Here is a 72,089-nt window from a genome sequence, read left to right as displayed (position 1 = left end):
TTGACTCATTTCAGATGGTCTATCCAATGAGGACCTTTTTTATGCATATGACAATAATGCTAGTCAAAATTACGCACATGAAATACTTAGAACTTTTCGAGTCTCATCCACTCATTCTAAATCATTGCCAAAATAAATTTCAGGAAATAAAATAGAAATCCTCCCCGGTGGAGTCGCCAAAAACAGTAGGGGATATTTCAAGCATTACCCCAAACTTGAACCCCACTGTGATCATACACTTAAGCATGGTGGCATCCAAAGGGAAGGAAGCTAGAGCAAAAGAGTCGCCAACAAGTTTTAGGAACTTATAAACTGTTCACAAGGTGAAGATTACACCCCTTAACGATCCATGAGATCGTTAACTCCAATAGGTCTGGAACCAAATAGGGTTCGGGGATGAAGGTACAAATCCAACCCAAAAGAGACTGAACCTGCCCTAAATAGGCCTCTACTTCATTCTCCTCGTATTCATGTGCGCTTTCTGACTAACATGCAATCAATAGGTTTACCCTAAACCTGTTTATCTATGTTGGTTGAATATTAATGCACAAATAAAACTATTATTGGCGATCACTTGAATTATAATCATACTAGCCTAAACAAGATTATTAATTATCTTATGAAGCGTGATTACAAGTACAAATTCCCTTTAAACATGCATACAAGGCGTGATCAAGCAATAACAATAAATAAGCATCAAGCAACATAATAGTCATCATAATAATCATAACAATAATTATAACAATAATAATCATGTTAATAATAAAGCTTAAATATAATAGCAAGATCCTAGGAAAGATATTATTTAGATTAATAACAAACCCTAGCATGTCACTAAACAATAAAAATCAAAGCTTTAGGTCTAACATGATACTAACATGCTATTAGGAAAGAGTAAAAGGCACCCTAAACATGATACTAGAAAGCAATAATAACATCCTGACATGATACTAGGAATTAAACAAATTTAAACATGTTTTCTACAAGAATAGAGAAATAAGATTACATACTTTGATGCCTCGTGCCTCTTTCTAATAACAAAATACATGCGTTAGTAACTTCAAGGAAAATATAAAATCAAACAATTAAATTAAATAATTGATATAGAGATTTGGGACCAAACCCTCAGAAATTATAACCTTTCACGTATAGGGCGAAGGCAACTTCGAACTCGGTTAGGTGTATCTAGATCTCGTGAATGCGGAATTGTGTTTGTGAAAAGGGTTGTTTAGAAAGAGAGAGAGAATCAAGAAATTCTTGATGAGAGTTGATTGTAGATGATTGGTTGTTGATTGTTGATTCCATAAAAACGAAGGTTTAGGACCCTATTTATAAGAAAACAGTCCGGAAATAGGTAGAATTTGATAAGGAATAAAACACCACGCTGTCGCTGCAAAACCGACCTTGTCGCGTGGCGATAAGGCTTGTCGAGTAGCGACAATCCTGTCGTTTGGCGACAAGCTCTATCGAGTGGTGACAGGCTTGTCGTTTGGCGACAGCCTGGATTCCTACGCGCTTTCAAACACGGAGTCCACTTATCAATCAAAATTGACTTGTAAAGTCCGTATAAAAACTGAAATCGTATTTTCATAAAGTAATATTTTATTCCAAGTAAAACTTATCAAAATATAATTATTAATTCTAATTTTATTAGAATTTAAGAGAACCTTCTAGAGAATTCTAGAAGACTATAATTAATTCTAATAACTTTAGGAATAATAATTAACATCGGGCCCTCCCCTAGATCATTGGGCCGCATGTAAAGATCAAACCGGGCCCAGTTTAGTATTTTGGCCATAACTTCCTCATTATTCATCGGAATTGGGCTTAAAATATATCGTTGGAAAGCTCTTTGCAAGCCCCATCCAACTACACTATTATTGGACCCTTTTCATGGACCAAACTAAACTAGATTGACTATTTTCATAAAATAGAGTTGTTTTTCGAAAACAGAAAGAAAGAATTTTTAATAAAAACCAACCGCAACATCTAACCTTTCACACTTTCACCTCGTTCGATAATCATTTGACGCAAAAGGTATTCATCACTGGGTTTGGTTTTGGGGAGACACATTTGGGTGTCTACATAATCACATGCAAGTACAGTTGAATTCAAATATATACATGCAAGATGACACTTGGTATATGATCAAATTAATGGAATTGCAAAATAAATAAAGGGACAAATAGCTGTGAATGATCAAAAGTAAATCCTATGAGTATGAGGTTATGACACAAGCATACAGTGGATTATGGGTTAAACAATTCACCAAGTAACAATATATAAGGCCTATAATTATGTCATTGATTTGATCAATCACAAAAGTAAGCAGCATAGTTCAAAATCATAAATTTAATAAATTCAATTAACCAAATAAATAATATACATTCCATCTTGCATACAATATCTACACCGATTGGAGAAAATTAATTTATAGCAAAGCATGGAGTATATGTGTACCTCTCGTTGGTTTTCTTTTCTTGATTATTGTAGTTAATCGTATTGTGTGCTCAATTAGCTAGAGAGTGGTGTCGATAACGTGTTAAATATGGAAGAGAAAATATAGAGAGATGAGGGAAATTTGTTACGTTGTATCTCTTATTCCATCTAGTACAGTATATATATACATGTATACTATCTAAAGTTCCATAAACGGATAAGATCAAATACCCAACTCTAGAATATTCTAGATAGTACATGGGATAATAGTCATCCACATTTAGATATTTCATCACACTCTCTAAAAAATTCTCCTCTAATATTTTGTTTTAGTTAAAATCTCTCTAATTTAGCTTTATTTTTAAGTTATTAGCTTATAAAAAGCATCCTCCAGTTAAGTTGTTATTTTTACTTTTATTAAGTATTGTTGTTATATCTAATTCCTATAAAAAAAACATAAAAAAATATTTTAAGTTCAAATATTGTTGTTATTTCTTATCCTTGTTTAAGAAAAAAAAAATTAGTTTAATTGCTTAAGTGTTCCTAGTCTATATTAAAACCAAAAAAAAAAAAAATTCTCAAGATTTAGTTTTATTAATTCAAGTTTATTTTCTTTAATCAAAAATCCAAAAAAAAAAGGTTCATTAGTTTTATTTTCACTAACTTCTCTTAATATCTCAAAAATTATAAAAAATATCACTTAGCCTCTCTTATTTCATTTTAATTAAGGAAGACTCATCTTTTAATCCTTGGTAAGCAAAAGGATTCATCTAAAAGATAGCTACATCTAGCTCCATGTATTATTTTTTACTTTTCTCAATTTCCTTAATTATTACTATTATTATGCTAACTAATGTATTTGTTTTCATGTGATGTTACCAACAAGAGTAGTGACGATATTAGGTGCTAAATTAGCCCTAAATCTTTCATTACTCTATATTAGTAAGCCAAGCCTACTGGTGAGGTGATAGGTTATAAAAAAGGGGTTAATTGCATTTTGCATTTCATTTTTTTTTCTAATGCATTAAAAATATAAAGTTTTAATGCATTCATATGTTTGTCTAAGATATATATTAAGATTAATTTTCTTTTTAGGTGAGTCTAAAGATCTAAGGAAGTAAGAGTTTATGTAAAGGATGTTTAAGGGTAAAGTGTAACTTACCACGTCCTAAACATGGTCTATGCAACAACCCTTACTCCCAGAAGCAGTTCCATTTCTTTATCTCAAGTGATAGAATTTTTCAAGAACTTTCCAACCATCGCACAATAATTTTTTCGATTTTTTTTTATGATTTTTAATGATTTTTTCGTTCAAGATATCTAAAACGAGAAAAAGGTACGTTTTTCTGAATTACCATCTTTTAAAATATTGAGAAACCTATATTACACTACAATATGTAATTTTAACTTATGGAATAATTTTTTATTATTATTATTAGGATGTCTTAATTTAATCTAAAGATGGCTTTCGAAATAAAAGAGTTTTAAGGGACTCTAATCTAGAGATGACTTTAGAAATAAGAGTTTTAATAAACTTTAAATTTTGTTCTAAAATGAGTTTTAGAAACTTTAACCTTATTTTAATACGATTTTAGAAATAAAAACTTTTATAATTTTATGAACTCTTTCTATAACACAAGAATGAATCATAACTTTGCATATTTGTTTTTAATAATTAATGATAGTTAATATAAGGTAATGGCCTCATTTCCAAACATGAGGTTAAGATTAATTATTTAGTTTGTATAAGGTTGTAACAATTATCCATCTGCATAAAAATAAGCTCATATCCCATTATAATTACCCAATGGATTAATTGACAATTGGATATGATTAAATAGTTTATTGTTCCCTTTTATTTGGAAGTAAGGCCTTGACAGGTGTCGTGTTAACCCAAAGTGAGATTACATAGTGAACCCTTACAGTTTCACTCCAAAAAATACCTTGACCCACTAAAAGTCGTCAATTGGGACACATTCGTTGAATTGTCTTATTCAAAAGACATTTTTAGTAATCACTAATCGGGGTGATTTTCCTCAACCAAGGTGGTTCATTTTACTTTTGAGTGAATCCGTCAAAGATCACTAAAATCCCACTTACAAAAAATGACTTTTATGTAAACTAACTAAATTGAAAACCCAATGGAATTGGTTAATTAAAACACGGCATCTGTCCGAACTATGAAGGTTTTGATCCATGAGCGGATTCAAATCCTGCTATGATCGGTACGTAGTGTAACTTTGGTGCTCAAACCTACCTTATATTAATTATTATATCATTTTATGTGACTAACATGCCTTAAAACTTGACTTTAAAAAACACATTAGTAAGAGCACGTTCTATAGAACAGAAGAAAAGACGAATTCCAAACGTTCGATTCTCTTAAACTAAATCCCAAACCCAAGACTATGCCTTAAATTTTTCTTTTTATAGAGTTAGTAGTTAGTTTTTAGTATTATTTCTTAAAAATTGAATGTTTTGCAATCCGTCCTTATTTGGGTAAAAGTAAGGTGGCGACTCTAAGTTTTAAATTAAAAGTCTTATCAGACACTTAAGTGGAATCTCTAAAGACCAATTTGTCCACTAAAAACCAGGTACCACAGTCTGATGACTCCACTACGGATTTCTTTTTTTTTTCTTCATAAAGTTTTTAGTGATTTAAACCTGAAATTGCGTTGTTAAATGGTTTTAGTGTTCTTATAAGCATGTTGTGTGTGTGTGTGTGTGTGTGGTCATCCATCAATTGTCATGAGCATGAGCATTCTTTTCTTTTTCTTTTTTAGGCCGACACCTCTACCTATTGGTAAGGTCGGATTTAGACAACAAAATTAATGAACTAAGGGCGTAAACCTACATCCGTGCACTATTGGAATCGGCTCTGTTAGGAACGTCCACCCTCGATGTTCATAGTTGGAAGTGATACGAGACCACTTGGTTAATAATTTCCTCAAAAAGGATTTCCCATTAGATTAAGAAACATGTGTATCAATGCATACATGAAGTCTTTACGGTCATTTGTGTTAATGATTCATTCTTGTTGTCATAAGGGTTTTTTTTTCTTTCTTTTTTTTACCTAAAACTCATCTTCTTTGTTTTTAAAAGTGAAACCGTTTTTTTAGGAAGCTTATTTATGGACCCAATAATAAACCGAGAGTTAGCCTTAGACCTTTCCTTATGTGATCTCAAAAGAGTTTAATTTTCCAAGACTAACAAACACCATATGTGGTGCATTTTAAGAGATGCCAAAATCCTTTAATAAAATCTTTTCAACTTAAAGAATGGTTTAATCACTATTGATAAGTTAATATATGAGTTAATGTTCTTTTCAAAGGTGAATCTTATACCCCTCAATACCTTGAAGGCTTTTTTTTCTTAACATGTTCTTGTCAATCAAAATTGCAGTTCACTCGTTGTTTAGAGATCAAGATATGGATACAGGAGCATAAATGTGTAGTGGAGGAGGCTGTTGGGGTTCCATTTGCCAAATTTACTCTAGTAGGTGTGAATCACTAAGTGTTATATGTCATCGGCTGAAGTTGTAGGGTTTCCTCAAGTCAAAGCATAATAACTACACTAAGCCGTCTCCTGGGGATGACATAGAGAAATATTGCAACTATTGTCAAGACTATGGGCACAATACAAATGTTTGTAGTGATCTAAGACATGCCGTCCAAAAATTGATCGATGACGGGAAAATTCCAATTCCAAGATTGTGGACTCCACCTACTTTGAGGTTTACAAATGCAGATTTGCCGAATGATTACAGTAATGATCGGTATTTGTCCATTACTTTGGTATCAGATTGTTACGAAGTCTCGGGAATTTTGGTAGACAGTGTGTCTGCATGCAACATTTGTAGCAAAACCATTCTCGAGAAATTAGGATGTCAAGACGCTCCTTTAAGACCCTCAAAGAAGATGGTTAGAACAAGCGATTGCACTCTTATGCAGGGAATAGGAGAAATCACCTTGCCACTAGGATATCATGATTGGGTTTGTAATGCCGAGTTTCAAGTAACTGATGATCCGGAAAACCTCACATTTACCTTGGGAAAATCATGGTTACAACATATGGGGGCAATTGCCTCTACACTTCATCAAAAGGTCAGGTTTTCAACCCCGAGCGGTGTGATAACAATTCATGGGGATGCGGTCTTACCGAACATGACAACCATGATGTGCAATATGGTGAGTTTTGGGGAAGGTTCTACTTCAAGGCCGAAGAAGGAGAATTATGAAAGATCATTATGGGATTTGCTATCAAATTCCTCAATGTATCGTGAGGCTTTTAGTGATTATCTCAAAAAAACAATCATAAATGCCTCAATCCCTTTTAGAGATTTGAGGGAAATCTTCAAACTTGATCCTCACTAGGTCAAAGATGATTTGATTAGAAAGGGTTTTATAAATGACTCACTGGATCATGCAATGATATGTCATAACATCAAGTATCATCACATTCGCATCGATGAAGAGTCTTCCATTAATATGTGCCCGTACCATACATTTGTTGAGTGGGAATTCGAGGAGGAAGAACTTAGACCTGTAACAATAGATGATTTTTGTAACAACGATGTATATGAAAATGTATGTGGTAAAATTGATGCTATTATTAAATACAAAGGTGTAAGTTTCACCACAAGTTTCATAATTTGTGATATACCAGTTCCCTATGATATTAAACTTGACCAGCCCTGGATTTACCGATTTCATCCCCTCATGTTAGTTCAATCCCAAAAGACGCCAGCACAGCTTCATGAATCTTTAACCTTCCATGATGGCTCTAAATTTTAACCTTACGGCCTGTATCTCAAAATGATAAAAACCCGCACCCAAAGGTTTCCACTATTGAGCAATCCAAGGCCTCTCCCCAAGAAAACACAGTCCCTCATTCTCGTCAAACTGGCCCCGAACTACTATATGATGTGCCTATCCATGAATCAATGTATTCTCAAAATGTATTCAAAACCTTAGACTCTTTTCACTCTTCCTCACGAAAAGGTAAAAACATCGAACATCACGATGTTGATCCAGGGCTCACCTTTACAGATAGTGATTTACCCCCAAATCACTATCATAATGAACTACTGCATATCATTCTCTGACACGGTTCAAGTTATATTAATCACATATTGGTTGACACCGGATCTGACGTTAATCTTTTTCTCGAGAATACTTGTACGAGCTGGGGTACAATGATTTACATATCACTTACTGCTCCATTTTTCTCAAAGGTTTTGACCAATTTCCAAGGGAAGTGACGGGGTCTATAGTCTTACCTTTGGTACATGAGAATGTTCTATTCAACATAGAGTTTATGGTAGTGGATTTTCGACTCTCATGCAACTTGTTACTAGAAAGACCCTTGCTGTACGGGTGTAAAGAAGTCTCATCTAGCTTACACCAGAAGATAAAGATAAGAGCATCTTGGGGCATCATTACTATATGTGGTGACTATAGTAGGGAAGCCTATGGAGGTGAAAGCTCATCTCAATATGGTGGTTGGATAAACACCATAAAAATGGCATATCATTGCATAGAAAATGATAAGGTGGTTGTAATAAGGCGCTCGCCATTTGCAAAAAGAACAATATATTTTCCCATTCCGGAAAATGATCGGGACAAGCCGAACTGGATACCCAACAAGGCAAAGGCTGATGATATCCGAAGAAGGTTTAATTGGCTTTATGACGAAGACATAACAGTTCCTTGTGAAGCGGTTGCAACATCTGCAAACAAAGTGGCATCCCTATGAGAATTCATGGAACCTTACATCTAACTCGACAACATCAATCCTTTTACAATGGAGTCATGCATGGTAGTGTGTAAAGCATGGGCATCATGGATTTTGGATAAAGAAGATAACCCCCTTTATGTTTCCAAATGGAAAGCTGCATGGGAGAATCGACTTTTGATCGGGGAAGTAGATGCATGGTAGTAATAGTCGTTACATTTTCAGTAAAGTTTGTTGTAATTTTTTTTTTGTGAACTACGAGCGACTTGATCCTTGAAAAAATGGAAAAATGAAAAATAAAAAATAAAAAATCTTGTAACAGGGTACGTAGGCAGCTCACTTTGAGTGCTGTCGCAAAAAAAAAAATTATCTTGTTTTTATGTCGAACTACGATTGACCTGATTTCTTGAATCATGTTACACTCAGCACATTTTCACACTTAGGAAATCGTAGACAGCCTTTAGGCTCGGCCACTAACAGTTTGTTATATTGTTGTAGGCTTTATTTATTAGTATTTTTTTTTTTTTTTTTTTTTTACTTTTCACATTGCTTCGTGAGGGGGAAAATAGATGGAAAAGAACATTTATTCATATTTATATAGTGATATAACCATAATAATAAGCTAAACAAACCATAATACAAAGGTCAAAAAGGCCCTAACTGAATCTCAGCAGATGGTAGAGCTTCAAACATCTCTATTTAACCTCAAGTAAACCCTTAACAATGATCGACAATTAGTAGGGCTCCTCGAAGCATGTCTTGAGGAGAGTGTCAAATACTAACTTCTTAACCACAAAAGCGCATTAGGAGTAGAATGTCACATAACTTTTTCTCAACGTTTGCTGGGTAGACATCTAGTATAGTCAGGGATGCGATGAAGCAATTGACGTCCATCATTACTTCTAATTGTTTCACTTCTAGAGAGTGAGCCTTTTGCAACCCATTTTGCAATAAACATAACGAGAAAAAGGGAAAACTAGGCCCTCTGAGCCTTGAACCAAAACCGAACTTCCAAAAATCCCCTGATTCTCGCAATGTATATCCACCCCTACATCCATCTAAGCCGTCTGATAAAGCAGCTAAAGATAGAGTATGAGGATTTTCATGTAACCAAGAAGTAGTTGACAATGCCCTAGTTAATCTATCTATTATTATAAAAAAAGACTCCTTTGACCTATTGTCCATAAACTCTCGGGGAGATAGGATATGTAATAACTCTTACGTGGAGGAAGTTTTTGAATGAAACTCTCCTTAGACTCTTGATAGTTGGAAGGACCACCCATCATCATTGATTATAGGTTATAAAATTTGACACACCTAGCCAAGGTTGATTAACGGAGCTTTGAGATGGACCTTTCCCTTGGCGTGAGGAAGTTCCAGAATAAACACTACGAGGAGTATTATAAACTGATATGGATATTGACCCCTCAGTTAATCGAGTGAGTGAAAAGAAACATGAATCACTCCATAAGAATAGTGTTGATGGAAGAGAATTATGTCTTGAAGAGTGAGAAAGTTTCAAGGAAGTTCTCTAACATTAAAATATCAAGGGAGTGATAATTGCTTTCCATATTCAATGGTATACCTAGTAAATCCCTTATGACTGCATCAGTTGCCCTTGGGTCAGCAGGCTTAATAACACCACCTCGTTTATAAAAACCTAATAAACCCTCCACTTCTTCTAAAAGAGGAGTCATTTCCGTCTCTCCGAAACCGAAAACATGGCGTTCTTTTTCCCAAAATTCAACAGCAAGATGAATCATATCATACCGAGGTTGAATAGATAGAAGAGGAGAGATGGTTCTGGTAAAGACACTAGTATAAGGGGAAAGGCGAGGTGAAGAAATATTTTCTACCACCCCTTTTAGTTGGAGCTTTCTAGCTCCATTGATCTCATTGATTTCCTGATACATTGCGTTCATTTTTTTTTTTTTTTTTTTTTTTGGGAAAGATAAGGAAAGAAGGCGTAAGAATTGAAAGGATTGAAAGAAAAGGGAAGGAAATGGTTAAGTGTGGAAATGAATGAAAACCACCTCCCTTTATATAGGGGTGGTGGTGATAATGGTGCTAAGAAGAAAAAGCCGAAGGAATTTGTTTTTTCGCAAACTCATTATAAACCACCTGATGTTTTTGCATCCGAAATCCGTAGATTATGTTCTTTCAAGAATAATTGTCTTTATTCCTCAAAATCATGCAATGTGGAATTTTGATCTTTGCCCTAGAGGATCTAATAAACATCCGTCTAAATTTGATTGGTGCAAGTTTGAGTCAGTTTTTCAACTGTACCCAAGCCAACATTTATGTTGCAATTGAGAAAAAATTTCATTCGCTTTCGAGCGAGTTTTTCAACTACACCCAAGCCAACATTTGTATTGCAATTGAGAAAAAAATTTCATTCTCTTTAAGCCAGTTTTTCAACTGCATACAAGCCAACATTTGTGTTGCAATTGAGTGAATAAGAATTTCGTTTTCTTTTAAGCCAGTTTTTCAACTACACCCAAGCCAACATTAGAATTTCATTTTCTTTTAAGCCGGTTTTTCAACTACACCCATGCCAATATTTATGTTGCAAATGAGTGAGAAATTCACTCTATTTTTAAGTTAACTTTTCAACTAAACCTAAACCAATGTGTATGTGACCATTTAATTGAAAATCAATTAGGATTTTCTTTCTTTTCTTTTATTTAAAAAAGTATATGTATCTCATTGATCAAAATTTTGTGTCTTTTCACAAACAATGATTATCGTTTTACTTAAACTCAATTAATGTGGGGCAATCTGTAGACACCAAATTTTGATCTTATTAATGTGATTAATTATTAATATTATTGTTATTATTATTATTATTATTATTATTATTATTTATAATACCATTAATATTATTCTTTATTATTTTTATCATTATAATTTTTTTTTTTTTTGCAACAATCATCATTATTTTGCTTCTTGTTTTTTTAATTATGCGGTAAGTATATGCTAAAATATTTTTATAACTTAATAACATTTTTTTTATTTATTTAAAACAAAAAAACGAGTAATAATAATGATTTTATTTTATAATTTCCAATATACATGTTACAATTTGTACTTCTAAACTAATAAATTACAAAACTTTGAAGTACAGCTAACACCACATGTATTTTTACCCTGCTCCTCCGAAGTAATTTCGAGTTTAACTTGTGGATAAGCAAGTAAATTAATGCATCCATTAGGAGGACCACTAGCCCCACAATGTACATGAAATACACCCGTATCATCCTCATGTCTTCCTCGAAGGAGAAGACCGGCTGATCTTCCTGCTTGTCTTGAAACATGGTGGCCAAAATTAATGGTGGTTTTGTTTAGTTTTTCGGGTAAGGAGGGAGATAGAAGAAGATAAGAAACAAGTGGTGAATGAAGATTTGGATAAGGGTAATCTTCTTTTTATAGTAAAAAGTGGGTATTTTATACCGTATTTTTTTATATACGTATAACAATCGTATAATATAACGTACAATTTTTTTGTCTCGCTAGGGGAATAAATTATTTTCTTTATAAACAAGTATTGTTTAAACCTTTAAAGTATAGTAATTATATTGGTATGTTCACCGAGAGTATTAGAGTACTTTTTTAATTTATCTAGTGATTTTTACGATATGTGCAATACCCCATTATTTGGTCTACTTACTTATAAAAAGTCCACTAATCCAAAGACTCATGCCCAACCAAGGTAGGGAAGTGACAAACATTCCTTTTCTTGCAATAAAGTTTGTCACGCCTAAATACACTTGTTTTACCGCATAGCAAAATAACATTGTCTTTTTGTCCCACAGTTAATACTTGATTCGATAAGTACAAGTTCGGATCAAACACATTGATATTTATCTAAGGATAATTGAGTGTTGTATGGACGAAATTAAAAGAAAAATACTTGTGGGATGTATGAATACAACGCATAGAAGAATAGTAATAAGTATATGGGAATAGTGAAATCAGCTCAAAAATCGGATCTTGCGCCTTACTCTTGAGTTTCCGTTATTGTTTGTAATACTTCATCTTTATCTTTACTTTTTTTTTGTTGCTTTTCCATGTTTTGTTCACAGCAGGATATGGCTCTGCCATTCTTGTCTTTTGTTCTTTTTTTTTTCCTTTTTTTTTAACTTTTTTTTTTCTCTTTCTTCTTCTTTACCAATTTTATTATTCTGTCTTGCTTATTCAGTCTAGTTTTTGTATTCTTTAGTCAATTTTGATGAACGATCGTTAATAGTGAAATAATGTTATCTTTTTTTTTAATTTCCCACGATTAGTATTGTATCCAATAAATTTCAATTTGGACCAACTGTATCAAAAATTATTTGACCATAATTGAAACAGCTAGATTTCGTATGCATCACATATTACTATTCAATTTGACACTATTCAAACACTACTTGACACTATTTAAAACACTATTCACCATAGTTATATCGCCGACATGAACTTAGATCTCTATTTTATTCGTTTTCCTGTTGTTTTGATCTAGTTTTGTATCTTTTTATCAATCTTTCGCCAATAGTGAAATAATACGACCGTAATAAATAAATTTGTGTTTTAATAGGGTAAGATAGTTTATACTTTTATACTTTTCAAGGTTGCCCGGTTAAGGGAATAATTTTTACTCTTAACCATGTCAACTTTGTGCTGTATGGTTTCACTTAGATTTTTTTTTTTTTTTTTTTTTTTTTTTTTTTTTTTTTTTTTTTTTTTTTTACTTTGACCATGTCAATTTCATAGTTCCCTCTAGGTCGAGCCTTGGGAGGGTTTTTGTTCTAGCTCCTTGGCTAGGTTTTCCTCTGTTTCGAGGTTTTTCTCAATTTTTTAATCGAGCTTTCTGCTTTTTCCTTCGCAAATTCCGTTCTTGTTCTTACTCTGTGTGTTATTTGCTCTGTTACTGTAATCATGGTTGACCCTAAACAAACCCTATCGCTGTTGGAGAAAACGTCAGGGGACGATGGCAATAAGGATGTTCTGGCCACGAAAGAACACGATGATGCTATTGATTGGGATGATACGGGGGAAGATGATGAGGATGCTCGAATTGAACTTGCCCTAGTAGGTAATCTATGGACTAATCTCAATATAAATGTTAGCGCTTTCATTGCTACAATGAAGGGGGTCTGGCAGCCTAAACATGGTCTGGATATTTCGAACATTGGTAAAAACCGTTTCCTGTTTCAATTCTACCATTGGAGGGATAAGCAACGTGTCTTGGATGAGTAACCATGGCACTTTGACAGACATGCCTTAATTCTTGGCGACACTATTGACTCAATAAAGCCGTCTGACATTGACCTCTTCCACCTGCCTATGTGGGTAAGAGTTTATAATCTCCCTTTGAAGGGGAGATTAAATCTAGCCAATGTTGAAAAAATTGGAAATAAATTGGGTACTTTTGTAAAGCTTGATGCGGCTGCTCAAGTCGGTATTGACAAGTCTATCAGAATTCGTGTGATGGTGGACGTGCGTAGGCCGTTGTTCAAGCAGGTGACGCTGAAACTAAGGGGTGGAATTGAAGAAGCTTTCAAGGTAAAATATGAAAAACCACCCCTTTTTTATTTTTTCTGTGGAATGATGGGACATGGTCTAAAAGATTGTGAGGAACATAAGGAGATTGAAGACCCTGTTCTTCCTTTTGGCAATTGGATGAAAGCGTCTCCCTGGAAGTATAGTGTGGGGGTGTGGGAAGACAAAGCAAGGAGAGGGGGGAGTTGTGCGAAGTCGTTGTTCATCACTAAACCGAAACCACCTGTAGAGAAGAAGGCTGCTAAAGTTTTCCATGTTGAAGAGGTCGTGAATAAACTAGTAGGGGTGGGATTGAGTGGCAGAGAGGGAGGGGAATCACAAAAAATTGAGGAAGATGGTGAGATTTTTACTTTTACTAGTAGTGAGAAGGCAGGATGGAGTAGTGAGGTGTTGGTGAGAAAGGAGGATACAAATATAAGGGGAGTGAGCCATAAAAAAATTGGAAACGTACTATGAGGGATTCGGATCACAGTATGAAGGGGGAGGTCAATATTTCTGGTGAAAAAAGGAAGGAGATAGAGAAGGGAAGTGGTGAAATAACTAGCAGGACTAATGATAGTGTGGACATTAATAAGAGAAGAGCTGTAGGAACCCCTAACGAGAAAGTGGCGAGCCCCACACAATGGGCTCTCGGTGAGCGATGAGCTACATTATTTCTTGGAATTGCAGGGGATTGGGGGCCACCCCTGCAATCAATGCTTTGAAACGAATATTGTTCCTTGAATGTCCCCAACTAGTGTTTCTTTCGGAGACACGTTTAAAAGCTTTCGAGTTTGAAAAAATAAAACAAAAAACGAAGTTTGATAGTGCTTTGGTGGTAGATTGTGAAGGAGAAGGGAGGAAAAGGAAGGGGGCTGGCTCTAATGTGGAAAAATACTCTGAATGTTGTAGTGAATTCTTATTCCCAAAACCATATTGATGTGGACATTACCTCGAACGAGCAGGGTGTTTGGCGATTTTCTGGGATTTATGGGTTCCATGAGGACGACAATAAATTCATAACAGGGCTGCTCCTAAAGAGCTTGCGCGACAGCCATGGTAGTCCGTGGTTATGTGGTGGAGATCTCAACCTAATGCTGCAATTGTCAGAGAAGATGGGTAGTCGTGACTTTGGCACCGAGGAAGCTGACATTCTTAGGGAGGCCGTGGACTATTGTCAGTTGGAGGATCTTGGCTATATTGGTCACGACTTCACGTGGTCAAATAATAGAGGAGGTGATGAAAACATACAGGAACGTCTTGATCGCTTTTTGGCTAATCGGGCTTGGAGGGATAGATTCCCGGGCTCCTTTGTTACTCATCTCACTAAAAGAAATTCGGATCACTTACCAATCCTTTTGTGTATTAAGGATGCTCTGAATATGCCCAAGAAAAAAAAGAAAAAAAAATGTATCGTTTTGAAGAAATGTGGCTACGGGATGAGAATTGTGCTAGTATTGTGTCCGATGCTTGGGAAATGGGTGGTGATCTATGCTAAAAAATTGCCTTCACTTCATCTGGTCTTAGTGCGTGGAGCAGAAATAAATTCGGGGATTTTGTAAAAGAGCTTCAAGCTTGCAAAGGGCAAATGGAACTTCTTATGAAGGAAACACAAATGGAGGAGGTTTTAGCCCAAATGCGGGCCATTGATGACCGGATGGACGAACTCGAAAGAAGGGAGGAGATGTACTGGAAGCAGCGTAGCAGGCAAGATTGGCTCAAACACGGTGATAAAAATACGACTTTTTTTCACACAAAGACTAAACAAAGAGCTGCCCGTAACAACATAAAAAAATAAAAGATGCGGCTGGCTCAGAGTTCGAAGATGAGGAGCAAATTACGGAGGTTTTTGTAAAATATTTTGAGGGACTCTTCGCCGAGAATAGTCTTGTTGAGCCAGAACCTGTTATTGAGAAAGTGGAAAAGATGGTCACTGATCAGCAATGTAGCAACTTGGCTGCGGTATGTCTGCAATCTTTTTTCAGAAATTCTAGGATGTTGTAGGTGTGGATGTGGTTGAGAAAGTGTTGGATATTTTGAACAATAATGGTGACATAGGTTCTATTAATCAGACTCATATTGTTTTAATCCCAAAAAAGAAAGAATGTGAGTCTCCTGTTGATTTTAGACCTATTAGTTTATGTAATGTGTTGTATAAAATTGTCACCAAAGTGCTAGCTAACAGGTTAAAACTAGTACTCCCGTTCATTATACATGAGTCGTAGAGTGGTTTTGTTCTGGGGCGTTTGATCACAGATAATGTGCTGGTTGAATATGAATGTTTTCACTATCTCAGGAAAAAGAGAACAGGAAAGAAGGGCTTCTCAGGCCTTAAACTTGATATGAGTAAGGCCTATGATAGAGTGGAATGGGTTTTTCTGCAGAAAATAATGCTTAAATTGGGTTTGCCGGATAGTTTTGTGCATCTGGTTATGAAATGTGTTAGCTCTGCAGAGTTTGAGGTTTTGGTGAATGGGCAACCGTCTAGGAATTTTAAACCTAGTCGGGGGCCCCAACAGGGTGATCCGCTCTCTCTGTTTCTCTTTATCATGTGTGCTGAAGGTTTGTCGGCTTTGCTTAGGGATGCAGAAAGGAGGAAAGCTATCCATGGGATTAAAATTGGCAGACATGTTAGCTCTATTTCTCATCTTTTTTTCGCTGATGACAGTCTTCTGTTTGTAAGGGCAGCTGAGGAGGAGGTAGAGAATGTGATGGGAATCCTTTCTACTTACGAGGTGGCTTCAGGTCAGAAACTGAATATGGATAAGTCAGAGGTGTCTTTTAGCCGAAACATTGAGCAAGAACGGAAGAATACGCTTCAGATGAAGTTATCTTTTAAGGCTGTCGAAGGACATGACAAATATCTTGGTTTGGCAACATATATTGGTAGTTCCAAGAAGCAGGTGTTCCATAACATTCAGGATCGGATCTGGAAGAAATTGATGGGGTGGAAAGGGAATTTCCTGTCACAAGCGGGTAGGGAAGTTTTGATTAAATCAATAGCACAAGCAATTCCTACATACGCAATGCAATGTTTTTTAATCCCGAGTAGCATTTTAAATGAGGTGGAAAAATTATGCCGTCAATTTTTTCGGGGTCAAAAAGGTGAAGAAAGGAAGTTGTGTTGGGTGGCATGGGAAAAGTTATATGTGCCAAAGAAGGAAGGTGGGCTTGGTTTTCGCAACATGAAAATTTTTAATAAAGCTCTCCTTGCTAAACAGGCTTGGCGCATCTTACTGAATGAAGACTTTCTCGTGGCTAGAGTTCTCAAGGGGAAGTATTACCCTCACTCCACTTTGTTAGAAGCAAAGGTTCAACCGAATGCAAGCTATACTTGGAGGTCGATCATGGGGGCACGAGATGTTTTGATGAAGGGTGCTATTGGAAATGGCACCACTATCCATATATGGAACGATCCGTGGGTTGCTAATCTCCCGAGTTTTAAGGTCTGTTCTAGTCAAGTTGTAGGGGGAAGCACTCCAATTTTCGTTCGTGATTTGTGGGATGGTATTTGCTGGAATATGCAGGTACTTGAGGCTAATTTCTCCTCCCTAGAAACTAATGAAATTTGCAACATCCCCATTCCTTTGTTTGATCGAAGGGATTCTTAGGTGTGGCATCATACAAAAGATGGAAAATACTCAGTTTGGAAAGCTTAGAATCTGTTAACCATTCAGCAAAAAACTGAAAGGGCATCAAATTCGAATGTGGGCGCTAAGGTTTATTGGTTGAATGTTTGGGATGCTGAGATCCCTCCCAAAGAAAAATTCTTTGCTTGGCGTGCTTTGAAGGAAGCGGTGGCTGCCTGGGCTAATCTGCTTAGGAAAGGTATGTCCATTGACCCTACCTGCCCCATGTGTGGTGATGGAATTGAAACCATCCTCCACCTGCTGGTCTCATGCGTTGAAGCGAAGCGTATTTGGTACTTTCCCCTCTTCGTTTGGATGTGGAAAGTTTTGAAGGTGACTCCATTGCTCACTAGTGTTGTTCTGCCAGGAAAGTTCACAAAGACTCTAGTTGGTGGGATTTATTTTGGAGCGTTTTGTGGGGGGTATGGCTGCGGAGAAATGCCTGGGTATTTGAAGGGAGAAAGAGGGAGGCTGGTGAGATTATACACAAGGCTGTAAGCCTGATAGGTGACTATGTGAAAGCAAAGGATGCACCTGACCCTTGTTCGAATTCACAGCAACTTGAGTCACGCTGGAAGCTGCCCCTGCAAGGTGTAATTAAGATTAACTCGGATGCAGCGATTTTTGGCTCGAGTCATATAGGCCTAGGTGGTGTTTTGCGTGATGGAGTTGGGGATGTGGTGGTCTCAACATGCCTCCGTGTGAGAGGCAAGTTCGATGCCGATGTTGCTGAAGCTTTAGCCATGCATCATGTCCTGTCTATCTCCCTGGACTCGGTTTTAAGCAACGTGTTCCTTGAAACCGATTGTCTGAAGCTTTACAGTCACCTAAAGAAGAGTGATGCTCCTTCTACTGCCTTTGGACTAGTAGTCAATGACATCCTCCAGCTTACTCAACGCTGTCAGGGGTGTTCTTTTTCTTTTATGAAGAGAGATGGTAATTGTGTTGCACATGAACTTGCTAAACTTAGTCCTAGTTTTGAGGAGCTTAGAGTATGGATGGAAGAGATTCCTTCAAGTATCTTTACTTTTGTAATTGCAGATTTGTATTCTCTGGCTGATTAATAATATTTCCTTGCTCGGTTTCCGTCAAAAAAAAATTAAAAAAATTAAAAAAAAAAATTTCATGACTTTATATAATGTACCTTACTTTATACTTTTTTTAGTAAGGGTCATTGTTTGAAATGCTCGTGCGTATAAGAGTTTGTCGTATGGTTAGATGTTCTTTGGTAAATTTATGTGTACTGTCTAATAAGGAAAAAGGTTAATTTTTGTTTTTATATATAAGCTCTGAAAATATTTTGTCTGACCCTACAAGTATTGTAACCTTATGTGTTTGAGTAACTTTCAGAACTGACATGTTAGGGAGATATTTATTTTATAAGTGTTGTTTTAGTACCTTGGTGAGTATAATAATCACTTAGTAGGTTTAGGTACTCTGTCATACGTATACCACGTGAGTATTTTTGAGTTTTTTCATGACTTAGTTATATACATTTTTGTTTTTGTAATGTTGTGGCATTTTAGAACCTTTTTTTATATTATTATTAGAGTATGATTTAGTTATGGTTTTCTTTATTTTATCAGTTTAAGTGTTGTAAAACTGATTAATTAGTTTGTTACATAAAAAAACAAAAGAATTTAATATCAAGATCTTCATTATTACCAAAATCTTGATATTTACTATTTAAATCCTTGAATTATATTTTATTTACTTTTTTTTATTTACAAATTAACCCCTTTATTTTCCTATAAATACCCCCCTAATTTTCTCATTTTAACACACCAAAAAAATCCTACTAATTCTCTCTCTAAATCTTCTCTCTAAAAAATTCTCCTGTAATATTTTTTTTTAGTTAAAATCTCTCTAATTTAGCTTTATTTTTAAGTTATTAGCTTATAAAAAACATCCTCCAGATAAGTTGTTATTTTTACTTTTATTAAGTATTGTTATTATCTCTAATTCCTATAAAAAAACATAAAAAATAAAATATTTTAAGTTCAAATATTGTTGTTATTTCTTATCTTTGTTTATTTAAAAAAAAAAAATAGTTTAATTGCTTAAGTATTCCTAGTCTATATTAAAACCAAAAAAAAAATTTATTTCTCAAGATCTAGTTTTATTAATTCAAGTTTATTTTCTTTAATCAAAAATCCAAACAAAAAGGTTCATTAGTTTTTCTTTCACTAGCTTCTCTTAATATATCAAAAATTCTAAAAAATTATCATTTAGCCTCTCTTATTTCATTTTAATTAAGGAATACTCATATTTTAATCCTTAGTAAGCAAAAGCAGTCATCTAAAAAATAGCTACATCTGGCTCCAGGTATTATTTTCTACTTTTCTCAATTTCCTTAATTATTATTATTATGCTAACTAATGTGTTTGTTTTCGTGTGATGTTACCAATAGGAGTAATGATGATATTAGGTGCTAAATTAGCCCTAAATCTTTCATTACTCCATATTAGAAAGCCAAGCCTATTGGTGAGGTGATAAGTTATAAAAAAAAGGGGGTTAATTGCATTTTGCATTTCATTTTTTTATTCTAATGAGTTAAAAATATAAAGTGTTAATGCATTCATATGTTTGTCTAAGATATATATTAAGAATAATTTTCTTTTTAAGTGAGTCTATAGATCTAAGGAAGTAAGAGTTTATGTAAAGGATGTTCAAGGAGAAAGTGTTACTTACCACGTCCTAAGATGGTCTATGAAATAGCTCTTACGCCCAGAAACAGTTCCATTTCTTTATTTAAAGTGATAGAAATTTTTAAGAGCTTTCCAACCATATCTCACAATATTTTTTTTTTTATTATTTTTCTATGATTTTTAATGATTTTTTTTCGTTCAAGATATCTAAAACGAGAAAAAGGCACGTTTTTCTTAATTACCTTCTTTTAAAAAATTGAATTAATTTGTTCTTAAGAAACTAATGGTATGAAACCTATATTACACTATAGTATGTAAAGATGACTTTCGAAATAAAAGAGTTTTAAGGAACTCTAATCTAGAGATGACTTTAGAAATAAGAGTTTTAATAAAGTTTAAATTTTGTTCTTAAATGATATGATTTTAAGAAATTTTAACCTTATTTTAAGACGATTTTAGAAATAAAAACTTTTATAATTTTATGAACTTTTTCTATAACACAAGAATGAATCATAACTTTGCATATTTGATTTTAATAATTAATGATAGTTAATATAAGGTTATGGCCTCATTTCCAAACATGAGGTTAAGATTAATTATTTAGTTATATAATGTTGTAACAATTATCCATCTCCATAAAAATAAGCTCATTTCCCATTATAATTACCCGATGGATTAATTGACAATCGGATATGATTAAATAGTTTATTGTTCCCTTTTATTTGGAAGTAAGGCCTTAACAGGTGTCGTGTTTTATTTGGCCAATTCCATTAAGCCTAAACACATAACCGTTAAAACCTTACAAAAATTACCATTGAGTGATTTTAACCCAAAGTGAGATTACATATTGAACCCTTACAGTTTCACTTCCAAAAAATACCTTGACCCACTAAAAAGTCGTGAATTGGGACGCATTCGTTGAATTGTCTTATTCAAAAGACATTTTTGGTAATCACTAATCGGGAGGGGAAAACAAAGAGATCAATCCAACAATGCCAACACATGTCCAACAAGGCATCAACCATTAGAGAAAGAGCAAGGAAAGATATTACCGGATGTTAGGTGGGTGTAAATACTCGCAAATGACCCAATTAAACCTTTCAAAACCACTTTCCTTTAGAATTGAATCTTGCTTTCCATATGCTAGCAAATGTGGAGTCATACTTCCTTGAATCTTGATTCAAACCAATGCATCAAAGTATATCAATTCATGTACCTAGAAAAAGGCCCACAATCATTTCCATGAGAGAAAATCTATTCTTAAAAAAAGAAAAGAAAATAAAAGCAATAAAACACGGGTTACTTCCCGAGAAAGGCTTGCTTAAGGTCCAAGCTTGACCGCTCTAGAAAATAATATTGCAATGAAGGCAAGAGCTTGTCAAATGCACTACTATACATTTCATAAGATAGAAGGTAGGCAAACAACGGGAAGAGGGCGTGCAACAAGGATAGTGCACGCAAATGAGGAGAGAGATGCCAAGAAAAAGAAGAAGAATCAAAAGAAAATTCAACAAAATAAGAAAAGGAGGAAGAAGAAGAAGAAGAAGAAGGCCAACTCTCCTCAAAATATTTTTGGGTGGCAAGATCACCCTTTTCCTCAATAGGGGACGAATGAGGAACATGTAAATCATCATAGACAAGGGGGTCTGCAATAGGCTCATTAACAAAGGAAGGGAGGGATATAGGAGTGTAGAGGATATGGTTAAAATTCCTTGAAAAAGGGGTATGAGAAAAGGGAAAAGGGGTTGCTACTCCCTCACCACAAGGTCTTACATCGCCAATGAGGGCATAAAAATCAATCATAGAATCCTCAAAAGAAGAACACTCATGATCTCCATCTCCCTCAAACATCCAACTTCCAAGAGAAACTACATAATCCCCTCCATCACAACTATGAACAACAACTCCCTCAATATCCTCAAAGCCTAAAGTCTCAAAACCATGCATGAATGGATGCAAATTCATTTCAAACCCATCTCTCTCCCATGAAGCATTCTTAATGAACTCACTCAAAAGGATATGAGTTTTCATTTGACACTCAAAGAACATATTAGTCATAACCTCAAATGAATCCAAATACTCATGGATAGAAGATTCACAATCATGCACTTGAGACTCATCTAGATGGGAAATATGGTTGAGGTTTTCCCCGGCAACGGTGCCATTTTGACGTAGGGAAAATGTAGGTCGTTATCTGTAGGGAATATTTCAAGCATTACGATAACCCCAAACTTGAACCCCACTGTGATCATACACTAAAGTACGGTGGCGTTCCAAAGGGAAAGAAAAAGAGCAAAAAGAGTCGCCAACAAGTTTTAGGAACTTGTAAACCCAAAAGACAATCCAAAGGACCGTCAACTACTCCATAAGGTCTTGAACCAAACAGGGTCCGGGGATGAGGGTACGAATCCAATCTACAAAAGAAAGGACCCGCCCTATAAAATAGGCCTCTACTTTGTTCTGCTCGTATTCATGTGCGCTTTTCGAATAACATACAAACATTATATTAAACCTACCCTGTTTAATCTATGTTGGTTGAATATTAATGCACAAATAATACTATTATTGGCGATCACTTGAGTTAAAATCACATTAGCCTAAACCAAAATTAATAATTATCTTATTAAGCGTGATTTCAAGTACAAATTCCCTTTAACAATCATAAAAGGTGTAATCAAGCAATAACAATAAAATATATATCAAGAAACATAAGCATAATAACCAATAAACAATAACAACGATGATAATAACATGATATAATAAAGCTTAAATATAATAGCAAGATCCTAGGCATGATACTAACAAGATTAATAACAAACCCTAGCATGTCACTAAACAATAAAGATCAAAGCTTTAAACCTAACATGGTACTAACATGATATTAGAAAGAGTAAAGGCATCCTAAACATGATACTAGAAAGCAATAAAATAACGTCCTAACATGATACTAGGAATATAAAACAATAATAAGCATGCAATCTACATTGTTAATAAAATAGGGAGTAAGCTAATCTACTTACTTTGAAGCCTCGTACCTCTTTCTAATAACAAAATACACAAGTTAGTAAACTTCAATGAAAATAATAAAGAATAATTAAAGAATTAAAGAATTAAATTGAAATCAAATTAAATAAAGTTTAGACTAGTTTTGGACCAAACCCTCAGAAATTATCAAACCTTGCACGTCTAGGGCGAAGGCAACTTCGAACTTGGCTAAGAGACTCTAAGTCTTGTGAATGCGGAATTGTGTATAAAAAGCTAGTTTAGAAAGAGAGAGAGAAAGAAAGCATATATTGCTCAAGAGAGAGAATAGAGAGAATTGATTGAGAGAATTAAGGAAGAATTGATGATTAAAAACAGAGGTTCGAGACCCTATTTATAAGGAAAAAGTCCGGAAAATCATAGAATTTGATAAGGAATAAAACTCCACTCTGTCGCTAACAAACCGACCTTGTCGCTAAAGATTTATCCTGTCGCGAGGCGACAGAGTCTGTCGCGAGGCGACAAGCCTGTCGTTTGGCGACAGAAATAGTTTTTGCGGATTTTGTTTTTATCATATCTTTTGATCTAGAAGTCCAAATAAGTCATATAATATGTAGTTGGAAAGCTCTTGAAGTCTACTTTCTAATGCATTTAGAATCAGATTAAAATCTTTTGTAGATAAAAAGATATGGACGAAATAGTGAAAGGATGTCAGTTTTGGATAGAGTTTCGTATATCTTTAATATCTTTTTCGTTATAGCTCGGATTTTTATTATAATATATCATTGGAAAGATAATTTCAAGATCTATCCAACCATATAAAATTTGGATAAAAAATATGAGGCACGAAAATAATATCTGACTATCTTTGAACATGTTTGAATCCGAATAGAATTAGGAAAGTTTTAAAAAAGGAAAGTTTTATATTCAAATCAAATTCCATGATCTTATCTTTTCAAAAAAGGATACTTAAGATATTTTAGAAACTTATAGAAGAATCTAATCAATCCTAATTAGTTTAGGAATAGGATTAAACCTTTGGACCCTCCTCATGATCATTGGGTCGTAGGTAAAATCCGGTTTGGGCCCATTTTAGTATTTTGGCCATAACTTCCTCATTATTCATCGGAATTGGGCTTATAATATATCGTTGGAAAGGTCTTTTAAAGTCCCATCCAACTACACCATTATTGGACCCTTATCATGGACCAAAATAAACTGAATTGGACGTTTTCATAAAATAGAGGTGGGTTTTCGAAAACAGAAAGAAAGATTTTAATAAAAACTAACCGCATCACTTGACTTTTCACACTTTCACCTCATTCGATTATGGTTCGACGCAAAAGGTATTCATCACTAGGTTTGGTTTTGGGGAGACACAAATGGGTGTCTACATTATCTAATCTTCCCTAGAGCCAAACAAATTTATAAACACTTAACAAACCTAAATATGAGTATAGAGGTAAGTCAAGGGTCGAACCCAAAGGAACGATAATGTTCAAGCACTCTCAATTATGCGCCTAAGCTAGGTCGAAGTCGAAGGTGAAGAAGAAACACTAACAACTAACAAACAAACAACCAAACAAATAAAACACTAGAAATGGGGATCAACAAGTAATCATGACAATCGCAACAACTTGGGACAAACATGCCAATCAATGGTTGTGAAGACTAATGATAAGAGCTATCAATTGGAATCAAAGAGCTATCTCCTAATCGTTAATCTAGATATCTCTACGAATAACAAACTAAGAGAATCACAATCCAAACCAATCGATAATTGCAATTCCTAAATCAATTGGTCATGTCATTAGCAATTACAATACAATCTAGCATAATTCTCAAGGCCTAATCGAATTGCACACATGCAAACCTTCATTAATCACTTTAATCTCAACAATCAATCAACACAATTCCCAAATTAATCATAATCAATCAATCATACAAGTTTCACCCAATTCCTAGCCAAACAACTACTCAAGAATCATCATCTATCAACAAACAGCTAAAGAAATCAAGAATCAACAAAATACCAAGAACAATTACACTAATCAAGAATCAAACATCAAAATCAAACCAAACAAACATGAAATTAAACAAAGCAATAAAGAGGAGAGAGAGTGAGAAATTCTCATTGATTGATAATGGAAATCTTCAATACAATTGTCATCTTAAATCTTCAATCTCTCAAATAACCATTGAAATCCCTCAATTTCTCTCTCTAAAACTACTCCTAAACTAACTCTAGATCTAGAGAAAGAAACTCTCAACTAAGCTAAGAAAATATGATCTAAAATTGGATTCTAAAATTGTTCTCCTATTTTACCCCAAAAATGGGTTTTTTTATTTATAGGGTTAAAAGGGAAATAAAAGAGAAAATAGAAAGAAAAGAAAAGGAAAAGAAAATAAAATAAATAGGAAAGGAAAAGAAAAGTAAAAGAAAAATAATAATAAAAGGAAACTAAAAGAAATTAAAAGAAAGAAAAACAAAACAAAAATAAAAGGAAATGGAGAACGAAGTCAGTGGACTTCGATTTCACGCTGCTCTGGTAAATGGGATTTTATCCCCTGCTTTGCACATCACCAAACACACATAATCACAATTGTTCGATCATCAATCTTCATATTTCGCTGCTCTTAATTGGGAAATTATCCCATGCTTCTCACGCACCAGTCACGTACCATCACAACCATTTTATCATCAAATTAATCAAGATCAACGACCCAAATCATACCCAGCTGTGCGCACGCATCAATGGGTCTCCGCGCGCGCACTTGGAGTTTGAATGGGCTGCTAGGTGCGGTTGTTGCGGTGGAGAAAGGTGGTGCTGGGCTGCTCTAGTTAATTGCTGAAATTGGTTGCTTGTATGGTGGCGAAATTGTTGCGGGATAAGGTGGTTATTGCGGCTGGGGCTGGTGGGAGTTGGTGGTGTGAGGCGTGGCTGCTGCCTTGTGGGAGTTGGTGGTTGTAGCTTGTTGAGTTGTAGCGCGTGTTGGTGAATAGGGGGAGCAGGGGAGTTGCGGTTGGAGATGTGTGGGCTGCCAGAGGTGCGTGATGTAGTGGCAGGTTTGGTGATTATTGCAGGAGCAGGGGAAGTAGTTTGCTGAGTGGTGAGGTTGTGCGTGAGAAGGTGCGGTGGACTCGTCTGCGCTCTCGACCGTCAACCTCATGTTATGCCCACGAGCAAGGAAGCCCCTAAATGTGCAAATTGACTTGTTCAATACCAAAAACGATGAGAACGTAATCACAAGAGCGCGGCAACTTGAAATTACAAATGGACTTGAAATACACGTCTTGACCTCGAACAAACACCTACACAAAAAATCAATTAAGAGGAGAAAACAAAACAAAATAAAACTAACTAGAACAACGAATTAAGTACTAAAAATATGAAAAACTCGTAAAAACTAATCGAAACCAAAATGAGTTATTAAAACGGAAAATAAAAGAAAACTAAGAAAATTATATGAAAATAATGAAAGAAAATATAGAAAAAGAACCTAAATCTTATTCTTTTGAACGCCATAAATGATGCTCATCAAATTCCCCCAAGCTAAACTCTTGTTCGTCCTCGAGCAAAACAAAATCCAACCCAAGGGAAAATAATGACATTATTCAAGCAAAGAAAGAAACAAGAAAACTAAAGATGATGAGAATATACACTAACTCACTTTTATAGGAATCACGATCAATTTTAGCAACTAAAGACAAGCCATTTAAACCCCTAGATCGCTCTAGAGGACAAGTGATGCTCTCGTAAGGGATTCCTAAGAGATTAACCCATAACTCTCACAAACCAAACAAATAAGGCAAATCATGAAAAAGAATCAAAAAGAAAAGAAAAGAAAACATATGTTCGTGAATGGACTTTTGCAAATGAACAAACACAAATGGATGCAATTCTTCCTAAACAAGTAAAGGGGTGCACGTTTCAAGATATCCAAGGTTGATTGAAACATAGAATATGCTAAGCATAGAGAACTAATAAGACACAATTCACCTTCATCTCAAAACATTTTACCACAATCTCCCAATTAGCTTCAAATCCACCTCTAGCGAGCATCTCAATGATTCCTTGAAGGAACCGGAAAAAGAAAGAGATTTAAGGCAACGGCGCCATTTTGATGTGTGGTAATCTAGGTCGTTGAAATCTAAAGAACCATCAATCAAACAATTAAGAAAGTCAAACTTATTCCTAGTATAGGACAAGTCCGAGTCGAACCACGAGGAATGAGAAGGAGAATGCTATAGCCTATGGTCAAGCTACTTCGAAGAATGAGAGGTGAATTGAGTTGTGACTAAGGTTTCAATCAACTAATCAAATCAAGAAAATCAATATGCTAAACACTAGGGATTAAGGTTCCACATGCAAGCTCAATGATCATGCCAATCGATGAATAACTCAATTGATTCAAACGTTGCAAAGGACAAACAATAGTTGCAATTAATAGAATTCAAGAGATATCTCTTATAAGTCAAGCTAGGGTTCACTAAGAATGAATAATAAGGAAAATCACAATCAAATTCACCCAATTAAAGCAATTCTCAAATCAAGGGTTCTTGTCATTGAAATTTGCTATGCAATCTAGATTAATCATCTAGGTTGATCACTCCTAATCAAATTAATCACATGCACAACTATGCCAACCAATTTAATTGCAACAATTCAATCAACCAAGAATCATCAACTAGCAAAAGTCATCAATCAAGCATGCTTCCCCTTCTCCCTAGCTAAACATGGGCAACAGGCCATGCCGTGCCGCCGCGGGCCGTGTCTGGCCGTGCCGCGGTGGGGGGGCGTGCCGTGCCGGCTCCGCGGCGGGCCGTGCCTAATTTTGGCACACCCCAGCCGTGCCGGGCCGCGAGCCAAACCATGCCACTTAATTTTTTTTTTCTTTTTTAATAATAAATGTTAATAAAAAACGATATATATATTTTTTTAGTACAACTTAATTTTATATAAATAATGTGATTAATTTATGTTTATGTTAATGTTAATATATTTTGTTTTGAACAACTTTATTTTAATTAAGGTTATATAAATTATTTATCTAATTATGTTTAAGTTTATATAAACAAATAAAAACAATCTTATTAATTTAGCAAAAAACAACAATGCATATAATAAAAAAAAATTATGATTGCGATAATCCGAAAACACAAAAAATTGAAGAATAACTTATTTTATTATATATCAGTAGTCGGTACGATAAATCGATAATACAAATAATTAATGATAATTCAAAATCGTACATATTTGGTGAATAACTTCATTTATTATACGGAATACCAAGTTCGATAATACAAAAATTGTACAATAGTGTATAATGTAAATATGTAATAATGTAATTATTATTGTTCGCCTTCATCTTCGTTTTCGTCTTCGTCTTCTTGTGGTTCAAGTTCATTGGCCAATCGAGTTGATTGAGAAGTATGAGAACTAAAAGAAGTCGACGTTCCTTCATCGTCGTCGTTTTGTGCATAAGTACGATCTTGAGAATGAGTTTCGGCATCCAACCAATCCTTGAAGCAAACACACATTTCAAGTGTTTCGGGTTTTAGTCTTGTTCTTGTATTGTCTAAAACCCGTCCTGACGCACTAAAAGCTCTTTCGGAGGCAACGGAGGAGACTTGGATAGCAAAAATATCACGAGCCATTGCCGACAAAATTGGATCTTTCATGGTTCGTGATTTCCACCAATCAAGGATGTCGAGGCCAAACTTCTCTTCATCGTCCATGCCTTTCATGAAGTCGTAACTTAGGTACATTTGCAACTCCGAAACATCGCTTTGTGTTCTCCTAGTTGATGATGATTCCGTACCTGAAAACTTGGACATCATGTTAGCAGCTTGTGCAAATAAACCTTTGGCCCGTTTACTTATGTTTTTGGATGTTTGAGAAGGGGAAAATCGAGACACGGTTCCATATTTACTTTCATAAACTCTATATAAAGAGAAAAACTCATTAGTCACCTCATTTTTAAAAGTTTCAACATCATCTTCAAAATTCATGTTACTATAATAAATATCAATTAATAAAAAAGTGCCATCATATTTTTGCCTAGGATCTAAAATAGAAGCAAAAATATAAATCACAGGAATATTAGTGCAATATTTACGCCATTTTTCCTCCATAGCTGGAAGATATCCATGATAATCATGTTGTGATTGGTGTTCGGCAAAAAGTTGTGCAAGTAAACATGCATTGCTAAGAAAAGAATGGGAACAAGGATTATATATAGAAGAAAAACAATGTGTCATACTATATAGTAATTGTAAAAACTACATATATTTTTCACAATTAGCCCAATCATCTTCTAGTAAAGCACATTGTGGAAATTTCATATTATAAAAAAGTGTTAAATGAACCTTGTACTCGATTGCCCGACTCAACATTTCATAGGTGGAGTTCCACCTAGTTGGACAATCCGGTGCTATTTTTATAGTTTTTATCCTTTGTTGCCTGCAAAAACCTTTCCATTCTTGATATCTCAAGTTAGAGCTATTAATAGACATAATAGCATTCCTTATTTTGTGATAAAATGGACCAATTGCTTGTGTTCCATCCTTCACACACAAGTTAAGAACATGACAAATGCATCTAATATGAAGTGCTTCTCCATCTAATACTAAATCGGTCAATTGGGGTTTAACCAAATTCGCACTATATGTCATAGAAGTTGCATTATCGAAAGTCATAGACATGATTTTATTCCTAAGACTATATGCATCAATGGCTTCCATTAAATGATGAGAAATGTTAAGACCGGTATGAGGGTATTCAAGCATTTTAAAATGAATGATGCGTTTTTGTAACAACCAATCTTTATCCAACCAATGACAAATAACACATAAATAGTGAATTCCGTATCCACTATCTCATGCATCGGCAGTTAAAGAAACTCTACTAGGAAGATTAGCCAATTCATCTACTAATTTCAATTTATACTCTTGATAATTCTTCATGGCAGCAGATCGAACGGTTTTTTCGGGAGATTTTTTTGTGTTTGGGTTGTAGTGCTCGGTTAATGTAGTTGTTAAAGGCATCATTTTCGGCGAAAAGAAAAGGTTGTTCGGCATGTACAATCATTCTCCCAAGTTCATCCCTATCTCTCTCATAAATGTAAATGAAGCCTTGAGGATGGAATTGAGAAATTTTGGGTTAGGTTGGATCATTAGATGGTCCACCACATCTTTTTGAATGTCTACTAAGGTGTCCCGTCCCTCCCTTGGTGTCGGCCGATAAAATTTTACTACAAGTCCGACACCGGGCTTTGGTTCCATTTTTACTCAATTGATAATGTGCCCAAACTTCACTCTTTTGGTTGGTTTGAGCAAATTCCTCTTCGGTTACCACTCTAATATGTTAGGATTTTGGGTGTTAGGAATTTGGGTGGATTGTTCACTCGACCCGGAGGCTTGTGTTTGGCTACCTTGGTTACTAGGAATAGAAAATTCATGTTATGATCCGTATAAATAAGGTGAGAATTGGGTTTGTTCAAATCCCGAACTAGGCATAGTCCAAGGAGCCATATCATCCATTTGTTTGTGCCCTTCCGTGGTTTAGGGATGAAAAAAAGAGGTGGAAGTGTTTGGAAAGGGCATGTTAGGGGAGTGAAAGGGCATGTTAGGGGAGGGAAAGGTGTTAGGGGGGGCATTGAAGTGTTTGAGTTTGGTGATTCCCTACGTTTTGACTTGGCTTTTCTAGAGGAGGAAGTGTTCGGGTTTGATGCCATGATATTTAATAATAATAACAGCAATAATAATAATACAAATAACAAATTAACAATAACAATAATAATAACAATTAACAACAATAATAATAACAATAGCAATAAGAATTAGTAAGTAGTTTTTATATAAATTAAGTTTTCAAAAATAATTATAATAATAGTAGATTACTTAGGTCAATGAGATCCCAGGTAGGAGAGGTTAGGAACGACGTTGTCCTGAGCCCAAGTCCCGCCTTAGACAGATTTCACTAACAATCTAAATTATCCACAATAAAAATAGAAAGTAGTTTTTATATAATTAAGTTGTTCCAACTTCCAAGAAAACAATAATAACAACAACAACAACAACAACAACAACAACAATAACAACAACAACAACAACAACAACAACAACAACAACAACAACAACAACAACAATAATAATAATAATAACAATAACAGTAACAATAACAATAACAAATTAAAATAAAGTTGAGTTAGATCTTACAATAACGCTTCAATTGCTTTCCCAAATTTATAATTTCCCGAACTTAATTTCCCGAGTGTAAATATAAGAATTTTTTTTGTTCTTTATTTTTTTATTTTTGTAGTAGACTAATAATAGTAAAAATGTAAATTTTATAAGAGAGTAGGAATTTTTTTTTCTTTGCACAAAAGAGAAAGAGAGTAAGATTGTAGGAATTAGAGAATAAGAAAATTAGAGAATAAGAGAGAAGAGATGAGTTGATGAATTGTGAAAATTTTGGAGGAAGAAATGGGGTATTTATAGGGATTTTGGGTGGGAAAAATGGCCAAAAACTAGCCGTTTTAGAGCTGTTGGAAAACGGCTACTTCCAACGACTAGTTGGCACGTGTCGTGCCTGGCAGGCCTCGTGCCGTGTCGTGCCGTGCCCGGGCGTGCCACGTGCCGTGCCGGCGTGCCGGGCACCGTGCCGCCCGCCGTGCCCCGTGCCGTGCCCGTGCCAAATCTGGAATTTGTGTTCACGGCACGGCCCACGGCTCACAGGTGGGCCACCGTGCCGTGTCGTGCCGGGCCCGTGCCGCCCACGTGCCAGCACGACCCGTGCCCACCTTTATCCCTAGCTACTAATCTACTCACATATCATAATGGAATTGAAAAACAAAGCAAATTGGATCACAAATATCATCATTTCAGCTTAATCAAAAAGAAAATCAAATTCAACAAATTCTTAAACCAAAGATCAACAATCAAATCAAACATTCAAGAATTAAAGGAAAGATCAAGCAAAAGTAAATTCAAAGAAAGAAATTCTCACTAATTTTCATTGATTGAAGATGAAATCCAAGCTCAAAGATGTAATTTGAAGTACAAAACAAGTAATCTAAAGTTTCTCTCTCTACTTTCTCTCTCTATTAAATTTGGAAATAAGTCTCTCGTACAAGTGAAAACGTCATCCCCCTAAAAATGGAAAAGTCAAGGGGTACATATAGTAAAACGAGCGTAAGGGCTCGGAGGGTGGTCATGCGCACGCACAACAGGCCCGTGCGCGCGCACGCATGGGTCTGCACGCACGCATAGGGGGGCCTGCGCGCGCACCCCTACTGTGGTGTTGCGGCGTGAGCGGCTCCTCTTGCTTGCTCGTAGTCCCTTGCGTGAAGTCTTGCTCCTAACACTCTCGTGCATCCCTATCGACGGTGCTCTCATGATGATGCCCGCGAGGAGGGCAGCCCTTGATCTTCACATATTTGCGTGGTCATGATCTAGAATCGATGAGAGTGCAACCATGAGAGCGCTGCAAATAAAACTTTGAAACTTCACCTACAAAAATTCAAGTAAAAATAAGGGAGAAAGCAAAATGAATTGAAACTAAACTAAAGTAACAAATTAAGAACAAAAATCATGAAAAACTCATAAAAGTAAACGAAAAACCAATATGAGTTATAAAGACGGAAAATAAAAGAAAACTAGAAAAATTATATGAAAATAAAGCAAGAAAATATAGAAAAAGGAACTAAAAGCTACTCTATTGAGCGCCATAAATGACGCTCATCAAAAATCCTCCTAAAGAGGAAGAAAAACCACTTATTTCGAGGGAGAAACGTTCCTCGTCCTAAAAGAGGACGAATTATTATAAATCTAGAACAAAGAAAATAAAGAAAAAAGACACAAAAAACAAAGATTGCGGCTTTCCACCGGTAAAAACCCATGAAAGCCCCTCCAAAAATATATTTAGTTTAGTAAAATTTGTTTCAATTATACAAAAATAAGGTGAACATACATAGCTTAAGTACATATATTTATTGATAAGAAAATCACAATCTAAAATGATTGTTATATTGCACTACATAGCTTTTGAATCCTTAATTGAATTTTTTGCAAAATAATACCACAAGAAAGATGGAAATTTGATTATAACACCGCAAAATTTAAAACTTTTATTATAAAACCACCAACAAAAAAAAAAAAAAAAAAAAAAAAAAAAAAAAAAATCGAAAATTGGATTTCACCACCACTAAACTGATGTCATCCAAAAAACCATTAGTGGGCCCACACTGTACACGTGTTACATACTTACCTATTGGTTTAAAAAAAATCAAAACAAAAGAAAAATAAAAAAAATAAAAAAAATTCTAAACCCAAACCTTGCCACCATTCCTAACTAACTCCTAAACCAGCCACCACCACCACCGACAGCGGCAGCCGTACAACCCACTGCCAGCACTCCCACTACCAAGAATCCACCCTACTGCGGGTAACACCACCAAAACCACCATCTATCCCCTCCCTTAACATCAAAATGCCCCTAAACCCAGAACTACATCCCGAAACCCCCTCCTCTTAACACCAACAACGCCTGAAACCCCCTCCCCTTAACACCAACAACGCCTGAAACCCCCTCCCTTGTTATTGGCACCGCCTCCCCCTCCCTAAACACCAACATCGACCGAAACCCCCTCCACTAACACAAACAATGACCGAAACCTCCTCCACTAACACCAACAACGACCGAAAGTTGCTCCCCTAACACCGATTTACCCAGAAATTCCCACCCCTAACATCCATTGCGTTTGTTGTTTTCTGGGTTTGCGGCGGGGCTAAGGTGGTGGTGGGGCTAGTGGGTGATGGGGTTTGTCTGGGGACATTGGTTGCGTCGACGGTGAATGAGGGGTTTCGGCGGCTGGGTAAGTTTGGCGAGGAAGCCGGCGTTGCCGGTGGTGGCTAGTTTAGGGGTAAGGGTTTTTTCATCTTTTTTTTTTATTATTTTTCTTTTTCTATTTTTTTTAATCCAATAGATAATTGACACATTGTGTGGGACCCACGCACTAACGGTTTTTTGGATGACATCCATTAAGAGGTAGTGAAATCCAATTTGTTTGTTTTTTTTTTTTTTTTTTTTTTTGGTGGTGTTCTAATCAAATTTGTGAAAATTTTGTGGTGTTATTTGCAAAAAATCCTCCTAAAGTTACTTATGGTAATGAATTTTTTTTATTTTGTTTTTTACAAAAAAATTTATCAAGTAGTCCTTAATTTTGGAGAAGCAAATTTCTTAAGTAGCAAAGTGAAATAACAGATATATCTATTTACTAATAAAATTATAAAAAGTACATTATTAGTTGAATAAATCAATGATGGCGTCTTTTTAAATATCATAAGTACATTATCAAATGGGATTATATGCCTTTTTAAAAGTACTTTCGTAACACCCTAAAAATTCATTTCCTTTAAAATCTCTGTTTTGCCCTTTTTAAAATACGAAATAGGAAAATCTAAGACATTACCGCCACCGTGAAAACGACCAAGACAATTGTCAAAGACACACAGCGGAAGACTAATTTTAAAATCATTCAAAACAAGTCAACTTCAAAGTTAAATCCCAACGAAAGTAAAGTCAAATCAAAGTCAAATGAAGTCAAATAAAGTCAGCCTACAACTTGGAACTATTGTAGGCCCTTATTAAAACCGAGAAATACTAAAACCTTAGCGTTAATTTGCAAGCAAGATAAATAAATAAATAAATTAATTAATAATAATAATAATAATAATAATAATAATAATAATAATAATAATAATAATGTAATAAAACACATTATATTCCTATGAGAACTAAGCATGATTCGTTCTTCACTCATGCCCATCATGAATATGCTTCATCACCTGAAAAGCTTCTCTCTACTTGTCCCCACTACTCGTCATTAGAAATGGCTCGTCGTAGGGCCAAGGTAAAGACAAGGCCAAACAAGCACCCAAACATACAAACAGCAAAGCTGAGTACATAAGCGTAATGAAACACACTAACATGCTTTCAACCTATCAATCACATAACTTACCTTGTTGCACCTGTTTACAAGCATACAACATGAACACTCAATAAATAAATAAATTATTTATTTAGCTTGATTACGCATCGAATGGGTTTCCCCCTAACCTGTCCCAATAATGGAGTACTAACACGAGAGGTACCCGTGCCATTATAAAAGAATAACTCGTAAGTGGCAGAATTCCTGTGCATTAAAAAAAAGGAATATACAGCATCCTATACTCCCAATTGAAGTTATTGTCAAATATAAAGTCGCATAACTCCCCCCATATATATGTTCATACTCTAGGTATATACGTTCCAAGAGTTTTGGTGCGTAATCTCTTTCACTTTACGTTCTTTACGTATTATTTAACTTGGTCATAACTCACAAACCATAGCAATAACAATAATCAATACCATATAAGCAATCAAGTATACCAATTTAATTTTTGAATGATTAGTGACCACATAATCTTTAATGTTGAACCCTTTTTAATCTACCTCGGTGTTAAAGACACCTTAAACGCATAATGTGCCACAAATCCTATCCTTCGGTGTTAGAAACCGAAGAAGTTTATAGGTACTATATTGCGGAAAAACATGAATCATATTCATAAGCACCTATCCTAAAATCACATGCATAACACACAAGACACATAATCATACCTTTGAAGTGTGATCTCCACGAAGCTATTTGACTGGCAAATCAGGGAGAGAATAGAGCCTCAAGTGTTGCTCCTCTACTTAGTCCATGGGATTCGAACGAGCCGTCCACCAATACTAGATTGGTCGAGTGAAGGGGAAAGCCACGATCACACTACAAGAAAAATATTTATTTACAGCGGTTAAAAATGATTAATTTGTTGCGTTTTTGGAGTGGCAGCAAACGCCAGGGAAGCAAATCAAATGTTGCGGTTAACAAATGCAGCAAATCAATTAATTAATTTGCAGCAGTTAATGCCATTAACCCTTGCTAATAAACATGTTTTACAATATATAAAAATTATAATTGTTGGGTTTTTATTTGTCTAACCTGCTGAAATCTGCTATTCAACTACCAACAAAAAAACAAAATTAAACCTGAAATTGATACTCAAAGACTTGTTTATTTATATATAAACTTAAATATTTCCATAAGTTCCTGTAAAATTACACTTTCACCCAAAAAAATAAAATGCAATTGGACAACATCAGACATTGCAGTAGCATAACATAAAGCAGCTGTTAATATGACAAACTCTAAAATCTGATAACCAAAGGAGTAATAGAAGACAGTAGCAACAATGGTGTTAATCGGGCAGCAGCAGTTGTGGCGTTAATCGGGCAGCAGCAGTAGCGTCTAACCGGTAGCAACAGCATAAGCAGCAGCAGCACCTAAGTTAAAATTGACTTCATCATTTGACATTATCACATGAAATTTGTAGCTTTTATCCTGCATATGATTAGCAAATATCCTAAGTTAAATTAGTTTTTAAAAATAAGCCTTAAATTTATCATATGCAACAAATATTATCCATATAATTTAGGAAAACAAAAAAAAGATGAAGGCAAGAAGAACAAATGTATCATATGTTTCTAGTGTAGTAGCATCATTCTATACAATATTCAAATACCTGCATCACAATAAATGATTAGCTTAATGTTCCTTTATATTAGTAGCATCAATCTTGAGGCAAGATAAGATAAAACTACACAATCATATAGCAGACGTATGTGTATGCAGAAAGGTTAAAAATATATAAATTCAAGAGGACTACATTGGCCAGTTTTAAGATATATTTACTGCATGCATCATGTCTTCCTTAGATCGGTTTTATTTTTCATTATCTCTAAATCTCAGCTTTCCATTACCCCTCCATCCCAAAAGTCTAATGCTCTCAAATCCTACTCATCTCATTCCCTTTAAAACATTCTATGTCCTCCATTACTCCACCCCCACTAATATAAACCCATTTCAGCTTATTTGCAACAAATCAAGCATAAATTCTGTTATAATTAATACCATTGAAAAAAGAGGGTGACAAATATAGCATACATTCATCAATTAATCACATATACCGATTAGTTTTGTCAACTCAGCTTACTAGAACTAGGCACCACAACAACAGAAGTAACAAGTGTTCTATGACTTTCCGAGTTAGTTTTTGCGTGATAATTTAAATAATGGCACAAAAAAGTCTCAAATTATTATTTCTACTACATTTAGCGCAAATTCAAGACATAAAAATCAACAACACTAAGATCAAAGTAAAAAAAAAAATTAAAAAAAAAAAGCTTAATAATACCACACACAACGACAGATCTAACATTGATGATGAACAGCAACTTTAAATTCAATTAAATATAAATAGCACAATTGTATTCATCTAATTAACCCCAGAGTTTCAAACAAACTCAAATCAAATTTCTTCACAAACTCAACCCCATTTCAACTTAGTTTGTAACAAATCAACCTTCAATATCTTTAATCTTCTGCAACAAATTAACATTCACCTCCTTAATTATCACAACCATATAATTACATAATTAAAATGGCAAGAGAAATAGATGTTGAAAGTAAGACCCAAATCACATTTTGCAACCTATTTCGTACTCAATTAAGAAAATAAAATACACAAGTAGTTACCTTAGCTTTGAGAATAATAGACAGCGAATGAAGGTTGCAATGAGCCCAAAGGTTAGCCGTGAGATTAGTGAGATTTTGATTGAACCTAGACCCGAACACCAACAAGGGTGAGTGAGATAGTTGACGTTGTGCCGTTAGAAACTAGAATCGCCGGTGAGGTCAGTGAGCAATCCAAACCGCCGGTGAGGCCAGTGAGCAATCCAAACAGTCGGTGAGGATAACGGTGAGAGAGAGAGTCGGTGGGGATAAGTGAGAAAAGATGAAGGTGGAAGAGGGAGAGAGAAATGAATGACTTGGGCGGCTAAGGAAATAGGGCTTATAGTAAATGTAAAATGCGAAATACCGTAATTGATTTGCAGCGGATCTAAGGAAAAACCACTGCTAATTAATACTTTTAATATTAGGTATATGTAAAACCCACTTTAATTTGCAGCGAAATGCAAAAAATGCAGCAATTTAATAGCAGCAAATTAATTTTTTTCTACTAGTGTCACCACCTTTAATGGACAACTGACCACCGCACGAACCACCACCACGAACCACCAACACCGGCGTCGAGGAGGAGAGAGTGCCGTGAGAGAGAGATAGAGTATGAGAGGGGTTAGGTTTCGTGTTTGCTAATTAGGGTTTGATCTTACTGATCACTAAATTGTTATGTTCAAACCCTAGGCACCTAGTCTAATTATAATCTCTATTATAATTAGACTAGGTTACGAAGCCCAAACTCCTCCATACTTCTCCATATGGCCGGCCATTATAGGGGATGAGGCCCTTCATGGGACTCGTCCTCTCGTGCTCGATCTAGGCCCTTTGTGTGACCTTGTAGGATCCTTCTAATTGGGCTTTGGCCTATTTTACTAGCCCAAAGATCGTTAGTACCTCTAGCTATGATATAACAACGACCCAAATGAACGAACTTAATTATCTCCATAATTTGATCCATTTATATATCTAGTAATTGCACATGACAAAGACATAAATCCTTCAATCTACCACTTGTTTGAGACAAGTGTGCAATATTCAAATTCCTTAAGTCAATGTGCGTCGATTTAATAATATGATTGCATCACATGTCGAGATCATATTAGTCTACAAATCGTTTCTTGAAATCTGAGTTCGAATTACAAAACCAAATGATTATTAAGTAATACATTTGAACGTGGCCACGTATTTTCTGGATTCTCCCTCTTCAAGAGGCCATGACACATTCCCTAATTTAATAGGTAGACTCAATCCAATCTTGTAGCAACAAAGCTTCCACTCAGCTTTTGAAGTAACTAGGAAACACCCTTTATAATCTCCAATTACGGGCAGACTTTGAATGTACCACAGTTAAATCAATCCTTGAATATATTCAATGTTCCACTCATGTCAAAGGAATCCACTAATATATCCGGAAGCTCTATACTTGAATTTCAAAGTAGGTCAATAGTTCGATCATGCATTATTCATGCATATCCAAGTGATTGACCGAGCATCACTATGCCCCTATAGCCCATGAAACTGCGCTATCCAATCAATCTTACATGCTAGTCCATTTATTGAAATCATTTATCCCGAATTTAATGATTTCGAACTAGGAACTTAAATAATATACTACCTCCGTTTCTTTTTATTTGACACGTATTCCTTTTTAGGAAGTTTTTTTTAGTTGACACGTTTCCTTTTGGGGTAAATTTTTTACCTTGCATTTACAAGCTACCCCACTTGCTTTTTCATTCTCTCTCACTATCTCTCCTCTCCTTAATATATGTGCCTAAATCAAACGCGTCAACTAAATAGAAATGGAGGAAGTATGAATTTTGTTCACCAGTGGGGTTTCATTCACCAAGCCATCAACCTGATGAGCCCTTCAATTCATAATTATTTTGGACATTTTATTTAATTTCCAAAATCATAATTAAATAAGAGAAATAAAATTTCTGTTTAAACATAACTCTACAAGTATATGTATTCCTTATGTAATATGTTTTTCTCAAAACATACACAACCTGAATTACATAACTTGCTACAATCCAAGACTTTAATATGACTCTCATACCTTAGTCTATGGAAGGGGTTTAATAAGTGATATTCTCACTCATAATAAAACTTTGCAGATCATGACATCCCGCTTGCCACTGATCTCATAAACGAGGTGATATCTCATGTCTATTGTTTGGATTTGTGATGTGACCCTGGCTCCTTTGTTTCGGCAAAGGTATCCTTTTAGTCACAGGACAATTTGATCCAAACTTCCTCTTTAACTACTCTTACTGTAGCGAAATACACATATTCCGACATTGAGTATGCGACAACATTCTGCTTAGAACTTTTCAAGCTTACTGTATTTCTCCATCCAGACACAAAATGTATCCAGGTCAACATCTAAAAACATCTTGCCTGTTTGGAAAACTTGCATCGGTATAACCTTTTGACAACTAGTTCACTTTTGCCACCATAAACTAGAAACATTCCTTTAGTCCTTCATAATTACTCAAGGATTTTCTCTTAGTAGCTTTCCGTATGCTTATCCTGAACTTTCTTGAAACCTGCTACACATGCACAAGTCATATGTAACATCTTGCTTTGTACATATCATGGAATATAATGGACCCTTTTGAAAAAGCATAAGGTACACTATCCATACGACTCAACTCTATTAGCTTTTAAAGGCACTGAGTTTTACTGGGTGTAATACCATGAGATATGGGAATATATCCTCTCTTATAATCTTGCATCTTGAACTTGTCAAGAACCTTATCAACATAAGTCTCTCGATGTAGTCCAATCATTCTTCAAGATTCATTTCGTGGATCTTGATTCTTAATATGCACTCAGCATCTCCTAAGTTTTTCATATAGAATTAACTCCTTAACCATTACTTGATTGATTCAAGCATTGATATGTCATTTCATATGAATTGTATGTCATCTACATAAAAGACTGAGAAGACCAATTGTTCCCACTAAACTTCTTATCTCTACAAAATTCTTTTTCGTTCTTTGAGGAAATCAACCTGTTTGATCGCCTTGTTGAAACGAATGTTCCAACTCCCTAATGCTTACTTCAATCCATAAATGAATTTCTGAAGTTTGCAAAACTTTCTAGGAATTTTTGAAATTTCAAAACCCTTGGGTTGTATCATATACATATCCTCCATCAAGAACATTTCAAGAAGGTGATTTTGATATCCAATGCTAAACTTCGTAATCGAAAATTTCAGCAATCACTAGAAGAATCCGAATAGGCTTACGCATCTAACAGGTTTGACCCCATTTGTAAGACTATCATGGACTAACACATCTTTAAAGACATAGAGTCTATTCTGGATTTCATGGCCTTAAGCACTTCCTGAGTTGGAACTTACCAAAGCTTGCTTGTAGGGTGTGGGTTTCAACCATTCCAATAGGAAAATTTTAGAATCCACCTTTTCTCAGAATTTCAACAAACTGTTTGTTTTGATCCTAAGTAACCTATGATAGGTATAAGCCAACAATAGAATTATTCTGTTCAGCTCTTTGAAGCTTTTCATTCAAGTGTGACGATAGAAGTCTTGCTAGTTAAATTAGCTTGCTTCAACACATGATTTATCAAATTAGCTAATTTCATGCACTCTTGTCTCTAATGTAGTATTATCCGCATCCATTTGTTGCTCGTCTCGAATATCTTCTTTGAGATCTAAATTTACTCCCACTTGGCTTTGTCGAAAGAGATTTCTTTCTATAAAGACACTATCGCGAGCAACAAACACTTTATTATCTTGCGGTTGTAGGAATAATACCTTTTAGTTTCCATGGGAAAACCCACGATGAACTATTTATCTGATTTAAGGTGTATTATGTCATCTTTGTAAACATTTTATATTGATTTCATACCCCTTAATCCTGTTTAGAAAAGACAACTTTTGGAACATTTCCAATTCATAACTCTTATGATGTCTTTTCAATTACTTTGGTTAAGTTTCTGTTTAGTATATTCGCAATTGTTGTTCTAATGCATATCCTCAAAACGATATTTGTAAATCATTAAAGTTAATCTAGGATCGAACTATGGCAAGCAAAGTTTGATTCCTGCTTTCAACACACATTTTAATTGTAGTGTTTTCGGATTGTGAATTAATTCAACAATTCCTTTAGATGATCATTAATTTTGAGTTAAATATTTATCACAACAATCATATTTTGGTGTTAAATTGTTTATCTCAAACTGATTTTACATTTCATTTTGGAATTCTTGAACATTTCAATGATTCCAAACTTTACTTCATTAAGTAATTATGGACATATTTACTTAAATCGTTAGTAAAAGCAATGAAGTAGTTAAATCTCTTTGCCAACTTTGAACTTATTGGTCCACACACATCATATGTATGAGTTCCAAAAGGTCATTAGCTCCTTTACCGTTTCAACTAAAAAGCGACTTGGTCATATTACCTTATCAAGCATGACTTTTAATTCTCAAGTGATTCATAATCAAATAAGAATAAGAGTCCATCCAATTGTAATCTTTGATGTGCATTTGGTTTATGTGACCTAACCTTACTTTGTTATAAGTAAGTTTATTTTAAATCATCTAATTTTGCTTTTGTGATCTACTTATATCAATGTCATAAATAAAATTAACTCATATCTAGCAAAATGAAAACAATTCATTACCTTGGACATGGATCAACACTTGTTCAAGCCAAGTAAAAACAAATCAGTATCTCAACGGGAAATCAAAATATTGTCTCATCAAAAAAACGGAAAATGTCTAAATCATCAAATTTTGAAATTAAAACTATGAAGCTATTTCTTGTCAGTCGAACACTTCTAGTGCACCCTTAAGCTCCATTTCCATGCTAGCCTCACTTTTTTGCAGCTTCTACACAACATTAGTAATGTTAAGCACGACAACTTGGTATCACATACCTAAGTGAAGGTTAAAATGTTTATAACATAATACCTGAGGTCGATGCTCCATTTTTCTTGAGGAAGTCAAGATATTTGTGGCAATTGCGCTTCCAATTCCCCTTATTCTTGCAGTAAAAGCATTCACTTTCATCTGCAGCCTTGGCCTTTGGAGTCGCCTTAGGCTTTTCAGGAGCCTTAGCAACTTTCTTGCCCTTGCCATTAGCCTTTTGCCCCTTCTTCTTGAACCCCTTTCCCTTTTGAACCATAAGAACCTCTTTCTTAGGTTCCTTAGGGATTTGCTTTTCAGTAGTAACCAACATAGCATGTAACTTATTCATAGTCTTTGCAGCGTCAGACATGTTAAAGTTCATGATAAATTGGTTGAAAGTTTCTGAAAGTGAGTGGAGAATGATGTCTGTTGCCATCTCATCACTGTATGGGTGCCCCGGTTTCTCCATATTTTGAATATGGCAGATCATTTTGAAAACATGATCATGAACTTGTGGTACCTGGGTTTTAGTGGACAAAGATTAGTCTACAAAGGTTCCACTTAAGTGTCTGATAAGACTTATAAACAAAACTTAGAGTCGCCACCTTATTTTTATCCGAATAAGGACGGATTTTAAAATAGTCAATTTTAAGAAATAACACTAAAGAAAAAATCAACTGTTAACTCCATAAAGATAAATAAGGCACGGGGTTCGGGGTTTAGGTTAAGAGAATCGAACGTTTGGAACTCGTCTTCCCTTCCGTTCTAAAGAACGGGCTCTTACTAATGCGTTGTTAAAAAAAAAAGTTTTAAGACATGTTAACCCATTAAAAAAATAATTAATATAAGGTAGGTTTGAGCACCAAAGTTGCACTACGTACCGATCATAGTGAGATTTTGAATTCACTCACGGATCAAAACCTTCGTAGTTCGGACAGATGCCATGTTTTAAATAACCAATTCCATTGGGTTTTTAATTTGGGTAGTTGACATAAACGTCATTATTTGTAAGTGGGATCTTAGTGGTCTTTGACGGATTCACTCATAAAAGTAAAATGAACCACCTTGGTTGAGGAAAATCACCCCGATTAGTGATCACCAAAAATGTCTTTTGAAGAAGACAATTCAACAAATGCGTCTCAATTGACGACTTTTTTAGTGGGTCAAGGTATTTTTTGGAGTGAAACTGTAAAGGTTCACTGTATAATCTCACTTTGGGTTTAAAAAACACTCAAGGGTAATTTTTGTAAGGTTTTAAGGGTTATGTGTTTAGGCTTAATGGAATTGACCAAGTAAAACACGACACCTGTCAAGGCCTTAATTCCAAATAAAAGGGAGCAATAAACTATTTAATCATATCCGATTGTCAATTAATCCATCGAGTAATTATAATGGGATATAAGCTTATTTTTATGGAGATGGATAATTGTTACGACCTTATACAACTAAATAATTAATCTTAACCTTATATTAGCTATCATTAATTATTAAAACAAACAAGCAAAGTTATGATTCATTCTTGTGTCGCAAAAGGGTTTGAAATAAGAAGGTTCACAAAATTATGAAAGATTTTAAAGTTTGTTAAAACTTTTATTTCTGAAGTCGTCTTAAAATAAAATTAAAGTCCTTAATACATCACTTGTTTCGAAAGTCATCTTTTAAATAATATTAAAGATTTTTTTTAAAACAACAACATTTTGAATTAAAGTTTGTTAAAAACTCTTATTTCTAAAGTCATCTTTAAAATAAGATTAAAGATTTTAAAACATCTTTTAGAATTAAAGATTGTTAAAAACTCTTATTTCTAAAGTCATCTCTAGATATAATTAAAGTTACTTAAAACTCTTAATAATTAAAGTTCTATAAATATAAATACATAATATAGTATAATATAGGTTCCATGACACCATTAGTTTCTTAAAATAAATTAATACAATTTTTTTAAAAAAACAATTAAGCGAAAAACGTGCCTATTTTATTTCTTTGATAGCTTGAACTAAAAAAATCATAGAAAAATCAAAAAAAATTGTGATATACGGTTGGAAAGCTCTTGAAAAATTCTATCACTTGAGCTAAAGAAATGGAACTGATTCTGAACGTAAGGGTTGTTTCATAGGCCATCTTTGGGACGTAGTAAGTAACTCTTTACTCTTGAACATCCTTTACACAAACTTTTAATTCCTTAGGTCTTTAAGCTTACTTTAAGAAGGAAATTATTCTTAAAAATATATCTTATACAAACACATGAATGTATTAACCTTTCTTATTCAAAATGCATTAGAAAGAGAAACCATGCAAAATGCAATTAACCCCCCTCTTTTATAACCTATCACCTCACCAATAGGCTTGGCTTTCTAATGTGGAGTAATGAAAGATTTAGGGCTAATTTAGCACCTAATATCGTCATTACCCCTATTGGTAACATCACATGGAAACAAACACATTAGTTAGCATAATAATAATAATTATTGAGGAAATTAAGAAAGGAATAAAGATAATACCTTGAGCTAGGTATAGCAATTTTTTGGATAACCCTTCTTGCTTATCAAGGACTAAATGATGATAACTCCTTAATTAAAGTGAAATAAAAGAGACTAAGTGATTTTTTTTTGGAATTTTGAGATATTAAAAGAAATTAGTGCAAAAAAAGCTAATGAACTTTTTTTGATTTTTGATTATAGAAAATAAACTTGAAAAATAAAACTAAATCTTGAGAAATAAACCTTTTTTTTTGGTTTTAATATAGGCTAGGAATACTTAAGCAATTAAACTAATATTTTTAACAAAGATGAAAATAACAATAATACTTGAACTTGAAATATTTTAGTGTGTTTTTTTAGGAATTAAAGATAATAACAATACTTAAATAAAAATAACAAATTAATTATATGATGCTTTTTTATAAGCTAGTAACTTAAAAATAAAGCTAAATTAGAGAGTTTTTAACTAAAGCAAAAGATTAGAGGAGAAATTTTTAGAGAGAATTTTTAGAGAGAGAATTTGTAGGAAATTTTTGGTGTCTTAAAATGAGAAAATTAGGGGGATATTCATAGGAAATAAAGGGGTTAATTTGTAAATAAATAAAAAAAAGTAAATAAAATATAATTCAAGGATTATTTTGTTAAATATCAAGATCTTGGTAATAATGAGAATCTTGATATTAAATTCTCTCATTTTATATGTAACAAACTACTTAATCTATTTTGCAACACTTAAACTGATAAAATAAAGAAAACCGTAATAAAATCAACTCTAATATTCATATAATTATAAGGTTCTAAAATGCCATGGTATTACAAAAAAGAAAATATATGACCAAATCATGTCACAACTCAAAAATAATACTCACATGGTACGATAACAAAATGCCTAAATTTATTTAGTGACTATTATACTCACCAAGGTACTAAAACAACACTTATAAAATAAATATCAGCTCTGAGATGTCAGGTCTGAAAGTTACACAAAGACATTAGGTTACAATACTAGTAGGGTTGGACATAATATTTCAGAGTTTATATAAAAAGTAAAAAAATAAATAAATAAATAACTCCTGCCCTTATTAGACAGTACATATAAATTTACCCAAGAACATCTAACCATACGACAAAACCTTATAAATACGAGATTTACAAATAATAACTCTTACTAAAAGTATAAAGTAAGGTAAATCATATAAAATCGTAAGATTGACATGATCAAAGTGAAAATACACCATGTAAAATCACACAATATTAAGTCATACGACATAAATTTAAGATAGTCTGGAGTAAAATATATTCTCTTAACCGAATGACCTTAAAAAAAAGTGGAAACTCTTATCTTACCTCACTCTACTAAAACACAAATTCACGTCGTCAACGTAATGGAAAATAATATTCACCTTGTAGGGAATATTTCAAGCATTATGATCCCAAACTTGAACCCCACTGTGATCATACACTTAAGTATGGTGGCGTTCCAAAGGGAAAGAAAAAGAGCAAAAAGAGTCGCCAACAAGTTTTAGGAACTTGTAAACCCAAAAGACAATCCAAAAGGACCATCAACTACTCCATAAGGTCTTGAACCAAACAGGGTCCGGGGATGAGGGTACGAATCCAATCTACAAAAGAAAGGACCCGCCCTATAAAATAGGTCTCTACTTTGTTCTGCTCGTATTCATGCGCGCTTTTCGAATAACATACAAACATTATATTGAACCTACCCTGTTTTTCTATGTTGGTTGAATATTAATGCACAAGTAAACTATTATTGGCGATCACTTGAGTTAAAATCACATTAGCCTAAACAAAATTAATAATTATCTTATTAAGCGTGATTTCAAGTACAAATTCCCTTTAACAATCATAAAAAGTGTGATCAAGCAATAACAATAAAACATAAATAATATCAAGCAACATAATAATAAATCAATATTAAATAATAACAATGATAATAGCATGATAAGGCATAATAAAGCTTAATAATAATAGCAAGATCCTAGGCATGATACTAACAAGATTAATAACAAACTCCTAGCATGTCACTAAGCAATAAAAATCAAGGCTTTAAACCTAACATGGTACTAACATGATATTAGAAAGCATAAAGGCATCCTAAACATGACAGTAGAAAGCATAAAATAACATCCTAACATGATACTAGGAATTAAATACATCATAACATGATACTAGGAATCATAAAATAATAATAAGCATGCTTTCTACATTGAAAGAGAGTAATAAGATTACATACTTTGAAGCCTTGTACCTCTTTCTAATAACAAAATACACAAGTTAGTAACTTCAATGAAAATAATAAAGAATTATTAAAGAATTAAAGAATCAAATTGAAATCAAATTAAACAAAGTTTAGACTAGTTTTGGACCAAACCCTCAGAAATTATCAACCTTTCACGTCTAGGGCGAAGGCAACTTCGAACTTGGCTAAGAGACTCAAAATCTTGTGAATGCGGAATATTGTGTTTGAAAAGGCTAGTTTAGAAATAGGGAGAAAGAAAGAAAAGAATTAAGTAATTCTTGAGAGGGAATAGAGAGAATTGATGAAAGTTGATGAAAGTTGATGAAGAGTTGATGAGAGATCATGAGAGATGATGAATAAAAACGGAGGTTTGAGACCCTATTTATAAGGAAAAAGTCCGGAAAATCATAGAATTTGATAAGGAATAAAACTACACGCTGTCGCCAGGAATTAACTCTGTCGCGACGCGACAATGTCTGTCGCGAGGCGACAGGGTCTGTCGCGAGGCGACTGTATTAGCGCGTTTTCTTCACGCGGAATCCAATCTTTAATCAACTTGATCTACGGAATCCGTACAGAAGATAAAATATATTTTTAAGATAACAAAACGATATTTTAATCCAAATAAAAGTCTATTTTAAAATAATTAATTATTAAATCTAATAATATTAGAATTAAAAAGAACTTTCTAGAAACTTCCAGAAAACTATAATTAATCCTAATAATTTTAGGAATAATAATTAATATTGGGCCCTCCTCTAGATCATTGGGCCGTATTTAAATAATTAACCAGGCCTAGTTTAGTATTTTGGCCATAACTTCCTCAATATTCATCGGAATTGGGCTTATAATATATCGTTAGAAAGGTCTCTTCGAGCCCCATCCATCTACACTATTATTGGACCCTAATTATGGACCAAACTAAACTGGATTGGACGTTTTCATAAAATAGAGTGGGTTTTAAAAAACAGAAAGAAAGATTTTAATAAAAACTAACCGCAACACTTGACTTTTCACACTTTCACCTCATTCGATTATGGTTCGACGCGAAAGGCATTCATCACTGGGTTTGGTTTTGGGGAGACACAAATGGGTGTCTACACACCTACTATTTTGACGCCGGATACTCACCCTGCTAACACTATTCACCTACTATTCAACATAATAATTATATGAAACAACCATACATTTTGATAAAAAAATACATTTTTTCCATACGTATCCCCCTTTTTACTCTCGTCCATACAACACCTAGGTAAATATCGACGGGTTTGGTCTGAACTTGTATTTATCGGAACAAGTATTAACTGTGGAATAAAATGACAATGACATTTTAACAAGTGTATATAAAAGGAGGTTCCTTTAGCACTACAACGTGTAGTACCTATTTAGGTGTGGGAATGTTTGTCATTTTCCTACATTGGTTGGGCATGAGTCTTTAGAATAGTGGACTTTTATAGGTACACTAGTCATATAATAGGGTATTGCACAAATCGCAAAAATCACTAGATAAAATAAAAAATAATAAAAAAAATGCTCTAACAATCTAAGTGAACATACTAATATACTTAATATAATCTAAAGGAGTAAATAATGCTTGTTTATAAAGAAAACGACATATTCCCCTGGCAAGACAAAAAAATATTATACTTTATACTATACGATTATTATACATATACGTATGAAAATACGACCTAAAATACCTACCTTTTACTATAAAAAGAAATTACCCTTATCCAAAATCTCCACTCACCACTTAATTCTTATTTTCATCCATCTTCCTCCTTACCCGAAAAAACCAAACAAAAACCACCATTAAACTCGGCCACCATGTTTCAAGAAAACTAGGAAGATCAACCTGTCTTCACCTTTGAGGAAGACATGAGTATGATAAGAGTGTACTTCATGTACATTGTGGGGCTAGTGGTCCTTCTAATGGTTGTATTAATTTACTTGCTAATCCACAAGTAAAAGCCCGAAAATTACTTCGGTGGAGCAGGGTAAAAATACATGTAATGTTAGCTGTACTTCAATATTTTGTAATTTAGTAGTTTAGAAGTACAAATTGTAGTATTTTGGAAATTATAAATAAAAATCATTATTATTACTTATTTTCTTCGTTTTAAATAATAAAACAAACGTCATTAAGTTTATAAAAATATTTAGCAAAATAATAATAATTATTTGCAAAAAAAAACGATAACTATAATAATAAAAGATAATTAATAGTGATAATTACAAAAGTAGGTTCAAAATTTGGTGTCTACAGATTGTCCCACATTGATTGAGTTTAAATAAAACGATAATCAATGTTTTGAGAAAAGACATGAAATTTTGATGTATGTTTCTGAAAAAAGGAAGGAAAATCCCAATTGATTTTCATTTAAACATTGGCTTTGGTGCAGTTGAAAAACTGGCTGAAGAATAGAGTGAAATTCCCACTCAATTGCGACACAAATGTTGGCTTAGGTGCAGTTGAAAAACTGGCTGAAAAATAGAGTGAAATTCTCACTCAATTGCAACATAAATGTTGGCTTGGGTGCAGTTGAAAAACTGGCTGAACCTTGCACTAGTTTAATTTAGACGGATGTTTAAAAGATCAAAATTCCAATTTGCACGAGCTTGAGGGAAGATAATAATCATTCTTGAAGGAACATAGTTTATGGATTTTGGATGCAAAAACATCAGGTGGTTTGTGCTGAGTTTTCGGAAAAGTAAACTCCTTCGGCCTTTTCTTCCTGGCACCATTATCACCACCACCCCTATAAAAGGGAGGTAATATTCATTCTTTCTGCACCAAGTCAATTCCCTCCTTCTTCTTTCAAGCTTCTTAAGTCTTATTTCTTCTCTCCTTAATTTTTTTTCTAAGATAAAATGAATGCCATGTTTCAAGAAATCAATGAAATCAGTGGAGCTAGAAAGCTCCAACTAAAAGGGGTGGTAGAAAACATTTCTCCACCTCGCCTTTCCCCTTATACAAGTGTCTTTACCAGAACCATCACCCCTTTCCTAGCCATTCAACCTCGGTATGATATGCTGCTGTTGAATTTTGGGATGAAGAACGCCATGTTTTTCGCTTTGGAGAAACGGAAATGACTCCCCTTCTGGAAGAATTGGAAGGTTTACTAGGTCTTCATAAACGAGGCCATGTGATTACACCTGCTGACCCAAGGGCAACTAATGCAGTCATGAGGGATTTACTAGGTACACCATTAAATATGGAAAGCAATTATCGCCTGCTTGTCATTTTAATGTTAGAGAACTTCCTTGAAACTTTCTCTTTACCTCATTGGGAATTTGCCAATAATGAAAATTTCCAAAAGTGCCAAGAAAGAGCTTGCATCCTTTTATTGCTCGGTCTTGTTTTACTCAAGGAATCCTTATTTTCCTTTCATGTTCGATGCCTTTCTTAGTTGTCACGGATTGAGTCAGGGAACCGTTTAGGGCCTTTTATCCTAGGGGAACTTATGATGGGGCTTGACCATCTGAAACAAAATCCAGGTGGTTTTGTTAAAGGGTGTCCAATTGTTCTTCAACTCTGGTTATGTGAGAAATTCAAGATATCTAGACCACCTATTCGAATTCCTTACCAAACCCGACATATTCGGGAGAGAGGTTTTTTTTCCTATATTCCGTCAATGTTGCAACCATGGTGCATGGACAGACCTCTTTGCCGCAGCTGATATGGAATGGATCATTTCATTTCTCAACATAGATTCCATAACAATTAGCACTAGCAAGCGCAGAGGTGTTCAACTTCCAGGATTGTGTCGCGTCATCTTCTATCTTCCTTGGAGATGCTTGAGATAAGCGGGCCAACTCCAATGACTCCTAGAGCTCCATGAGCTCCTAGTGGTACCTTGTACCACCTATGAAATTGGTAATTTGGAGGCTCTTAGGGCATCATCTCGTGTATGACAATTTGCACGAATGCTCCCAGCATTTTCAGTTCTTGAAGATAATGTTCCAATCGCATCCTACACAACATGGTTGTTGGAAGACCTCGAGGGTGATGTTTGAATAAATCCTTAGAAGGATTTCCTTATTGTATTTCAATACTTGTACTTGTGTTTCCCTTGTTTGTGTATTTTCAATTCCAAAAGAAGAAAAATCATATCCGAAGGCATTGGTTTTTCGGGTATGGTGTATGTGGTTGTTGTTTTCATGGTTTTTTGTAACCTTGCCAAAAAGCGAGAGAGTTTGTGTTATGTTTGAATAATAAAAAAAAAAACTGTTTGTTTGTTGTAACCATATTTTGTTAAGTATTGACTTGATCATGATCTTTTAATGAATATTTCTACATGACCCTTAAGAATGCAATGCAAACACGAATGAAATCTAAACTTTAACATGATACACATATACCTATCTAAAGCTAGTAGGAGAATCACGTTTTTTTTTTTCTAATTCCACAAATACAACATTGTACTAATCAAGCATAATACTTTTTCAATTGATCAAGGTTGGTGAAATGAACAAACTCATTTCCATCAAGATCCATCAATTTTACTACTCCCGCTGGTGTAAGATGTTTGACCAGGAAGGGACCAGACCAGTTTGGCTTGAACTTTCCACATGGATCATGAATCGGTGCTCGATTTTTCTTAAGTACCAAATCTCCTTCTTGTATATTCCTTTCCCTGACCTTTTTATTAAAAGCCCGAGCAATGTGTCTTTGATAAATTTGAATGTTGTGAAGGGCTTGTAACCTTCGTTCACTTGCCAAAGAAAGCTCATCATATCGTTTTTTAAACCATTGTTCTTTAGATATCTCGCTTTCATTCATTACGCGAAGCGATTGAACCTCTGTTTATATTAGAAGATCGAAGCGGATCCATTCCATATACCACAAAATATGGAGTAGTCCCAGTTGGTGTTCGAATGGAAATTCTATATCCCCACAGTGCATAGGGAATTTTGTCAGGCCATTCTCTAGCCCTATCCATCATCTTGGCGATTATCGTTTTGATGGTTTTGTTAGCCGCTTCAACAGCTCCATTGGTTTGAGGACGATATGGCGAAGATTGGTGATGCCTGATTTTGTACTTCTCTAGGGTTTCTTTAAGATGGCCTTCAAATTGTGAACCATTGTCAGAGATAATTTCAAAAGGTACCCCATACCGACATATAATGTTATTGATCATAAATTTTGAAACTTGTTTTGCCCCTAGTTTTGAATATGATGACGCCTCCACCCATTTCGAAAAATAATCAACAACAACCAATATATATTGATGCCCGTTCGAAGCTTTCGGATGTATTTGCCCAATGATATCTATGCCCCAGCTAGAAAAGGCCCATGGCGAAGTAAAATTATTCAGGCTAACAGGCGGCATATGATTAAGGTTTGCAAATAGCTGACATTTTTTGCATGTTCATACAAAATGGATGCAATCACTTTCCAAGGTAGTCCAATAATACCCTGCTCGAAGAATCTTCCGAGCAAGCATTCATCCATTCATATGAGGCCCACTTTCTCCCCCATGTACTTCCTCCATGATCCTTTGTGTCTGTTTCCCATCGATACATAATTGTAAATTTCCATCGAAACTTTTATGATACAACAAACCTTTTAATATTGTGAAATGAGAAGCTAGCCTTCGAATAGCCAACTGATCCTTCTTGTGACTCCCTTCAGGATATTCTCCATTGATTAGATACTTCTTAACATCAGTATACCAAGCATCCTCATTATCTTCTTGGGTTAATAGAGAAATTGTTGGTTCAAAATTAACCACTGGAATTTCTTTTTGTACAATCGTTACCGATTGTACCTTCACATCATTGTCCCAAGTCAAATTTACCACAAGATTTGCCAAAGCATCGGTGAAACTGTTTTGCTCACGAGGGAGATGTTTAAACTCTATTTCTTCAAAGAATGGGATAAATTGTTGAAGATACTCCGTGTACATTTGCAACCTTTCATCTCGAACTTTCCAAGCTCCAATAGTCTGGGAAATTATGAGATAAGAATCACCGTATACCGTGAGATTTTTTACACCATCTGCTAATGCTGCTTTGATTCCATAGATGCAAGCTTCGTATTCAGCCGTGTTACTCGTCGTTGGGAAACTAAGCTTCACAGCGAAGGGAATGTGTACTCCGTAAGGATCAATTAACAATACTCCTGCACCATTGCCCCTCCTATTAGAGGCTCCGTCAAAATACATCTTCCATTGTGACGTACTAAGACAGAAAATATGTTCATCTGGAAAATCATCATCAAATTCATCACCTGATATAGGTCCATCAGCCAAAGTTTCAGATATAGCCCTCCCTTTGACAGACTTTTGATTCACATTGAATGTCAAATTCTGACAATATCGCATGCCATCTTGCTATTCTTTCACTCAAGATTGGCTTCTCAAAAATGTACTTGATTGGATCTAACCTCGAAACCAGATGAGTAGTATGTGCTTGCAAATAATGTTGAAGCTTCTTTGTTGCGTAAATAAGGGCAATGCAAGCTCTTTACAAAGGAGTGTATCTAGTTTCATACTCCAGAAACTTTTTGCTGAGGTAGTAGATAGCTATTTCCTTCCTTGTACCTTCTTAGTATTGTGCCAAGAGAACTCCCATGGCCATTTCCGTGATAGTAAGATATAATATCAAGGGCTGCCCCGGCTTTGGTGGCATTAAAACTGGAGGATTGGAGAGGTATTCTTTCATTGAATCGAATGAAGCCTGACATTCGTCACTCCACTTTGTAGGAAAATTTTTCTTAAGTAACTTGAATATAGGTTCACACCGAGTTGTCAATTTTGATATGAACCTACTAATATATTGAATTCTACTAAGAAATCCCCGAATCTCCTTTTCCGTTCTTGGTGGAGGAAGCTCTTGTATGGCCTTTACCTTGTCAGAGTCGACTTTAATTCCGTCTTGACTTACAACGAAGCCCAGAAGCTTTCCCGAAGTTACTCCAAATACACATTTTTGAGGATTCAGTCTCAGATTGTATTTCCTAATTCTGTCGAAGAATGATTTTAAAGCATCAATGTGTGTCTCACGATCATGACTTTTGACAATCATGTCATCAACATAGACCTCCACAATATCATGGATGAGATCATGCAAAATCGTCGTTGCAGCCCGTTGATAGGATGCCCCAGCATTCTTTAATCCGAAGGGCATTGCTCTATAATAAAAGGTTCCCCATGGGGTAATGAAAGAAGTTTTTGACATGTCCTCTTCTGACATGAGTATCTGAGTGTACCTTGAGAATCCATCCATGAATGAGAACATGGCGTGTCCGGCAGTGTTATCAACTAGAACATCGATGTGGGGGGCAATGGAAAATAGTCTTTCGGCGATGCTGAATTTAAATCCCTAAAATCAATGCACATTCTGACCCTTTCATCTTTTTTGGGCACTACCACCACATTCGCCAGCCATTCCGGATGCTTAACTGGTTTGATGAAGTTGGCATCAAGTTGCTTTTAAATTTCTTCTTTAATTTTGAGACTAACTTCTGGTTTCATTCTACGAAGCTTTTGTTGCTTTGCCTTGCTATCGGGGTAGAGTGGTATACGATGTTCAGCAATATTACGATCGACAACAGGCATATCAGCATAAGACCATGCAAACACATCCACATATTCTTTAAGTAAAATAATGAATGCATTTTGTTCATCAAGGGAAAGGGACAATCCTATCTTGACTTCTTTTACATCATTATCCGTACCTATGTTTACAGTTACAGACTCTTCCATGGTTGTCACACATGATTTAGGTTCGTTGAAAAGTTCATTATTAGAAAATGCATCATGATCAAGATCAATTTCTTGTACGCAAATATGTTTACAAGTAACTTCATCGATATCTTCATGATATGAGATATCAAGCAGTGTATGGATAAATGATTGCTAGATGATGAATTATCGGTTTCATAATCGTCTGAGGTAGAGGATTGAAAAAGTTATAGTTCGGGTAAAGGAAGGAATCATTCTTGAGTTTCGGGTCGGGATATTGTTTTCAACTTCTGTTTTTATTGGAGTGATAAGTGTAATGGGATCGAATTGAACTTCATAATCAGAAATTGATGAAAACAAGCCTCTTAGAACTCCTTGCTTTAGATGGTCACCCCAATCAATATCTTTCTTAAATACCGATTTCTTATCAAACCATTTCTTAATAAATTCTTCATTCCTTGCTTTTGCAAAGAAAATTTCTAACCCAGGGTGAATTTTCTCTTTATTCAAGTCACACCAAGGTTCCGGAAACTCATAAAACGGCTCAGTGTCGTTTTGCAACACAAATTGCCCATTCAAGGTGAGAGACTTCCTTTTCATAACTTTAGAACCCATTTTCTCATCGAAACCCAAACCATGACGATTTCGCTTATCAATTATTGGGATTGGGTGCCTCATGCCTTCACCCTTCCGTCCTAAACCAGCTCCCGGAACATAACCCATTTTCAACATCAATTGAAGTCCTCTGGTAAGTGTTTGTGGTATTGGATCTTGGATTTCTTGAATGGAGTCCGGGGATAGAGTAGATTTTCGAGTTTGGTTGGTCATTGGTTGGCAAAAGATACCTAAACATTACATACTCAAGATTAAGACTTCCTCCTTTTTTTTTTTTGAAAATAACAAAAAAAGTAAATGATAAATGCAAAAATGCATGCGGGAAAAAGATTTTGGTAAACATTTAAAAGACGTCTGTTAAGTTAGATAAGTTAGCGGGGTGTTCATTCCAAATAAAAAATCTTTTAATTATTTCGGGTCATGTCATAAGGCTGCGTACGTATCTCCATATAGATTTTGTATTTTCTCTTTTTTCTTTTTGGAGAATCAAACCCGTTGTAGTTCATAATGGAAGAAAAAAGTTTTTTTTTTTTTAAACAGCTGCACTCGATCAGAGTTGCCTACGCACCCCAATAACAATGTGCGTGCAAGTACAATTTTTGTGTATGATCATGAAATAGTGCTTTGGGGGATCAAGTTGTACGTAGTTCTTTGTACCAAAAGAAAATATAAAGAGAAAGAAAAAAATTCTTGGTTTACAAAGTTCATACTACCCCTCTCATTCATCCTTCTTGATGGAGGGTAAGATAGAGATCACCATGTTGTTACGGATGCTTCCTTCCCCATGTAGAGATTCCTTAGGATTCAGGATTTTCAACAGTCTTTCTCGTAGTCTTGTTGAGATATCTTTTTCGAATAGTGACGAGCAATCAAAAGAGTGGGATCGTCTTTGCTTGTCAAAATGGAAAGGGCATTTATGGACACTTTCTGATTCGGGCAGGAAATTCCAGTTTTGCGCTTTATACACCAACGGAGGGTGTGACATTCGTTAGTATCATGGCCATGTAACTGATGATAGTGACAATATTTGTTGAGATTTGGCCTAACAGGATCAGCTCCTGCTCAACGAGGTAGTGGCTTGATACGACCTTCTTCTAGCAGTTGAAGGAACAAATCAGCTTGAAAGGCCTGTGCCTGTGCCAGGTTTGTCTCTGGTACGTTAGACTTAGGATGGGCTGGAGTGATGACCCCACGATCAATGAGATCCTAGATTGCACACTTAAGGTCACAACAAGTATCTGTTTTATGCCCATATTGATGACAATAACTGCAATATTGTCTCATATCGGTTCCATGTGGTGGTAATGAATACACATAGCTTTTTGCCCAAAGAATACCTTTTTTGCTCAAACGATCATACACCACACTCAATGGTTCGTCGATTCGAGTGATATCCTTTTGTTAGCTCTTTCACCTTGAGGGTGCACCTTAGGCCTTCTTTCCTGTAGTCGATAGGCATCAATTTCGGCGTATTTGATGGAGACCATATGACGATAATAAAATTCATTTAACTTCCTTAGTAATATCAACATGAACTCCCGATCAGTAATGGGAAAACGAAGTTGAGCCCGAATGTAAGAACATCTTGAAAAGAGATGTGAAAATGACTCCCGATCACTTTTCTCCATATTCACTAGCTTCAGTTTTTCGGTGTCAGTCTGTCAAAATTCAAATGCCTAATCACTGAATTCTTGAGCTATTTCTCCCCGAGAACCTTTACTTGTTGCCCATGAGGTATAATACTAGGATAACGCAGGCCCACCCAGACTTCTATTGAACAACATAGGAAAATGTTCTTCTGGAACATTTAAAGGATATAAGGTGTTCACAAAGTTGTATAAAGGGAGGATGGGATCTCCTAACCCATTGAACTTCTCAAACTGGGGAAGATTAAGATAACGATCTACATGCCTGTAGTTAGGGAAAAGAATCAACTCCTCTGGGTATACTAACCTTCCATAACACAGGACATCGAAATCCAAATCAAAATCCTTGGTCCTAGACCTTTTTCGAGATCCCTCATCATGACCCTGTCTAAAAGAATTACTTGTCCAAGATTCTCCTCTAAAACATGGGTCGTTGTCTTTTGGAGTTTTAGGCTCTTCTTCTGCCTCGTCATCATTGGACCAATTTGTTCCACTCCTAACTTCTTGAGGATTAGCCTTAGAGTTATTGTCATCCTCTTGAAGCCCTTCTTCTAGATCTTCCTCAGTTTCTTTTCTTCCTCTAAGTCCTCTTCCGGATCTTCTTCGGTTTCTTCTTCTTCCTCTAAGTCCTCTTCCGGATCTTCCTCGGTTTCTTCTTCTTCCTTCCATGAGCCAATTGAATCAGATCTAATATTATGAATAGTGAATCCATCTAATCGACTACCCTCTTCTTCATCTAAGTGGAGCACCGATTTTCCAACACTAGAAACATTCATAACTTCTGGATTACCCACCAGTGTTACTGCACCATGATCCGTGAGCAACTTCACCTTTTGGTGTAAGGTTGAGGCTACCGCCCTGTTATCATGAAGCCAAGGTCTTCCGAGCAAAAGGTTAAAGCATGCTTCAATGTCAATTACCACAAATTCAACATGTCTAGCCACTGGCCCATATTCCAAAAGTAACTCAATTGACCCCAAAACATCTCTTTTGGCATTGTCATAAGCCCTAACAACCTGGCTTAAAGGTGTCAAATCTTCTTTTTGATAACCAAGCTTTGTCATAACTCGATGCGGGCATACATTGATGGAAGAACCATTGTCAATAAGTACCCGAGGTATTGTCCACCCATGGCATTTCACAGTTATGTGCAAAGAGTTATTATGGTTTACCCTTTTTGGGAGATCATTGTCGGTAAACGTTAAAGTGCGGTCGGCTCCATGAATAAGTCCTACCATTTGATCCGGAGTTATGGATGGATCAATTGAAACTTCATTGAGATGTCTCAGAACAGCAGCTCGATGGGGTTGTGAATGAGTCAATAACTTCCATATAGAAACATTTGCATTATCCTCCTTCATGCGCCTAATTGCATCATCTTCTTCCTTATTCTCCTTTGTTAATTCCTTGTCTTTTTCTTTCCTTCTCAAGGCTTCCACGGGGTTCTCATCTTTAAGATATGAGGGTTTAAAGTGACGACCTGCGTGAGTCAAATGAGCCACATGTAGATATTCATCATCACTAAGATTGTCAAGGTAAATAGGACCTTGAAGATTACTAGGGGTATTAAGGTGTGCCCAGCATTTTTCTCAGTAATTGACAACAATGAGAAAGCCTCCTCTTTATCATCTATTAGGCAAAATGCCCCATTATAACCCATAGTGGCGCAAACATCATAGAATGGATCCTTATCACCGGAACCCTTGCATGGCACAAGCTTGACCTTTTGCTGAGTGGAGTGATCATACACAACACACACATAATTCTCGGATAACGGCATCTCATACATTCGAGGGGAATTTCGAACCATTAATAATGTTGGATCAATCTGGTTACTAGAAGTGGAGATGGTGTTTATAGAGATAGGGGGCTTATGATTGGGAAGAGGATTATTAGTGATGCTTGGTTGCGTATTTTTAAATTTATCAGAGGATTCCCTAACTGAAAGCCTTCCTCCATCTACTAGATCTTGAATACGGTGCTTGAATGCTGTGCAATTTTCAATGTCATGCCCGGGCCCTTGATGGAATTCACAGTGTTGGTTTGGGTTGTAACTGGGAGGAGGGTTTCTTGGGGGTGGCCTTGGGTTCAAAGGTTGAACTAGGTTGGCCTTTTTTAGTTTGGAGAAAGCTTGAGCGTAGGTCATGTTCAAAGGAGAAAAATTTCTCTGTGGCCTGAGTTGGAATGCTGGAGCGGCGCCAATATTATGTATCAAGTTTGTTGGTTTTGAAGGTATTGAGTCATTGTTATTGGTTTTCCTGTTGCCCCCAAACTTAGGATTGTAAGAGGTGTTACTACTGCTCCCTTCATCCTTCTTGATATCTCCCTTTTTATGGCATCCTCCACCAAGGTTCCTGTTGATATGAGAGCCTTGAATGACGGAAAATACTGGAAAGCCATTCGTCCTTGATAGACGGGAAGAAGATTCTTCACTATCATCTGTAATTGTTCTTCCTCGTTCGGCCTATTCACCATCTTTGCAGCCTTATTTCTCCATCTAGTAATGAAGGCAGAACATGTCTCATTAGGATTTTGCGCAGTTGTCTCCAAATCCCTCCTTGTTACATCGATCTCTTCATTATATCTGTATTGGCTAGAAAATTCTCGCACAATATCGACCCACGAAGTTTTCTTTGAATTTTCCAGATTAAGAAACCAATGAGCGGCATCCCCATCTAAATATTGTTGAAACAATTGTTCCATTAAAGGTTCATCAACACCCCAAGGACTCATAGCCCCTACGTACAGTTTTAAGAAATTGGTGGGACTTCCTATACCATCAAATCTCGTGAGATTCGGCATCTTAAACCCAGGTGGCAGTCGTGCTTTCGGAAATAAGGTGAGACCATGAATATCCAACCAAGGTTCCACTTTGGTCATACCCTTTAGTATTTCCTTGAGCCTGAGAATATCTTCCTCAATTTTGGTAGGAGCTTCTCTATCACCGTTTCCATCATCTAAATGCAATGGTGAAGCTACCTCTGAACCATGGTGAGGAGGAGGAGCACTTACACTCTATCTTAACAAACTCTGTATTGTTTGTTCCATAGTATCTTGACGATCAAGGATAGCTCGCATCATTCCTCGAAGATCATTAGATGGATCAGGGTTTAGCGAACTTTCATGGCCACGAATCTCAGACATTTCACTTAGTGGTGGAGAATGAATTTCCCTTGGTGTCGAATGACCCGGTGAGAAGGCTACTGAATCAGATTGTAAACTGTGAGAAGAGGTTTGCCGGACAAGCCTAGATCTTGTGCGGGTCCAGGTAGATTTCCTGGGGTAAAAAGGGAACTTTTACAAATAACTTCTTCGACAAGCTAAAAAAAAGTAAACAAAAGATTTTTAAAAGGAATGAACACCCCTTTTTTAAAAAAAAATTCAAAAATGACTTGGACCCTACTACGAAATTCCTTGTGTGTTGAACACACCATTGGTTCTCAGCTTATAAAAAACTAAAACTTGAATAAGGATTATTCACCCAAACTTCTTCTCTCTCTAAAATATCAAGTGTTTTCTTTTGAGATTTTGCTCACTTTGCTCAAATTTGAGTTATGGATCCTAATGCCTCACGCGTTAGAAATTTAATTCACTTTTTCTCTGACACTTCGCGCTCTTCCCTCCAAGAATTACGAGAGAGAGAACGCAACGAGATTCTTAGTTCAATACGGCCAGAAGATCATCCATCTCAATTTTCTAAGGAAAACCTCTCTCTCCCTTATGATCAAAATTCTACAGCTATCCCACCGTTTCTCTAGTGAAACTTGCACTAGTGACTGGTCCACCTCAGGTATTCGAGATAAATAGCTCTCCAGAGTCAATCTTCTTATTTGTGGTAGATACAATGGTGCTAGCCCTGTCTCTGTTCCTACGTTTCTCTGGAGACTCGTTTTACCCTATCATAGCTACTATAAGTCAACAAAACCTCCCTTTTGCTAGCCAACTCGTAGAGAGTCCAAACCTACCATCACATTTCCCTTTTAATCTTCCTATGTACTCGTCTCTCAGGTTATTGTTTTGGGATGCTCGCGGGTACTGTATGAGTCAAATATTACATAATATCTCCATATTACACAAAACCTATATTCCTACTTGTTTGGTCCTACTCATCTCTAATTTGTCAATCGGCAAGGAGGTCTCTAAAAACATAGACGTAACAAAGTCTTGTATTCTTGCAGGGCATAATTCTCTCCCATCAACTCTATTCCTATGGAGTGACACATGTTTCTTTTCACTCACTCGATTGTGTGAAGGATAAATAGCCATATCGGCTTATAATACCCCTCGCAGTATTTACTCTAGGACTTCCTTACGCCTAGGGAGAGGCCCACCTCAAAGCTCAGTCAATCATCCTTGGTTGGGTACATCAGATTTCATAACCTACAATCATTTAACAATGATGATGGGTGATCCTTCAAACTATCGAGAATCTAAGGAGAATTTTCTTCAAAAACTACCTCCGCGTCATAGGCGTTACGCATCTCGTCTCCCTGAGACTTTATGGTCAATAGGTCAAAGGAGTCTCTTCATAATAATAGATAGATTAACTAGGGCATTGTCAACTACTTCTTGGTCACAGGAAGATCCCCATACTCTGTCTCTAGCCGCTTTTATAGATGACTCAGATGGATGTAGAGGTGGGTATATATTGCAAGAGCCTGGGCATGTTTGGAAGTTTGGTTTTGGTTCAAGACTCAGAGGGCCCAATTTTTCCTTTTTTCACTTTGCTTACTGCAAAATAGGTTGCAAAAGGCTCACTCTCTAGAGGTGAAACAATTAGAAGTAGTGATGGATGTTAACCGCTTTATCTCATCTCTGACTAGGCTTGATGTCTACCCAGCAAATGCTAAGCAAAAGTTGTGTGACATACTACTCCTAATGCGCTCTCGTGGTTGGGAAGTTATTATTCGACATTCCCCTCAAGACATGCTTCGAGGAGTCTGCCTTATGGTTGATCATTGCCATGGGTTTACTTGGGGTCAAACAGAGGTGTTTGAAGCTCCACCGTCTCCTGAGATTCAGTTAGGGCCTTTTTGACCTTTGTATTATGTATTTTTTCATTCACTGTTATGGTTGTATCACTATATAAATATGAATTAATGTTCTTTTCCATCTATTTTCCACCTCATGATGAAGGAAAGCAAAATAAATAAATAAATAAGTGAAACCTGCAACAATAACAAACTGTTAGTGGCCGGGCCCGAAGGTTGCCTACGTATTCCTGAGTGCGGAAATTTGCTGAGTGTAATGTGATTCAGGAAATCAGGCCTATCGTAGTTCGACATAAAAAGGAAACCAACTTTTTTTTTGCGACTGCACTCAAAGCGAGCTGCCTACGTACCCTGTTACAAGATTTTTTTAGTTTTTTCATTTTTTTGCTAATTTCATTTTTTTTTAGGGATCAAGTCGCTCGTAGTTCACAAAATAAAAAAAATAAAAATAAAATAAAAATAAAAAAAATAAAAATAAACTTTTACAAAGATAACTTTAATGAAAATGTAACTAAGGTCACTACCATGCATCTATTTCCCCGGTCAAAAGTCGCTTCTCCCAAGTAGCTTTCCGTTTAGCAACATAGAAAGGGTTATCTTCTTTGTCCAAGATCCATGATGCCCATGCTTTACATACTACCATGCACGATTCTGTTGTAAAAAGGTCGATGTTGTTGAGGAAGATGTAGGGTTCCATGATTTCTCGAAGAGATGCCACTTTATTTGCAGATGTTTCAACCCCCTCACAAGGAACTGCTATATCTTTGTCGTAAAGCCAATTAAACCTCCTTCGGATATCATCGGCCTTTGCCTTATTGGGCATCCAATTTGGCTTGTCCCGTTCATTCTCTGAAATAGGAAAATATATTGTTCTTTTTGCAAAGGGTGGTCGCCTTATTTCAACAACTTCATCATTTTCTATGTAATGACCCGTTGTGCTTATGGTGTTTATCCAACCGCCATATTATGACGAGCTTTCACCTTCATAGGCTCCCCTGCTATAGTCACCACATATAGTGATGATGCCCCATGATGCTCTCATTCTCAATTTTTGATGTAAGCTAGATGAGTCTGCTTTACACCCGTGCAGCCAAGCTCTCCCTAGTAACAAGTTGCATGAGAGTCGAAAATCTACTACCATAAACTCTATGCTGAATAGAGCATTCTCATGTACCAAAGGTAAGACTATAGACCTCGTCACTTCCCTTGGCAATTGGTCAAAACCTCTGAGAAGAATGGAGCGGTAAGTGATATGTAAATCAATGTACCCTTGCTCGTACAGGTATTCTCGGGAACAGAGATTAACATCAGATCCGGTGTCAACTAATATGTGCTTAATATAACTTGAACCGTGTCGAAGAATGATATGCAATGGTTCATTATGGTAGTGATTAGGGGGTAAATAGCTATCTGTAAAGGTGAGCCTTGGATCAACATCGTGATGTTCAACGTTTTTCCCTTTTCGTGAGGAAGAGTGAAAAGTGTCTAAGGTTTTAAATACATTTTGAGAATACATTGATTCATGGATAGGCACATCATATAATAATTCGGGGCTAGTTTGACGAGAATGGGGGATAGTGTTTTCTTGGCAAGAGGCCTTAGATCGTTCTATAGTGGAAACCTTTGGATGCGGGCTTTTATCATTTGGAGATTCAGGCCGTAAGGTTAAAATCTTAGAGCCATCATGGAAAGTTAAAGATTCACGGAGCTCTGCCGGCGTCTTTTGGGATTGAACTAACATGAGGGGATGAAATTGGTAAATCCAAGGCTGATCAAGTTTGATATCATAGGGGACTGGTGTATCACAGATTATGAAACTTGTGGTGAAACTTACACCTTTGTATTTAACAATAGCATCAATTTTTCCACATACATTTTCATATACATCGTTGTTACAAAAATCATCTATTGTTACAGGTCTAAGTTCTTCCTCTTCGAATTCCCAATCAACAAATGTATGGTACGGGGACATATTAATGGCAGACTCTTCATCAATGTGAACGTGATGATACTTGATGTTATGACATATCATTGCATGATCTAGTGAGTCATTTATAAAACCCTTTCTAATCAAATCGTCTTTGACCTGGTGCGGATCAAGTTTGAAGATTTCCCTCAAATCTCTAAAGGGGGTTGAGGCGCTTATGATTTTTCTTTTGAGATAATCACTAAAAGCCTCACGATACATTGAGGAATTTGATAGTAAGTCCCATAATGATCTTTCACAATTCTTCTTCTTTGGTCTCGAAGTCGAACCTTCCCCAAAACTCACCATATTACACACCGTGGTTGCCATGTGCGGTAAGACTGCATCCCCATGAATGGTTATCACACCACCCGGGGTTGAAAATCTGACTTTCTGATGAAGTGCAGAGGCAATTGCCCCTATGTGTTGTAACCATGATTTTCCCAATGTAAAAGTGTGGCTTTCCGGGTCATCGATTGCTTGGAACTCAGCATTACAAACCCAATCATGATATCCTAATGGTAAGGTGATTTCCCCAATTACCCGCATAAGAGTGCAATCGCTTGTTCTAACCACCTTTTTTGAGGGTCTTAAAGGAGCGTCTTCACACCTTAATTTCTTGAGAATAGTTTTGCTGCAAATGTTGAATGTGGACTCTCTGTTTATCAAAATTCCTGAGACCTTGTAACAATCCGATACCAAGGTAATGGATAAGGGTTGGTCATTACTGTAGTCATTCAGCAAATCTGCATCGGTAAATCTTAGAGCAGGTGGAGTCCATGATCTTGGAATTGGAATTTTCCCATCATCAATCAGTTGCTGGATTGCATGTCTTAGATCACTACAAACATTTGTATTGTGTCCGTAGTCATGACAGTAGTTACAATACTTTCCCATATCATCCCCAGGAGACGGCATAGTGTAGTTATTGTGTTTTGACTTTAGGAAACCCTGTAACTTCAACCGATGATATATAGCACTTAGTGATTCACACTCCTAGAGTAAATCTGGCGGATAGAACCCCAACGGCTTCCTCCACTACACATTTGTGCTCCTGTATCCATATCTCGGTCTCTAAACAACAAGTGAACTGCAATTTTCAAGAACATGGTTAAGCAAACCTTCAAGGTGTTGAGGGGTGTAAAACTTTCCTTTGAAAAGAACATTATTCACATATTAACTCATCGATAGTGATTAAACCATTCCTTAGATTGAAAAGGTTTTAAAGGGAGATTTTGGCATTGCTTAAAATGCACCACATGTGGTGTTTGTTAGTCTTAGAAAGTTAAACTCTCTTGGGATCCTATGAGGGAAGGTCTAAGGATAACTCTTATTTTATTATTGGGTCCATAAGTAGGCTTTCTAAACAAACGATTTTATCTTAAAAAAAGTTTTTTTTTAAAAAAAAAGAAGACTTTCATGACAACAAGAATGAATCATTAACACAAATGACCGTAGAGACTCCATGTATGTATTGATGCACATGTTTCTTAATCTAAAGGTCAATCTGTTTTGAGGAAATTATTAACCAAGTGGCCTCGTATCACTTCCAACTGTTAACACCGAGGGTGGACGTTCCTAACAGAGCCGATTGCAACAGCGCACGGATGTAGGTTTACGCCCTTAATTCATTAATTTAGTTGTCTAAATCCGACCTTACCAATAGGCAGAGGTGTCGGCCTAAAAAGAAAAAAATTCTCATGCTCATGACAATTGATGAATGATGAATGACCCCATAAGTACACTTAAATGAATTAACAACATAAATTCAGGTTTAAACCACTACACATTTTATATAAAAAGAAACTCCCCGGTGGAGTCGCCAGACTGTGGTACCTGGGTTTTAGTGGACAAAGATTAGTCTACAAAGGTTCCACTTAAGTGTCTAATAAGACTTATAAACAAAACTTAGAGTCGCCACCTTATTTTTATCCGAATAAGGACGGATTTTAAAATTGTCAATTTTAAGAAATAAAACTAAAGAAAAAATCAACTGTTAACTCCATAAAGATAAATAAGGCACAGGGTTCGAGGTTTAGGTTAAGAGAATCGAACGTCTGGAACTCGTCTTCCCTTCCGTTCTAAAGAACGGGGTCTTACTAATGCGTTGTTAAAAAAAAAAAGTTTTAAGACATGTTAACCGCATAAAAAAAAAATAATTAACATAAGGTAGGTTTGAGTACCAAAGTTGCACTACGTACGATCATAGTGAGATTTTGAATTCACTCACGGATCAAAACCTTCGTAGTTCGGACAGATGCCATGTTTTAAATAACCAAGTTCATTGGGTTTTTAATTTGGGTAGTTGACATAAACGTCATTATTTGTAAGTGGGATCTTAGTGGTCTTTGACGGATTCACTCACAAAAGTAAAATCACCCCGATTAGTGATCACCAAAAATGTCTTTTGAAGAAGACAATTCAACAAATGCGTCCCTATTGACGACTTTTATAGTGGGTCAAGGTATTTTTTGGAGTGAAACTGTAAGGGTTCACTGTATAATCTCACTTTGGGTTTAAAAAACACTCAAGGGTAATTTTTGTAAGGTTTTAAGGGTTATGTGTTTAGGCTAAATGGAATTGTTCAAGTAAAACACGACACTTGTCAAGGCCTTACTTCCAAATAAAAGGGAACAATAAACTATTTAATCATATCCGATTGTCAATTAATCCATCGGGTAATTATAATGGGATATAAGCTTATTTTTATGGAGATGAATAATTGTTATAACCTTATACAACTAAATAATTAATCTTAACCTTATATTAACTATCATTAATTATTAAAACATACAAGCAAAGTTATGATTCATTCTTGTGTCGCAAAAGGGTTTGAAATAAGAAGGTTCACAAAATTATGAAAGATTTTAAAGTTTGTTAAAACTTTTATTTCTGAAGTCGTCTTAAAATAAAATTATAGTCCTTAATACATCACTTGTTTCGAAAGTCATCTTTTAAATAATATTAAAGATTTTTTAAAACAACAACATTTTGAATTAAAGTTTGTTAAAAACTCTTATTTCTAAAGTCATCTTTAAAATAAGATTAAAGATTTTAAAACATCTTTTGGAATTAAAGATTGTTAAAAACTCTTATTTCTAAAGTCATCTCTAGATATAATTAAAGTTACTTAAAACTCTTAATAATTAAAGTTCTATAAATATAAATACATAATATAGTGTAATATAGGTTCCATGACACCATTAGTTTCTTAAAATAAATTAATACAATTTTTACAAAAAACAATCAAGAGAAAAATGTGCCTATTTCATTACTTTGATAGCTTGAACAAAAAAAATCATTAAAAATCATAGAAAAATCAAAAAAAATTATTTTGAGATGCGGTTGGAAAGTTTTTGAAAAATTCTATCACTTGAGCTAAAGAAATGGAACTGATTCTGGACGTAAGGGTTATTTCATAGGCCATCTTTGGGACGTAGTAAGTAACTCTTTACTCTTGAACATCCTTTACACAAACTTTTAATTCCTTAGGTCTTTAAGCTCACTTTAAGAAGGAAATTATTCTTAAAAATATATCTTATACAAACACATGTATGTATTAACCTTTCTTATTCAAAATGCATTAGAAAGTGATACCATGCAAAATGCAATTAACCCCCCTCTTTTATAACCTATCACCTCACCAATAGGCTTGGCTTTCTAATGTGGAGTAATGAAAGATTTAGGGATAATTTAGCACCTAATATCGTCATTACCCCTATTGGTAACATCACATGGAAACAAATACATTAGTTAGCATAATAATAATAATTAAGGAAATTAAGAAAGGAATAAAGATAATACCTTGAGCTAGATATAGCAATTTTTTGGATAACCCTTCTTGCTTATCAAGGACTAAAAGATGATAACTCCTTAATTAAAGTGAAGTAAAAGAGACTAAGTGATATTTTTTTGGAATTTTGAGATATTAAAAGAAATTAGTGCAAAATAAAGCTAATGAACTTTTTTTTATTTTTGATTATAGAAAATAAACTTGAAAAATAAAACTAAATCTTGAGAAATAAACCTTTTTTTTTGGGTTTTAATATAGGCTAGGAATACTTAAGCAATTAAACTAATATTTTTAACAAAGATGAAAATAACAATAATACTTGAACTTGAAATATTTTAGTGTGTTTTTTTTTAGGAATTAAAGATAATAACAATACTTAAATAAAAAATAACAACTTAATTATATGATGCTTTTTAATAAGCTAGTAACTTAAAAATAAAGCTAAATTAGAGAGTTTTTAACTAAAGCAAAAGATTGGAGGAAAATTTTTTAGAGAGAATTTTTAGAGAGAGAATTTGTAAGAAATTTTTGGTGTCTTAAAATGAGAAAATTATGGGGGTATTTATAGGAAATAAAGGGTTTAATTTGTAAATAAATAAAAAAAAAAAGTAAATAAAATATAATTCAAGGATTATTTTAGTAAATATCAAGATTTTGGTAATAATGAGAATCTTGATATTAAATTCTCTCGTTTTTTATGTAACAAACTACTTTATCTGTTTTGCAACACTTAAAGCTCTAATATTCATATAATAAAAAGGTTCTAAAATGCCATAGTATTACAAAAAAGAAAATATATGACCAAGTCATGTCACAAATCAAAAATAATACTCACATGGTATACGATAATAGAATGCCTAAATTTATTTAGTGACTATTATACTCACCAAGGTACTAAAACAACACTTAAGAAATAAATATCAGCTCTGAGATGTCGGGTCTGAAAGTTACACAAAGACATTAGGTTACAATACTAGTAGGGTTGGACATAATATTTCAGAGTTTATATAAAAAGTAAAAAAATAAATAAATAAATAACTCCTGCCCTTATTAGACAGTACATATAAATTTACCCAAGAACATCTAACCATACGACAAAACCTTATAAATACGAGATTTACAAATAATAACTCTTACTAAAAGTATAAAGTAAGGTAAATCATATAAAATCATAAGATTGACATGATCAAAGTGAAAATACACCATGTAAAATCACAAAATATTAAGTCATACGACATAAATTTAAGGTAGTCTGGAGTAAAATATATTCTCTTAACCGAATGACCTTAAATAAAAGGGTAAACTCTTATCTTACCTCACTCTACTAAAATACAAATTAATATTTATCGTAGTCGTAAGGGAAAGAGAGAAAAAAAAACAAAAAAAAAGGTACAAAACTAGATCAAAAGAACATGCAAATGAATAAAACAGAAGACCAAATTCACGTCGGCAACGTAACGGAAAATACTAATAGTGTCATATAGTGTTTGAATAGTGTCAAATAGTGTTTTGAATAGTGATATGCAATATGTGACGCGTATGAAATCTAGCTGTCCCAATTAGCGTTAGATAAATCTTGATACAATTGATCCAAATTGAAATTTATTGGATACAACATTAACCGCGGGGGATGAAAAAAGGTAACGTTAATTCACTATTGACGATTGTTTATCAAAATTGACGACAGGATACAAAAACTAGTCTGAAATAAACAAGTTATACAAAGTAAATAAGAAAAAAAAAAAGATAAAAAGTAAAACAAGAAGAAAAGAACGAAATACAAAAGAATGTCAGTATCCACATTCTTTGACATGATTTTAGCAGCAAAAAAAAAATGGCTTTCTTTCATCATAATACTCCATGGGACCCTTAGCCATGCTGCTACAGTATTGATACTTAATCGAAATGAGAAAATGGATCCTAGTTTGACGCCGGATACTCACCCTGCTAACACTATTCACCTACTATTCAATATAATAATTATACGAAACAACCATACATTCTTGATAAAAAAAATACATTTTTATCCATACGCATCCCCCTTTTTACTCTCGTCCATACAACACCTAGATAAATATCGACGGATTTGGTCCAAACTTGTATTTATCGGAACAAGTATTAACTGTGGAATAAAATGACAATGACATTTTAACAAGTGTATATAAAAGGAGATTCCTTTAGCACTACAACATGTAGTACCTATTTAGGTGTGGGAATGTTTGTCATTTCCATACATTGGTTGGGCATGAGTCTTTAGAGTAATGGACTTTTATAGGTACACTGGTCATATAATTGGGTATTGCACAAATCGCAAAAATCACTAGATAAAATAAAAAAAAATGCTTTAACAATCTAAGTGAACATACTAATATACTTAATATACTCTAAAGGAGTAAATAATGCTTGTTTATAAAGAAAACAACATATTCCCCTGGCGAGACAAAAAAATATTGTACTTTATACTATACGATTATTATACATATATGTATAAAAATACGACCTAAAATACATACTTTTTACTATAAAAAGAAATTACCCTTATCCAAAATCTCCACTCACCACTTAATTCTTATCTTCTTCCATCTTCCTCCTTACCCGAAAATACCAAACAAAAACCACCATTAAACTCGGCCACCATGTTTCAAGAAAACCAGGAAGATCAGCCTGTCTTCACCTTTGAGGAAGACATGAGGATGATAAGGGTGTACTTCATGTACATTGTGGGGCTAGTGGTCCTCCTAATGACTGTATTAATTTACTTGCTAATCCACAAGTAAAAGCCCGAAAATTACTTCGGTGGAGCAGGGTAAAAATACATGTAGTGTTAGCTGTACTTCAATATTTTGTAATTTAGTAGTTTAGAAGTACAAATTGTAACATGTATTTTGGAAATTATAAATAAAAATCATTATTATTATTACTTGTTTTCTTCGTTTTAAATAATAAAATAAACGTCATTAAGTTTATAAAAATATTTAGCAAAATAATCATAATTATTTGCAAAAAAACGATAACTATAATAATAAAAGATAATTAATAGTGATAATTACAAAACTAGGATCAAAATTTGGTGTCTACAGAACTGTGGTACCCTTCTCCATCTTACAATCCAGAATCTCTCAATGGAGCTCGTACCTCTCAGCTCTAGCCTATTTCATAAACAAAGCTTTGAGTTCTTGCATGATAGTATATATGCATCCTGGTCCTCAAAACGCTTTTGAAGACTAGGCTCCATAGTAGCAATCTTCAAGCAAGTGATAAGCACAGCCCTGTCAAGTGCTTCTTTGCGCTTACGAACTTCTGCCGCAATAGCATCTTCTGCCAAAGGTCCTGGCAATGACATCCTCTCTACCTTCTGATTTTAGAACAAGTTTAAGCATCCTTTCCCAATTGGAAAAGTTATCTCTTGTCAACCTATCCTTCTCAAGGAATGGTCGTAGATTGTAAATGTTGTTGTCATTGTTACGACTACCCATCTGTGTCAAAATAAGGCAAAGTTTAATAAATTATGTTTAATTTAAAATTAAAGTACCATAAACGAATTAAGTAGGTAACTTTAAAACACTTTATTCAATACTAATTGATCCCAATTGAATTTTAAGTGATTCTAAGATCCTTTATTTCTGTAATAGTTGACCGGACTAAGACCTTTACCATTAAGCATTACATTTTCAAGGTGAGTAAACTCTTTACTGATTACAACTCTTGTAACTCTTGGTTGAATAATTAACCATCACACGTTTAATTATTACCCTTTGCTTCAAGGTTCTAAACTCTTAAGGTAACCTTCTTAAGCATAACCAATTAAATATGTAGAACGTGATCTACCCTAAATTACCCAAGATAACAAGTGACACTCTACTGAGGCCGACCCACCACTCACGATCGAAGGATTATTGGGTATCTAATTGGAAAAGCAATCTCAATATTACTCGGACCTAGATTTATTATGTTGTGATTATTTAGTGAACTCTAGCGCAACATCAATCAACATAAATAAAATCTAACATGCATAATCTACTAATGCAATAAAACATGACATATTATGACCCCTTAGTCCTAAGAAAACTAGAAATGAAATGCTCTCACTTGAATCATCATGGATCTCCATCCATCTTGCTCCTTTGGCCTTTACTGCATGGGCTTCTTGGACTAAACTATTTAAATAACTAATCCATTTACTTTAAATAAAAGTTACAAAAATACTTAAC

General features: G+C 35.1%; 3 protein-coding genes and 1 long non-coding RNA gene across 4 annotated transcripts; 1 reads left to right on the top strand and 3 right to left on the bottom strand.

Moving 5' to 3' along the window:
* Window positions 1-15,280: 15,280 nt before the first annotated feature.
* Window positions 15,281-18,385, top strand: LOC145566648 (uncharacterized). Its single transcript, XM_081626000.1, has 5 exons — window positions 15,281-15,419; window positions 15,697-15,877; window positions 15,989-17,219; window positions 17,370-17,520; window positions 17,778-18,385. Exons 1-5 carry the CDS (start codon window positions 15,281-15,283, stop codon window positions 18,383-18,385), a joined length of 2,310 nt encoding a protein of 769 aa, XP_081482126.1.
* Window positions 18,386-31,941: 13,556 nt separating this feature from the next.
* On the bottom strand, window positions 31,942-37,906 carry LOC145568915 (uncharacterized). Its single transcript, XR_014096013.1, has 3 exons — window positions 37,574-37,906; window positions 35,614-36,379; window positions 31,942-32,465 (listed from the first exon to the last, which is right to left on the bottom strand). It is a non-coding gene; the product is annotated as an uncharacterized LOC145568915 (long non-coding RNA).
* Window positions 37,907-51,954: 14,048 nt separating this feature from the next.
* Window positions 51,955-54,310, bottom strand: LOC145566647 (uncharacterized). The gene is made up of 3 exons (XM_081625999.1): window positions 54,032-54,310; window positions 52,746-53,490; window positions 51,955-52,247 (listed from the first exon to the last, which is right to left on the bottom strand). The coding sequence occupies exons 1-3, from the start codon at window positions 54,308-54,310 to the stop codon at window positions 51,955-51,957; spliced, it is 1,317 nt and encodes a 438-aa protein (XP_081482125.1).
* Window positions 54,311-57,679: 3,369 nt separating this feature from the next.
* Window positions 57,680-59,274, bottom strand: LOC145566646 (uncharacterized). The gene is made up of 2 exons (XM_081625998.1): window positions 58,785-59,274; window positions 57,680-58,608 (listed from the first exon to the last, which is right to left on the bottom strand). The coding sequence occupies exons 1-2, from the start codon at window positions 59,272-59,274 to the stop codon at window positions 57,680-57,682; spliced, it is 1,419 nt and encodes a 472-aa protein (XP_081482124.1).
* Window positions 59,275-72,089: the final 12,815 nt, after the last annotated feature.

This window comes from Chenopodium album, chromosome 11 (genome assembly GCF_948465745.1).
Source record: "Chenopodium album chromosome 11, dcCheAlbu1.1, whole genome shotgun sequence".
Lineage (NCBI taxonomy): Eukaryota > Viridiplantae > Streptophyta > Magnoliopsida > Caryophyllales > Amaranthaceae > Chenopodium > Chenopodium album.
This window is presented reverse-complemented; position numbering and strand designations above follow the sequence as displayed.

Bases quoted from the DNA above. Each gene is read 5' to 3' on its own strand.
- LOC145566647 (XM_081625999.1), bottom strand. From the start codon at position 54,310: ATGCCCTTCGGATTAAAGAATGCTGGGGCATCCTATCAACGGGCTGCA. The intron at 53,491-54,031 runs GTAAAGGCCATA...CGATATTGTCAG, and splicing joins TTAAAGTCGACTCTGACAAG to AATTTGACATTCAATGTGAA. The intron at 52,248-52,745 runs GTTTGTTGTATC...CACAATTTGAAG, and splicing joins TCATTTCACAATATTAAAAG to GCCATCTTAAAGAAACCCTA.
- LOC145566648 (XM_081626000.1), top strand. From the start codon at position 15,281: ATGGAACTTCTTATGAAGGAAACACAAATGGAGGAGGTTTTAGCCCAA. The intron at 15,420-15,696 runs GTGATAAAAATA...AGGATGTTGTAG, and splicing joins GCAAGATTGGCTCAAACACG to GTGTGGATGTGGTTGAGAAA. The intron at 17,521-17,777 runs GTATGTCCATTG...GGGTATTTGAAG, and splicing joins GGCTAATCTGCTTAGGAAAG to GGAGAAAGAGGGAGGCTGGT.
- LOC145566646 (XM_081625998.1), bottom strand. From the start codon at position 59,274: ATGACCTACGCTCAAGCTTTCTCCAAACTAAAAAAGGCCAACCTAGTT. The intron at 58,609-58,784 runs GTTATAATGGGG...TGACTCACGCAG, and splicing joins TGATGTTTGCGCCACTATGG to GTCGTCACTTTAAACCCTCA.